At 40.9% G+C, this 70896-nt stretch overlaps 5 protein-coding genes and 1 long non-coding RNA gene across 10 annotated transcripts; 2 read left to right on the top strand and 4 right to left on the bottom strand.

Annotated features, from left to right (window-relative positions):
* Positions 1-11307: 11307 nt before the first annotated feature.
* LOC120111090 lies at positions 11308-15848 on the top strand. The gene is made up of 2 exons (XR_005512258.1): positions 11308-11655; positions 14237-15848. It is a non-coding gene; the product is annotated as an uncharacterized LOC120111090 (long non-coding RNA).
* Positions 15846-18761, bottom strand: LOC103696104 (UDP-arabinopyranose mutase 1-like). Its single transcript, XM_008777635.3, has 4 exons — positions 18417-18761; positions 17097-17347; positions 16842-17010; positions 15846-16435 (listed from the first exon to the last, which is right to left on the bottom strand). Exons 1-4 carry the CDS (start codon positions 18750-18752, stop codon positions 16079-16081), a joined length of 1113 nt encoding a protein of 370 aa, XP_008775857.2. The 5' UTR covers positions 18753-18761; the 3' UTR covers positions 15846-16078.
* Positions 18762-22484: 3723 nt separating this feature from the next.
* LOC103696100 (cytochrome P450 85A-like) lies at positions 22485-28617 on the bottom strand. The gene is made up of 9 exons (XM_008777627.2): positions 28391-28617; positions 24812-25133; positions 24253-24402; positions 23926-24174; positions 23741-23827; positions 23567-23645; positions 23266-23372; positions 22991-23115; positions 22485-22626 (listed from the first exon to the last, which is right to left on the bottom strand). Exons 1-9 carry the CDS (start codon positions 28579-28581, stop codon positions 22539-22541), a joined length of 1398 nt encoding a protein of 465 aa, XP_008775849.2. The 5' UTR covers positions 28582-28617; the 3' UTR covers positions 22485-22538.
* A 6040-nt stretch (positions 28618-34657) lies between these two features.
* On the bottom strand, positions 34658-42466 carry LOC103696105 (PI-PLC X domain-containing protein At5g67130-like). 5 transcript variants are annotated; one of them, XM_039127557.1, is made up of 8 exons: positions 42358-42466; positions 41191-41313; positions 39081-39154; positions 38875-38973; positions 38230-38533; positions 37505-37728; positions 36984-37070; positions 34658-35056 (listed from the first exon to the last, which is right to left on the bottom strand). In XM_039127557.1, exons 2-8 carry the CDS (start codon positions 41228-41230, stop codon positions 35018-35020), a joined length of 867 nt encoding a protein of 288 aa, XP_038983485.1. In that variant the 5' UTR covers positions 41231-41313; positions 42358-42466; the 3' UTR covers positions 34658-35017. The 5 variants fall into 5 exon arrangements, with proteins under 5 accessions (XP_038983485.1, XP_017695853.3, XP_038983484.1 ...); XM_017840364.3 differs by lacking the exon at positions 42358-42466 and adding an exon at positions 41421-41845 and having other exon boundaries at positions 39081-39218; XM_039127556.1 differs by lacking the exon at positions 42358-42466 and adding an exon at positions 41421-41843.
* An 18246-nt stretch (positions 42467-60712) lies between these two features.
* On the top strand, positions 60713-64746 carry LOC103696101 (COBRA-like protein 4). The gene is made up of 6 exons (XM_008777629.4): positions 60713-60956; positions 61054-61133; positions 61991-62447; positions 63412-63556; positions 63646-63923; positions 64010-64746. Exons 1-6 carry the CDS (start codon positions 60806-60808, stop codon positions 64297-64299), a joined length of 1401 nt encoding a protein of 466 aa, XP_008775851.1. The 5' UTR covers positions 60713-60805; the 3' UTR covers positions 64300-64746.
* A 402-nt stretch (positions 64747-65148) lies between these two features.
* Positions 65149-69819, bottom strand: LOC103696102 (COBRA-like protein 1). The gene is made up of 6 exons (XM_008777630.4): positions 69440-69819; positions 68390-68469; positions 67623-68079; positions 66488-66647; positions 66126-66403; positions 65149-65833 (listed from the first exon to the last, which is right to left on the bottom strand). Exons 1-6 carry the CDS (start codon positions 69555-69557, stop codon positions 65544-65546), a joined length of 1383 nt encoding a protein of 460 aa, XP_008775852.3. The 5' UTR covers positions 69558-69819; the 3' UTR covers positions 65149-65543.
* Between the last annotated feature and the right edge of the window lie 1077 nt (positions 69820-70896).

Raw genomic sequence — 70896 nt, 5'->3', positions numbered from 1 at the left:
CAAGGGCTGCCATGTCCTCATCACTGGCGGGTCTAGTGGGACTGGCCTCACCCTTGCCCGCCATACCGCCGCCGAGGGCGCTTGCACCTCTATCCTCACGCGCAACCCCACCCACCTCCAGGAGGCCCATGACGCCATTCGACTTGCCACCGACATCGACGCCGTCACCCTCGCTGTTGAAGTCCGAGACCCTGATGCCGTAGCTTGAGCCCTCGAGAAGGTCGGCCCTATCAATGTTCTCATCTGCAACCAAGGTGTGTTCGTGCCCTAGGAACTGGTGGCCCAGTTGCTGGAGGAGGTTTGCTTCATGGTGGAGGTCAACACAGGGGCGGCCCAATGCATTTGGGGGCCTAAGGCGAGCTCACTAGGAAGGCCTTTTTTTAATAATAAAAAATAATAAGTGTAAAATATTTTAAAAATTTATTTAAAATAATGAAACCAAACAGTTTATTCTAGGAATCATGAAACGTAAGTTTAAGTTCCAAAAAATCCAAATCTCTTCTTTTTTAATATAAAATTCCAAGAAAATACAGCATTGATTTCTAATATCAAAAAAAAGAACTAAAAATCACAAGAGCATGAAATCCAAACCATATCTCTTGAATTCGTAAATAGAATTAACAAAAAAAATGAAAAAAAGCATAGGTATCAAATCGAAACTATAATAACAGAATGAGTGAAGAGCTATACCAGGATGGAAAGGGACCTCCGGCCGACCAGTGATCTCCACAGCCACGAGCCCACAACTCCAGCCAGCTGAAATTAATCACTCCATCAGCCAAGAAAAGTCCCAAATATAAAGAAACCAAACAAATCGAATCAAAAGACTCCAAGAAATGAAACCAAAATTGCCATCAAAAGTACCAGATAAAACTTACCTGATAGAAATCCCCATAGGAGAGTGGGGAATTGCTCCTTGATGCCATGATGGGCTCCAGCAATTGGACGGCGATCTCAAGCCCATTGTTCGCCTCATGCCTAGAGTTGGGCACTGGGCCGGGCCGCCCACGGCCCGGCACGAAGAGGGCCGTGCCTGGCACGGCCCATTTAAAGGGGCCGTGCCGGGTCACAGGTTACTGGCCCGCGGGCCGACCCAGGCACGGCCCGCTCTAGGCCCGCGGGCCAAGCACGGCACGGCCCGCGGGCCTGGCACGGTCCGGGCCTGGGCCCGGCCCGGCCCGATAAAAATTAATGCTTCATAAATTTTTTTAATAAATTAATAAATATTGAAAACTAAGAATTTATGAATATAAAGCCACCTTAATGGTGGGGGGTTTGGCATAGACCCCTACCAGTTTATTAATTTAAATCAAAATGGTACATGAAGGGAGGTTTGGACCTTGGTCTGACCTCCAGAATACAATAAGAAAGGGGCCAAAGGGCCGAGGTTTGGACCTTGGTCTGACCTCCAGAATACAATAAAAATGTACAATTATAAAAAATTAAGAAATCTTACTAATCATCAGTGATTCAGTGAATCAGTATTCACTCTTCAGTCTTCAGTAGTGTTTGTATCATCATCATCAGAGGATGTTGTATTATGTCCACCTTTATCTTGAAGTCTTGCCTCAGCATCCAACCAATCTTTGAAGCAGAGAAGCATCTCCACCGTTTCGCCCGTCATCCTACTTCTCTTTTCGTCAAGAACACGCCGACCTGCACTAAAAGTGGATTCCGATGCTACCGTGGACATCGGCACAGCTAAAATATCGCATGCAATTGCAAACATAACAGGATATTGATTTCTAACACTCTTCCACCAAGATAATACATCTAGATTCTCTATTTGATTTTCATCATATGCAGACTGAAGATCATTTCGTAAATAAAATTCTAGTTCACTACTTAAAGATGAAGAAGATGAAGATAAACTTGAAGCATGTGTGTGTCTTCTCTGTGCAATGAATGAAAAAATAGATGACGAACGAGAACTACTAGAAGAAGGAATAGAGGTTTGTATTTGTGTTCTAGATCCACGAATTTTTTCATCATATATAGCATAAATATCATAAAGAAGTTGTTTTACCTCATTTTTAGCAGGTTCAGGATCTTTAATCATATTTTCACAGTATGCATCAAGTAAAATTAGCACGCCATTTAATTTAACTCTAGGATTAAATACAGCAGCTAAGTTATGCATAGGACATATCTTGTCCCAATACTCATTCCATTTAGATTCCATTAGGTCAATAATAGGCATTAAAACATCATCATATCTATGTTCTGCAAATTTTTGACTAATTATATATGCTTGTTGTAAAAATAAACATGAAGTTGGATAATAAATACCAGAAAGAACATTGGTAGCATTATAAAAACTAAGCAAAAAATCTTCCAAAATTTTTTCTTTATTCCAATCAGTTTCAGTCAATGTAAAGCCTAATCCACGATCATTAATATATGCACTTAATAAGTTTCTATATGGGTATGCATCATGTATCATGCTATATGTTGAGTTCCAACGAGTAATTACATCAAGTTTAAATTTTTTAAAACGTTTATCATGATTTATACATAGTTCCTTAAATTCTTGAAGTCTTGATCTTGAAGCATGAATAAAAAAAAATGCATTTCTAATTTTACCAATCACATCTTGAATCATACCCATGCCAGCTTGAATAGAAAGATTTAAGATATGACATGCACATCTAATATGCAATAAATTTCCATCTAACATGGGATGCAATGAGTCTTTTAATAATGCAACAGTAGAATTATTATTAGATGCATTATCAAAAGTAATAGACATAATTTTATCATTAATATTATATGAACATGCAGTTTGATAAATAATATTTGAAATTTGTTGCCCAAAATGTGGAAAATCAAAAGCACGAAAAGCAAGAATACGTTTATTTAATTGCCAATCATTATCAATATAATGAGCAGTAATGGCAATAAAATAATTACTACCTACAGATGCTGACCAAATATTAGAAGTTAATGAAATTTTTACATTTAAAGTAGAAAGTGATTCAATTAAACTTTGTTTCATTGCTAAAAAGTTAGTCATTGTTGGTGGTAAAATGGACCACCCCACAAATGCAATTATAGCACCCAAATCCGTCAGCAAGATCGAGCTCATCCAAGTGATCGGGCTCTTCGGCTCATCCAAGTGATCGAGCTCATCCAAGTGATCGGGCTCTTCGGCTCATCCAAGTGATCGAGCTCTTCCGCTCTCGAGCTCATCCTAGTGATCGGGCTCTTCCGCTTTCGAAGCTCATCAAGTGATCGGGCTCTTCTAAGTGATCGAGCTCATAGGCCGAGCCGAGCACAGCGAGCCGAGCACAGCAGGCTGCCGAGCACAGCAGGCTGCCGAGCACAAAAGGCTGCCGAGCACAGAAGGCCGAGCACAGAAGGCCGAGACCAGAGAGCCGAGACCAGAAGGCCGAGACCAGAGAGCGCCGACCAGAAAGGCAACCCCGCCGAGCCCATGCCTTGGCCAAATATCCAATCTCCGCCTAACCCTCCAAAGGATCTGACAACTAAATATATGACTCCACTTCAATCTGCCACCATCCCCAAGTCATTAAGGCACAAGATCCCCGCAGGCATTCGGCACACCCTATCATTAATGCATGAGACCCCCTCAGGCCTCCAATGCACTCAGTCATTAAATGAACACGGCTCAAGATGATCTCCGGATCACTGAACCATCAAAGCGTACGGCTCTTTCTGACCACCGGTTCACTCAGCAATCAATGCACTTGTCATCTACGGACCCCAGGCCCACCACGACCGGCGGTTCAACCACCCCAACGGGTCCGATCAATCGTGACAGCTCCCTGACAGTGACGGTAATCCATTAATTCGCCCAGTCACATCACAGGTAATCCGGCCACTCTCCCTATAAAAGGGGAGCTTCTCCCTCTAAGAGAGGAGAAGCCTCTTCCTCCCAAGGGGATTATTTCGGACTTCCACATACAATCCCTCTCTCTTCTTCAAAGTTAAGCCCCCCTCTGACTTAGGCATCGGAGGGCCGGCGCCGGGGAGCCCGGCCACCGGTTTTCCTTGCAGGACTTGCACACCCCCCGCGGCGGAGGACGCAGCCAGCCGGCGCACCGCCGCCCACCTCCTACAGCAGCGGAGCTCCTCCTTCCCCGGCTTCACGGCGGCCCCCAGGTCCAATTTCCAGCAACAGTTGGCGCTAGAGGAAGGGACCGAGTTCGCTACCATGAAGCTAAGAAGCAAAGGGGCTTCCAACGCCTCTCGACGTCCTCCACCAAGCCCAGAATGTTCCGTTCGGAACTCACCACCCCCGGTTGAGCCAGCACCTCAAGTTCAACCGGAACAATTTGATGCCCTGGTGCAGCAAGTGCAGGCGTTGGCTACCGCCGTCCAAAGCTTGCAACCCAGGGGCATTCCAGCAGCACCGCCTCCCCCGGCTCCAGCTCAACTGGAGCCCCCTACAAGCGGGCTTCCCTTTCGAGGTCAGGACTCTCAAGTCCAGGCCTCCCTCTGGAGAGAACACCCAGCTAGAGGCCCTGGTGGCTGGCCCCAACCCTCAGAGGCCGAGTCAGTTCCAGGGCAACTTGTACTAGAACGGACCGCTGCAGCGATCCCCCAGAATGATGAACTCGACAAGAAGGTCGAGGAGCTGGAGCGCCAGATCCAGGCACTCCATGGAAGGAAACCGGGACGTGATGGTGACTTTGAGTTCACCACAAAGTCCCCCTTCTCCCAGCAAATTGATGACGAACCGGTCCCGCCGCGGTTCAAGATGCCCCAGGTGGAGCCTTACAACGGCAGGGCCGACCCCCTTGACCACCTGGAAAGTTATCGGGCCTTAATGGCCCTACAAGGAGCCTCGGAGGCCATGATGTGCAAAGCCTTTCCAGCAACGCTCCGAGGACCGGCCCGGCTTTGGTTCACCGGGTTGAAGCCGAGTACTGTCTCCTCCTTTGAGCAGCTCGGCAGGCAGTTTGCCAGTAATTTTGCCGCTAGCCAGCCCCAGCGGCGGACGTCGGACTCCCTCCTTGACATCAAACAAGAGGAGGGAGAGTCCTTCAAGGAGTACTTGGATCGGTTTACTGCCGCAACATGGGAAGTCCGGGAGCTGGACCAGTCAATCGCCATGTCGGCACTAAAGACTGGAGCCCGGTCTTACAGGTTCCTCTTCTCTATCGAGAAGTTCCCTGCGGACCTCACCGAAATGTTGACCCGAGCTCGCAAGTACGCCAAGGCTGAGGAAGCCATGGCCTCTCGGCGGGAGGAAGCCGAACGACCTGCCAAGATGCAGAAGAAGCACCAGGAGCACTCCCAACCAAGTAGCAGATTCCCCTGGCATGAGAAAGAGCCTCCTTGGCCCAAGAGCCTAGCTCGCCCGGGGTCTCCCCTCCAAAAATTTCAGACGTACACTCCTCTCACATCCACCCGAGCAGAAATCCTCATGGAGATTGAGGGTCGGGGCTACCTCCGACCTCCATTGAGAATGCGTCCGACAGAGTCGCGGAAGCACTCGAAAAAGTACTGCCGCTTCCACCGAGATCGCGGCCATGATACGGAGGATTGCTACGAGCTTCGTGATGAGATCGAGGCACTTGTCCGCCGAGGTCGGTTGAGTTATTTTGTCCGTGATCATGCCTACAGGAGAGAGCCCGAGGAACAAAATCCAGTGCCGCATAAGGAGCAGAATGACCACTGACCTCTCACGGGCATCATCAATACCATCAGAGGGCGGGCAACTAGAGGTGCCAGAAGCTCCGAGCTCGGAAAAAAGAGCTTCCTCAAAGCATCCGTGCTCTGTGAAAGTCACATCTCCTTTTCTGATGAAGACCAAAAGGGTGTTGAGCCCTCTTTATGACGACGCTGTAGCTATTTCCCTCATCATTGCAAGGTTTTAAAAAAGGATTTTAGTACATCATGAAAGCTCGGCTGATACCTTATTTTGTATGCCTTCCAAAGGATGAGCGCTCCTCTGGCTAGATTCATAGGAGATTCTACCCCAAGAAAGTACTATGAAGCTAAATCCTTTCATGGTCCAGAAGGCTGCCGAGCTCAGAAGGCCGCCGAGCTCAGAAGGCCGAGCTCCGAAGGCCGCCGAGCTCAGAAGGCCGAGCACCAAAGGCCGCCGAGCTCAGAAGGCTGCCAAGCTCCGAAGCCCGAATGCAGAACACCTCCCCCAGAAAATCGAGCCAAAGAAAGCTAGTGCCAAGCTAAGTCCTAAGGGACTTCGAAGCTCGGAAGCCATTAAAATATCTCCAAAAGGGCGCACGATCGCCAACGGACGAGGTCCGTCTCCTGTATGCGTCTCCAATGATGCTCTAGCTAAGCTCGGGACGCCGATTCGACGCCATTCGACGACATTCGACGCCATTCGACGACATTCGACGACATCCGACGACATTCGACGACATTCGACGCCATTCGACGACATTCGACGCCATTCGACGACATTCGACGACATCCGACGACATTCGACGACATCCGACGACATTCGACGACATTCGACGCCATTCGACGACATTCGACGACACTTCGACGCCATTCGACGACATTCAACGCCATTCGACGCCTTTCAACGCCATTCGACGCCTCCTACGACAAGCTAAAGAAGGCCGCTGAGTCAACCTGGAGCACTTAACTCCAACTGCATGAGAGGTACACCCTACTTGGCACGTACATCTTTATATATATTTGGCTATATTACAGGATGATCGACGACTGGACTACTTCCTTCGTCCAAGCCAAAAAGCAGCTCGAACTCGGAAGTCGGGGGGTAGTGTTGGTGGTAAAATGGATCACCCCACAAATGCAATTATAGCACCCAAATCCGTCAGCAAGATCGAGCTCATCCAAGTGATCGGGCTCTTCGGCTCATCCAAGTGATCGAGCTCATCCAAGTGATCGGGCTCTTCGGCTCATCCAAGTGATCGAGCTCTTCCGCTCTCGAGCTCATCCTAGTGATCGGGCTCTTCCGCTTTCGAAGCTCATCAAGTGATCGGGCTCTTCTAAGTGATCGAGCTCATAGGCCGAGCCGAGCACAGCGAGCCGAGCACAGCAGGCTGCCGAGCACAGTAGGCTGCCGAGCACAGCAGGCTGCCGAGCACAGCAGGCTGCCGAGCACAAAAGGCTGCCGAGCACAGAAGGCCGAGCACAGAAGGCCGAGACCAGAGAGCCGAGACCAGAAGGCCGAGACCAGAGAGCGCCGACCAGAAAGGCAACCCCGCCGAGCCCATGCCTTGGCCAAATATCCAATCTCCGCCTAACCCTCCAAAGGATCTGACAACTAAATATATGACTCCACTTCAATCTGCCACCATCCCCAAGTCATTAAGGCACAAGATCCCCGCAGGCATTCGGCACACCCTATCATTAATGCATGAGACCCCCTCAGGCCTCCAATGCACTCAGTCATTAAATGAACACGGCTCAAGATGATCTCCGGATCACTGAACCATCAAAGCGTACGGCTCTTTCTGACCACCGGTTCACTCAGCAATCAATGCACTTGTCATCTACGGACCCCAGGCCCACCACAGCCGGCGGTTCAACCACCCCAACGGGTCCGATCAATCGTGACAGCTCCCTGACAGTGACGGTAACCCATTAATTCGCCCAGTCACATCACAGGTAATCCGGCCACTCTCCCTATAAAAGGGGAGCTTCTCCCTCTAAGAGAGGAGAAGCCTCTTCCTCCCAAGGGGATTATTTCGGACTTCCACATACAATCCCTCTCTCTTCTTCAAAGTTAAGCCTCCCTCTGACTTAGGCATCGGAGGGCCGGCGCCGGGGAGCCCGGCCACCGGTTTTCCTTGCAGGACTTGCACACCCCCCGCGGCGGAGGATGCAGCCAGCCGGCGCACCGCCGCCCGCCTCCTACAGCAGCGGAGCTCCTCCTTCTCCGGCTTCACGGCGGCCCCTGGGTCCAATTTCCAGCAACAGTCATAGCTACTCTTCTAAATGTACGCCTACTAGTTCTTTTGTAAGCAGGTTGTAGGTTTAATTGAACATATTCTTCAAAATTAAAAGATTCACATAAACTAAAAGGTAATTCATCCTTAACTATCCATTTTACAAGTGCTTTTCTTTGATTTTCATGATTATATACAAAATTACCTACAAGTAATCTCCCTTGTATATTAAGGGTACTTTGAGTTTGAGCATGAGAATCATGCATCCTATGACTCTCTTGATGTCTTTTTAAATGCCCTGTTCCCCCACTACTACTACAACTATAAAGTTTGGCACATTTTTTACATTTAGCTTTCCAGACTCCATCAACCATAACTCTATCAAATTCAGTCCATACAGCACTAGTCCTCTTACGAGAAGAGGTTTGATCTTCACTCGGTTCACTAGTTCTAGAGGAACTAGGAACATGGGGTTGGGGATTAGTTTCTTCTCCCTCAGAAACAGGAGGAATGCCAAACTGACTTTCCTCAAAAGATGACATATCTAAATTGATGAATTAAAAAAATAAAAACTAACCACAAGGAGGATTGGAGGAATTGAGTAGAGGGTCGGAGGGCAGAGGCAGAGCCGCAGAGCCGAGATTCTGAGCTTCCTCTTGTGCTCTCAACAGGAGTGACCTTTTCTTCTCAACAGGAACCTCCTCTTGTGTAGCACTTGAACACTTACTAAATGCAAACTAAAAATTAAATTGCTAGAAGAGCACTTTAGAAGAGAGAAATAATAGTATTAGAGAAGGAGAGAATAGTTGGTTTGGTGTGGTGAGAATGAGGGAGGAAAGGGCTATTTATAGAAGGCCAAAATTTTTTTCCCAAAATACCCCTCAATTCCGCCGTTATTGGACTGTTGGAAGGGTAAAACCGACTTTTTCCCAAAATAGCCATTGGAAACGGCTATTTTCCTCACCCCTCAGCGTTGCGGGCCGTGCCTGGCACGGCCCGTTTGCACCCGTTACGGGCCGTGCCGTGCCCAGCCCGGCCCGCCAATAGACGGCCGGGGGCCGGGCCGGGCTTCCTTTTGCGCCCGCGACGGGCCGTGCCGGCACGGCCCACTTCATAAGCGGGCCGGGCCAGGCACGGCCCGTTTAGACCTTGGGCCCGGTGGGCCTGGGCCGGGCCGGCCCGGCACGGCCCGATGCCCAACACTACTCATGCCCCCTACTCCGCCTTGTATCTCACGGACCCGAACGAGAACGGACCACCCGTCAGATCGGCGGGCGGCACACACCCATGAGAGGAGAAAAATGAGGGCCAGAAGGAACAGAAGGTGAAGGCAGAAGGTCTTCACTCTTCTGCGGGCGGGACGGCGGGTTCTTGCCTTCTTGGAGCCGGAGGATAGTGTCGGTGGCCGAGGAGAGGGGGATTAGAGCGGACGAGTGACGAGATCGAGAGGAGGATTAGAGCAGAGGAGCCGACTGCCGAGGAGAGGAGGACTTGATCTGTTGATCAATCAGCTTCTCTTTGAAGGGGCGAAGGGTAGATTCAATCGCTGCCGCTCGGGATGAGAAGGAACTTCCTTCAAGGAGTCGGAGAGAAGAAGCCGAGAAGGGAAGGGCCGAAGGGGGTTTGGGGAGTGGGGACTGGCCGACTGGGGTGGGGGGAGAGAAGAAGCCGAGAAGGGTTCAGAAGAAAGGAAAAAAAGCACTGGGGCTTGTCTTGTCGTAGCCTTTACCTCACCAGGCTCACCTGTAGGCTGTAGCCTGTCGAGAAGCCGGGAAGGCACCGTAGCGGCGTCTGTCCGTTGTCGTAGGCACCAGACGATAGGCCACCTAAGGCCGGTAGCTGCTGCCGTGAAAACTGCGGTGCAGCGGTGCCTTCTTTGGGCAGCGACGCAGCGCGGCAGCGGGGGCCTTCTTGGGCCGGGGGCCTTAGGCGACCGCCTCAGTCGCCTAAGGCTCGAGCCGGCAATGGGTCAACATCATGGGCTCTTTCCACCTCATCAAAGCCACCCTCTTCGCCATAAAGGCCAGAGCTACGGAGACCAGCCTCCCCACCTCCATCGCCCTCATATCCTCCCAGGCCAGCTAGGTCCCATCTACAAGCTCTCTCTCTCTCTCTCTCTCTCTCTCTCTCTCTCTCTCTCTCTCTCTCCCCCACCCTCCCTCTCTCTGCCACGTCTTCTTCGCCCGTCTGGTCGTCCCTCCCTCTCTCCTGAGTCGCCTCCACAATACTAAAAACCCTCGAAAGTCGCAAGTCACAGGCCTCGCGGCCTCGCTTTCTATTTTATAAACGCCCGCTTGGTTTTAGGCCTTTGGAATGGGTTTGTTTGGGTCGGGTCTGAATTCAATAAATCTAAATCCGATCTAAAAAATAAAACGGGTCCAATTTTAGGACCCGACCCGTCCCACGGATCCTCCAAAATGGGTCGGGTCGGGTTATAGGTCAACCCGACCCATTTGCAGCCTTAGCCTGTAGGCCATGTTTTTTTGACAATAACTTCCAAGTACAAAGTTTTACATGTGCATCTGCAGAGTATTTTGTGTTCTTTTATCATTCAGTTTTGGCAATTGTCTTAAGAGAGAGATTTCATTTTGTGCCCTATCAAAGCTGCCATATAATTTGAAAAAAATTGCCTGTCAAACAGTTAATAAGCCTCTTGTCATGAAGTAAAAATGTGACTCTGTATGCCATGTTTATGTATTTCAGTTGACCATTTTTAGTAATCTCAATTTAACCCACAAAGAAGATGAGGGTTGAAATAGTTTGAAATGATCCCCCACCCACTCCCCTGTGTTGTATGTTCAATTTTTGTCTTGCTTTGGTTCGATAGCGCCCATTGTCTTGCTTTGCTTTGGATTGAAATGACCCCACACCCAGCCCCCCTCCTCAATCTTCACCACTGCACCATGACCTACCCTCACTCATTAATCACTATCATGTACATGTAGATTCGGTTCATGACAAAGAAATGAACGAGAGGTCCAAAACAAGCTAAGAAAATGTTTTGGATAAATTCATCCTTTGGGCAGCATGGCAAGAATTGATATGAATACCATGAGAATAGATCCTGTTGAAAAAAAACTAGACCCTACTCAATATGACTTGATCCGAAATGAAAATGAGTTCAATTCAATTAAAATTCACCTGAGGTGGTCAACAAGTGAAAGGTATGAATGAAAACAGGAGTCAATGCTCAAGAGGTGAAGGTTCCTAGTATAACAGTAGAGTTAATCTTTGCCATGCAAAGATAATATCTGAGATGAAAAATTATCATGCGAAAATAGACCCCTCAACATTCCCATTCTAATAACAGAGGTAATGTTTACTCGACCCATGATTTAATCACTAATGAACTAATGATTAAATCCAATAACCCAATGGGCTTTAATAATAGTAGAGTAGCTTCATTAGGCCCGTATTGTTCTTGGGCCTCGCAACGTTCACTTTAGCAAAATTTCATAGCTAGACACTAACATGTGCCGGTTGCGAGAAATTAGGGTTCAGGGTTTCGGCCTCCGGAAACGCGGCGCCAACGGTGTGGTTCCTTTGGAAGTTGGGCTTGTTTGATCCGATGGGATGCGGTTAGTATTCGGGGCAGCTCTGAAACCGTGTCGAATTCCATCAAAATCGAAACTTTCCTTTACCTTTTGGGTTTCCACCCCTCGATCCCACCACCCCGAGCAATCCCCTTCTGAGTTCGACATGGACGACGCCGGAGAGAAGCTCGAAGACTACACCGTCGTCAAGGAAGGGGAGGCCGAGATAATTGCATTCCGGCAGCAGCGTCTTCTATAACGACGCCCAGGTGCCGGCTTCGCATCCCTCCCCTTTGTTTCCTCTTTTTTCGTTCGTTTTTTTAGCAGTTCCCGTGTTGTTTTGGGTTCTTTGTCTGGTTTTGCTAAAGTTTGGTTCGTTTTGCTTGATTTTGTTGTTTTCGTGAAGAAAAGTTGTTCTTTTTCCATTGATATCAATGTGAATCGCTGGTTAGATGCTGAACTAGTTCTATTGTTTATGGCTGAGACATCTACGTCCTTCGGAATTTTTTTCTTTGATATCTTTAGAAAAAACCTGATAAGTATTACCTCTAATTCTGAGCTATGTGACAATTGTGGAACAAATGAGAGCGAGTTAGATTCTGTGTTTACTAAATGCATCAGTTGTAAAAAAGGCTAGCATTGTAAAATTATGACCTTGCATTAGTTTTTCCTTTAGCCAATGAGATAGATAACTACTTTTCCTAATTGCAAGCTTCTTGCTTTGGCTAAACTGGACATGCTACTGGATAAATTGATATTTTACAATTTTTGAGCCATTCCATAAAGCTTTCCATGGGATTGCAATCTTGACCTGATGGTAGGGTTTGTTGTGTCCAAGAATGTTAGTTCACTAGATCAAAGTTTCATGGAATTAGTCACATTTTGGTCTGGACTTTCCTGGTCCTAATTTTAAATTCTTCATTCATGACTTACTGTTTGATCTGCTGCTCAATTCTGGAGGCAATGATAATAGGTGAGTCTCTATATTTAGCTCTCTTTCTCTCTCTCTCTCTCTCTCTCTCAAAAAGGAAAAAGACAAGTTTATCTTTAGTTTGGAGGATGCTTTATGAATCGTTGTATCCATTGTTGGCAGAGGGTTCTTTCACATGGGAAGGTTGCTGAAAACTAGAAGTGGTTCTTTTAGTTCTGAAACCTATTTGGGATGACTTTGAGTTGGGCCCATAGTGCAAATAGAGCCTTTCATCTCTCTTAGAGCTAGTTTTGGCAGAATCCATCAACCCAGATGACAACCTGACAGCTCTGCAGGAAACTTATCAAGACCTCAGCCAAAATGAGCCAAAGGTTTAATAGCTGCTCAGACAGCTGCCATGGGCTGTCTATAAGTCCATTTCTCTGCAGAATGGAGAGACAATGAGTCCAGAAAATAGAAGAAAATTCAAAAAGAAAAGAAAAGAAGAAATCCAGATTAGATCTCCAATATTCTCCTCTCTTTCTAAGCATCTTCTTGTCCATTTTAAATTCTTATACAGCTAATTGGGAGCCTAATACACCTTAATGATCTGAGATTGGACCCTTAACTTTTTGAGAGCATGCTCTGGATCTTATTGTACTCTCTGCATGAGAATTTTTGATGCACTTGCCACGAGTGTTTTTGGAGGTAGATTCATAGCTCTACATCGAGAATCCTTGGATTATAAGCTGAAATTCGGCTGAAATTTTCTATAGGAAGAGAATTTGTTATCTTGCTGTCCCAAAAGGCCACAATAGCCTATAACATTTTGTTTGATAATAATTCTGTATGTGTTAATTTTCATTGAATGGAGAATTTTGTTATCTTGCTTTTCAGAAAGCCCAGGGCAGCCCATAAAATTTAGCTTGATGACTATAATCCTTGCTTTGTTTGGTTTAGATTTAACACTTATATGTAGAACTCGTGCTAGCTACCACAAGACAAGCATATACTCAATCTACCAACTCCATTAGCATTTCACCTCATCCTCACTGAGCAATCAAATAATTCTTCACAACTGCAACCACATCAAATCCTTTAATCATGGATAACTGATGAGCGAAAACCGTGATCAACCTTTCAACCATCACTTCATCTATTACTTCTTGTACTGCATCTTTAGATTCCATATCTAAAGTGCCCATCACTTCACCAAGTAGAAGAGTTCTAGGGTCCTCGAGAATTAACATTGCGGTTGCTATGTGTTCCCTCTTCCAATACACAAGCTATGCTGGTCTGGATCATGACATTCAACATGGGTTTTTGGCTTACCAAGCCTGTCTATCATCTAGGCTAACTGATCTTGAAGTTTTCAATTTCAACTCCATATGACAAATTTGATCTACAAAAAGAAAAAGAAAACTCCATATGACAAAATCTTGTTGGATCGAGGATACTGAAAACTTTTTGATGAACCGATAACCGTAGATTTTCCACTCCCACTCTCTCAAACTAGCACAACATTCCATGCAAGAAATTTTAGATCATAATCCACTACAACAATGCCAAGACTAGAAGAGGAGCATATCATGAATGATCAAAATATGAGTGATATGAAATGAACTGATTTTTAAAAAAAAATTGTTGGACCTGCAGAACTACCTTTTCTACTGAGGAAAAAGATGGGAATTCTCGTCATTTCATTTCACACGAAAATGAGTTTCAAAAAAAAATTACGTCCCATAGTATCAAGAAAAGCATATGAAGAGTATATATATATATATATATATAGTACCATAAATTGCTCGTATGCCTTATCATTTCTAAACTTACCTTGTTGCATGTGGACTCTTGTGATTTAAATACATTTAAATCTGTTTGCTCCAAAAAGTACCTTTAACTTTGATAGTGTACATTCCCATGGAGATGTTCAAGCACAGGTCCCTGAAGATATACACATCCAGACGAGTTAAGACACTGATATGCCTCCACCTCAATGTCTCCCTTGCATTTGCTGACACTGTACCCTCATCTTTGCCTGAATCAAAATTTTTACTACTGCCCTCTAAACAAGTAGAAGAAAGCCAACTCGCTTCAACAACCTCGAATTTAGCAAAAAGATTCAATTTTTACCTCTTCGACGCACTTAGATAAGATTGCAACAATGGAAGACGAAGCCGGGAATCCATGAGGATCATAACGCTTCGGCTCCCCTCGAGAGTTCACCGACGGTATGAACTCCTTATAAACCCTTATTTTTATAAAAAACTTTTTAATTTTTTTTTTAAAATAAAATATAAGATATTTTTTTATTTTTTTGTTGGTCATACTTTTCGTGTTTCTCTTTGTGTCGACGGATGTTGGAAATTTCAAAACCGGATCACTTCGACGTACAAGAAACAGTGGTTTGAATGAAAATAAAGCAGGCTACAAGACTAACGAGAATTTCTTGCAAGAATTGAAGCAGCTGATTCCTTAGCTTAGGATAAATCTACATATCTATGGCAAAACCTGGACCAAATGCATTTTTCTGGGAAGTTCTAATAGCTGCCATGTTAATCAAATTTGACCTGCAATTCAGAAAATTCAAAGATGTATGCTACCGAAGTAAATAATTAGAAAGGAGTCGAGATTGACAACAAGAAAACTCCACTGATGTTAAATACTCATGTGAAAGTTGCTCAAACATTGTTTGGTTAAGCATACTCCCAATGCATAAAAAAAATGTAGCCCATAGGCACCATAGAGCACCAAGTGAATCAGTTGATGGTGTAGGTTTTGATCTGTTACTTCTCCAACCTAGAAGAGATGTGAAGAAGGCAATTCTGCCAGTGTTCTTTTCTCTGTGCCTGGGAGATGTTGATATCTCAGGAGCTAGACATCTCTATGGCACCAATTATGACCTCACGACCGTCGCTACATTTTATAATTGATGAAACAATTGATTTGCAACGAATGCCAGTGAGACAAAAGGATCCGTTTCTGACTGTATTTAGTGAACAGAATAGATATTGTCAGTCCAAGAAGTCCCAAATTCTCCAGTTAAGACTACCGTACCGATGATCCATGTCCTGAAACCAGCTGAAAGAAGCGAAGGGCAGTGGTCCGCTGCTCGAGAAAAAGGTTCCATACAAGATCATGCGATGTCTGGTGTTCACTAAAGATCAAATCCTAGTCCTTAAAGAAATGGTCCCCTGCTCACTAGAGATCAAATTCTAGGGGCCGGTTCTGCAAATTGAATGGACAGGACTATCTTGCTGTAAAATGCACCAATGTCATAGCTAACATTGCAGTGCCGTTCCATCAACCTGAGAGCTTAAAGTCATGCTAGCTTAACAACTACCAAGCTGCCCAGCCAATGAAAATAGGGTAGGTCACCACAGAGTTGCAGGTCACATAACATTCAGAAAACAGAAGAGCAATATGAAATTTGAATGCATGCACAATAAAATTCAGAAAACAGAAAAGCTATATGAAATTCGAATGGATGCACATCCCATGTTTTCTATAGATCTTTTCCCCTGATCTTTAACAGTAGGCAAAAAAAAAAAAGAAGGGTTGCGTCAAGAACACAAGATTCATGACACCCTATAACGAGCTATCATATGAAATGATGTCTTACTGTCATCTCGAGAAATGAAAACACTGCATTAACCCAACCACTAAATGCATATTTTAAGCCTCTGCAATGACATTTTGAGAATGGTGGAGGAAATATTAGAGTTCATCTACAGTAGGCTAAAGTCTGACAAAACCGAAAGAAAAGGAATATAAATGATAATCTATTTCCCCTTGGCCGGGCCACCGGAGACGTCAGCAGCAGCAGAACCCACCTCTCCAGTAGGGTTATATTCATCCCAGGCCTCAATCCATGTCACCATGGCATCTGCTAGCTTGTTGAAGTACGGGTCTAGCTTCACAAGCCTTGCCCTAACCTGCTTGGAGAGCTCAATGTAGCATTCCCGAGCAGTGGTGCACTCCTTCGGAAACGTTGTGGATTGGAAAAAAGGGATTAGTTCTTCCTGCCAGAAGAGACCTTTGTACTCCTTTTTTAGGTTCTCAAAAGGGTTGCTTGCCTTGCTATGCCATAAGTAAGGCAGGCCAGTCTTGACTCCCAATCCCAAATGATCACAGACCACCTGCAAAATCACCACAATAGCAGTCTGCAATGTCAGAGATTATGTTTCCTAGAATTAGAGAACGTTTTGATCAACATTCGCTATCATATCAGCACGTTGGGTATGGAAGCCAGTTCTGCATGCTAACACTTGGTACGCTCTCTATACCGTGTACGAGTTTGATATTAATTGGTATGGTATAGTCGGTACATGCATATCCATCGGTAGGCAAACCATGGTTTTGATCATTGGTCGCTCTACCACAAAACCATCGAAGACATGCGCATGTCTTCATGACGTTCTACTCCATTATCAGAAGTAAGAATAACTACTTCGCGGAAAACAGAACTTGAAACCACAATGCTTTCAAAATCTAACTCAGAAATAAGATACCAGCACAATGCATGAAATGAAAAAAATGGCTGACCTTAACACACCATCCTGCCCACATATCATCATAACGACTAATAGGCTGGCCATCACCCATAAGTCCAAAGTAAATTGCAGGGCCAATCAGTTCACGGTTGAATGCCAGATTCATCCCGCACATCGGAAACAAGGTTCCCTTTGGAATTGTAAGAACTGCATCCACGTACCTATTCAAAAGACAAGCAACATAGAACGAGTATCAGAAGCAGTTTCAAACTTCTACGGTAATACCTCCCATGTCAGGATCTCTTACCTGGTATTTCTCTCACGAGGCTTGACAAGCTGAGTGGGTGCATCATAGTCCGGAATGTTGAGCCAAAGGCCATGAGAGACAGCAGTTTGAACGCCTTCACGGAGACTGAAAGGATATCCACGAACAAAGTCTGCACCTTCGCGGTAAGGATCATACAAAGTATTAAAGAAGAAAGGAGTCGAAGGGCTAAGGAGATTCTTTATATGCTGCTCAAGTGCATTGATCTCTTTGCCAGATGGATCCTTGGCAACCTATTCAAAAAATAAAAGAAAAAAAAGAGAGAGAACAGACACCATTTCTTAGTCTAACAAAAGGTCAATCATATTCAAACTAAGAATGAAGCATATGATAAAACCATCTGTTACTATTATGTGATATAGACTTAAAAAAGCATGGTCAAGTATCCAGTCGCATGGTATGAAGTCCCAACCTAAATTCCAGCTTGTGGGACTGTGGGTCACAGGAAGAGAAAACATCATGAAGGCCTTCTTTTTCTTTTTTTTCTTTTTCCTTCCTAAAGGATTCAGACTGTGGAGGTGTTGGGTTGATATGGACTATGCTCAAATGGGCTGCCCAGTCCGCAAACAATGCAGCCCCAAAGAATAGCATATAGGAAAGAAGCAAGAAGAAAGGATCCAGTAATAGCAAAACTTTTTTCATTAAACAAATAAGAAACGGACCGGGGGAGCCTCGCTACGTGGATTGTGGGTCTTCAAATAAAAAAATATCATGCAGGTGCCTTGCCCATAACGGAATTCAATTAATAGCATATATGAAACAGACGTATAAACTGAACAAGATAGTGCTGGTATTGCATCAACAACGATCTCTGAGATGCATGTCTCTGTTTCTTGCATGCTTCAAAAATTGAAAAGAACTTAAATGTTTAACTTGTCCGCAACTTATCACGTTGTGGTAGATCCATCAAGATGTTGATTCATTAAGTTGCAGGATATAACCAAACCGTAAGATAAGAAAACAACCTCCTTAAGCCAAAGAAGCTGGGTGTCCATGTCAACAACAAAGATCCTATGACAGATAATCTACAAGAAAATCCAAAGGGGGGGGGGTTTATTATAAAAAGAACATTTTTTAAGAGCAAGATGAAGTTTTTGATCTACAGAAGACATAACCAACCGCATATTTCCCCAAGATCGAACAAACAACAGCATCCCTCCCGGTCCTATTAGCGAACCAACCCATCGACGCTAATAAAGATCCCGCCTTTCTCCAAAACCCAAAACCCCAGCCCACCAGGAAACGGGCAACAGAGGAGGAAGGGAAGAAAAGGGAAGGGTTGATCATGAGACAAGGACTCACGAAGCAGTCGTCGTCGATGGTGAAGATGTACTTCTTCTTGGAGATGAGGAAGCCGAAGGAGCGGCAGGAGGAGTCCTTGAAGGAGATGCAGCTGGCCTTGGGGCCGAGGATGCGGTTGATGTCGTTGCGGTTGTAGAACTCGTAGTCGAAGCCGTCGGGGACACTGATGGTCCTGGAGGGGTCTCCGTCCTGGATGATGATGAGGTGGTAGGGCTGGAAGAAGGGGCGCCACCCCTCGAGGAAGTCCAGGCTCCGGATCGTCGGGATCACAATGTCCACCTCGTCCTTCAGCAATGCAGTGCTCCGGACCGCGTGGGAGCTTTCTCCGCCCGCCATTGCTCTCCAAAGATCCGACCTTGCTCGAGAGAGAGAGAGAGAGAGAGAGAGAGACGAGGAAGAAGAGGAGTCGTCCGAGGGGCGAGGGGAATCCATTTATAGACAAATGGAGAGGGGCACGTGTAAGGCGCGTGTGGCCCAACATTTCCTGTAATTTATGTTAGAGAGTTCTTTGGATCGGGGTTGTATCTTTTGCGCCATGAAAGGATTCACCTCCCTTTATACGAATAACCGTTGGATTGAACAATGCACAGATCGCAAAGCAATCTGAACTCTTTCATCAGTCTGTATGGCACAGATCTCGAAGCAACCAGTAGATGACCCAACGGTGAAATCCTGTGCAATTTAATTTCCATCACCATTCCATATTAACTCCTTTCATACTTGTCCACAATTATTGCAGGGGCTGAACTTGAATTAATGGTGGCCAAGGAAGGATGCAGGGTTACGTTTTTCTATTTTTATTTTTATGCATTGCATATCTATCCATGAAATCTATGCTAAGATTTTTGGATTTTTTAAAGATTCTGTGGAACTTCTGAGATGAAAATATCTTTAGATTTTTGTCAGCATCGTCGCTCTTTTATTGATAAAATTTTTTATTTAGCTGAAATATGGCTAATTAATAGAATTCTTCTTTTCTTGTGGCTACTTGATGGGGACATCAGAGCCCTTCATCCAGATGATCCTGAGCCCCCGGATTGAGTCAGACCCGTTTATTTGCATATTTATTTTATTTATTTTATTTCTGGATTCATTTGCATTTTAGGGCTTATTTGTATTATTTGTGGGCTTATTAGGAGTTATTTTTGTGTAAGGAGGTTTTATGTTAATTGTCTTTATTTGGCCCTATATATAGGGGACTATTTTCATGATTAGGATTTTAATGAATGATTAAGAATTTCTTTTCCCCCACATCTTATTCTTCTTTTTCCTCCTCCTCCCATTCTCTTCTTCCTGTGTCTCTAGAACCTCTTCTTCCTTCTCCCTCTCTTGTTCTTCCTTCTTCTCCTCTTTCCCCGCAATAGTCCTGCATCACTACTCATATAGCAAATAACCTATTTGTTCCTCTAATTTTTCTATTTAGGTGAGGTTGGGATGTTTAGTGTATTTTTTGTTTCATTTTTCTTATTTTATGGATGCCCCTAGTTAGTTATATGTAGAAAAAAGATAAAAATTTAAAATATAAAAGCCGTTTTATTCAAAACTCTAATTATTTTATCTATCCTACCTCGTACCTTGGAGCGTATTGTTTTTATAGAAAGAAATGTACTTTCACATCTTTTTAACTCAAAATGACTGAAAAAAGGAAAGATTCTTTTTTTAGGATACTCCGAGATGGAGTGGGGCCTGTAGCTCAGAGAATTAGAGCATGTGGCGAACAATAGTGTCAGGGGTTCAAATCCCTCCTCGCTCACAACCTTCCAATAAAGGAAGGGATTTTCTTTTACCCTTCAAGGTAGAAAAATTATATTTGAGATCGCAAACCCAAAGCTATTGAACTTTGGTATGGTCTTCTATCGAAATGGATATATATAGATAATATTAAAATCCATTCAATGCCTATATAAAGAGTTTCCTTTCAATAATAATAATTTAATAAAAAAACATTATGATATTTTTTTTGAATTACAACTATATTCTTATTTTAAAATTCAAAAAGTATCTCAATAGTCGAAATGCATTAATTGTTTTTTTTCCAAATGGGTTACATGCCAATTAACTTCGAGCCCACCATCAACTATTTATAGCTCTTCTCTCTATGGATTTAAAGAGTGGGGAAGAAGAATACAAGGAAAAATGGAAGAGAAACTTAGGGTTCACTTGGCTCCCTTCCTCTCCTCGATCAGCAAGTCAAAACCCTAGAAAAAGAGTTCCCTCAAATCCGACCAGAGTAAACCCTAAGCTCATCGAATTGGAGCCAAGACGACACTGATTTTGCTCCATTCTTGACCTCTTTCCAGTTTTTCTTTTTTTTAACTTTTGATGTTTGTAAGAGAGTAAGATACAAGATGGTGATTTGAGTAATGGTGGGGAGGGGCGCCACACACACACACACACATGAATATATATATATGTAAATATATATTGATATATGTATGCATATTTACTTATAAATGGTCATATATGTATATATGTAAATGTGTATATGCGCGCACACACACACACAAACACATATATTATCATGTATATATAAATATATATGTATATATACATATAGATATGTATATAAATATATATATATATCTGCAAAAGTGTGTATATATATATTTATATACATATATGTCCATATCATAATTTTATATTATTATTATTATATTAATTATTATATTATGATAATATATGATATTTTTATTATAATATTATTATAATATACAATTAATAGTATAAAAGATAAGATATTATATTATATTATATGGTTATATTATAATAGTATTATATTATTACTAATTATATATTATAATGTTTAAAAATATTATATTATAATCTATTATTAGATTAGATTCTAATTCGTTATATTATCTTATATTACAATATTATTATATTATGTTGTAATATATATTTTGTTATGTTATAATTATAATAATGTTATATTATATTGTAGTAATATTGTACTATTAATAATATTGTACTATTAATAATATAGTACTATATTATATCATATCATATTATTTTATGTTATTATGCTATAGTATTCAATATTAAATTACACTATATTAAAATAATATTACACAAAATAATAATATTTTAATATATAATAATATATAATATTATATTGTATTATACTCCACTTTGCAATACTATGCAATATTCTTTATTATCATTTTATCACAGTGGCCACGATTTTTTTTGGATATTTGGATCTAGATATGGCAAATGGTGAAATCAACATGTCCGATCAACCCAAATTCATTGTGCTTATTCATACACATGAAATTCAGATCAACCTAATTTCGTTGCGCTTATTCATATACATGAGAATCTTATGCAATCTTTGTCCAGTTATCTGGATCCGGATATGGTGAATGGTGAAATCAGTGTATTGGATGAACCCAATTTCATTGTGCTTATTCATATACGTGAAAAATCTTATCTATATCGCAGTCAGCTGGATTGTGATTACATGATAAAATGTGATCCTTGTTTCACCAATCTGGCTTTCATTTTTCACTTTTAGTTTGTTCGGTAATTATCAACAATTTTTAATAGGTTACAGGTGATTGGCCTCAGACCTAGCATGTGTTGTGTTTCTTTTATGTTTTGATATTCTCCTTTGGCTCTGCCTAATAGCCATCTAGTATTTACAGAAATTAAGGCCCGGTATCAGAATTAAACTTACTCATACAGCTTCTCACTTAATTCTAGAAAGGAATTCTTAGGTTTCTAATATAGTTTTTTTCTGCAGTACTTTTACATGCTTGGGGATTAGAATTGTGTACTGGATAGTTTTTTGCTGCTTTGGATTTTCTTTAGATCATTCCTCATAGTGAGGCAGACCTGATAGGTTAAAAGGCTTGTGGTGGGGAAAAAACCTAAAAAAAATCCTGCCATTATGTGGTAAATTCGGGACATGATCTGTAATGTCTGATGCTGTCTGGAAAAAAAAAATCCTGACAGTATGTGCTGTATCATTACCATTGTTGTGGTTAGCTTCTAATGACATACAAGTTGTGCAGCTAGGAAGAGAAGAACGTTAGATATATGATGGTAGTTTTCTTCTTATTGTTTGAGATAAAGAAAACGGGCAGACATTTGCCTTCGGTTGTTTGGCAGTACAATATGAATTCAGTAATCCCATATCCGGATATGAAGTCCATTGGGGGCTTCAACTCTTGGAAATTTCAGTAATTTAGTGCTTCCAACTTCTTCCCATCTGCAACAATAACATCCATAGAATGATATGATCAATGAACACTATCTCATAAAAAAGAAGAAAAAAGTAAAGGTAAATATGTATAAATGACCAGAATTTGTTCTCAAAAATGGATATAAGACCAGAATTTGATTGAAGCAGCATTGGAAAATGAGGGCTAGTGCTGTCTTCATTATTAAGATGTAATATAATTAAGGTGAGGAATGTACTGCAAGCACTTTCTTTTATGGCTTAACCTGCTATTGAATTTGGGAGCTAAACTAAAAGATCAACATTTAGCCATGCATGGTTTTTAGATAGTCCGCTTCATCATCAACAATATCCAGTTTTGAGGAAGTTAAAAATCAAAATAATGGGGCCACACCTGTATTTAGTCACAAAATGATGAAGAAACGTTGAAACTTCCACTATCCCCAGTTCTTTCCCCGGGCATAGCCTACCACCTCCCCCAAATACCAGGAAGTGTTGGTGAGACTCCATGCTATTATCCTATCCATGGCAACGGGGTTAAACCAGTGAGTGAAGCTTCAGTAGTAATTTCAAAAGGGAGTTCAATGCAGTGATTGTAAGAGAAAAGTGGATCGTTGAAAAAAAGACGATAATTGCAAAATATCAGTAGCATGTCTCATGCTCGCTTACCAGCCATCTCCAAGGATTGAAGTCCAGTGGTTGGGGATACATAGAGGGGTCATAGTTGATCTCCCTCGTGTAAACATATATTCTCCACCCTTTCGGAATAACGTATCCTGATACAAGTAAAGTATATGGCATTGAGGATCAGCAATCTGCTTTTTTTTGCTATAAAAGAAAGCAAAATCTAAAATACTGTAAAGATTATAAATTGCCTCAGATGCAGTTTCTGAGACCAGAAACCAGAGAGTGCATCAAAGCTAAGATGGCTTGCTCATCTCATTTTACTCGACTCAGTTGCTTGACCAACCTTTCAGTTCTACATCTTTAGTTGTTTGCCTCAGCACCCCGTTAACGACTGTGGCTAATCTGAGAGTTTCAAAGATTACCTGCAAGAAGTATAATAAAAAGATTGATCTATAATGCCCATGCACTGCCTACGTTGCAGACTAAAGAAACTCCCATGTTGAACTCATCAACTAACCGCACGAGTAAAATTCATAGATTTGTAATCGTTCCAGTCTAACTTCTCCTCAGGCGACTTCCTATTTCTGATGGCAAATTGCTCATTCTAGAAGTGGAGGCAGTCAAGTTATCAGAAACAAGAATGTGAAGGCAGTGAAAAGGCTAAAAAGATAAGTAAAACCACATCATTAACATTTTTCTTACTCTTATTTCTTCAAGAGCTCTTGGGTGATCATACAGGTACTTGATAGTCATCATTGTAGTAGTAGAAACAGTTTCGAACCCCGAATAGACCATGGTAATGACCAGATCGATAATCTGCTCATCACTGAATTTTGTTTCCGTGGCATCGTCACCTCTCAGGAGGGAGTTGAGCATGTCATCCTGGGAGCTTGGTGAGGCTTTTCTCTCCTTGATTATTTTTTCGAGTATGCTCACGATCTTCCTTCTTGCCTGCAGAAATGGTTGTTGGTATGGAAATACAAGCAGCCAGGTAATAAGATGAGAAGAGGTGCCAGAAAACCATGTTACCTGGAACCCGCGATGATAATTTGTACCCGGGAAATTTATAGGCAAGGACAGAGTTCCTATAACAAGGTTCATGAGCTCTGATTTGAGTTCCTTGGTAGTCACATCATCTCGAATGCCAACAATCTGCTTCAAGGTTGAGAGCAACCACAACTGCAAAGGAAGAGCAAAAAAAATGCCATCTTTCAAATTTTCATAGAATTTGATTACGTAAGACTGCTGCTAAAGCATAGTAAGTTTTTTTCTTCTTTTTTTTTGGGTCAGGTTTCAGTTCTAATTGCTAGCTGGAGCAGGGTCCTAGACTGAGGCTTCCACTGGTCAAAGAAGTTGCAAAGCATAACAAGAACAGAGCTAGCTAGGAGTCCTTTTCTGGAGTTGTAGCTTCCCAAATCTCCATGTCCTCTCAGTCTCTGAAAGTGGTGTCTGTGATTCAGTGCCATGGGGTCCTTTGTTTCTTAGGTATTGAAGTTAAAACCAGATACAGAGCTAAACTGATTAGTAAAGCCATCTTTAGAGCTAAAAGAGTTTCTGTGGTTCAATTAGGTGGTGTAGTCCTACCAACCTCCTCGGTCTTCGCCTGGATATCAATGACTTTGCCACTCCAGCTGCTGAGATGGGTTCTCATGAATTCATCAAACTCCGACATTAGTCGCTCTTTGACCATATTGGGACCAATGCGGCTGAGCATGGCACTCCTTTCAGACTTGTGGAGAGCACCATGAACACATGAAATGTTCCATTTACCCATCAAATCCTGCATGGATTTCGGATAGCCGGGGACAAGGCCCTTCCCTTCATTCATAAGAATGTATCTGTTGAGCTCTGGATCCAGGCAAATTACCGTAGGACTTCCCAACATGTGTGTTTTGAACAAATCCCCATACCTGTGAAGGACAAAAGTAGGTTTGAACTGAAGTATAAGAAACCTGCCCTCCCAATAAGATTGTGAGAGCTGCAAATTAAGTACAGAAGTCAACCGTAAGGTGGTATTTGGTGACCTAAATAGGATCGCTATGGTGATCTTAGACCACCGGTGATCTTCATCTTAGGGTAACCCGATGCTTGATGATCTATAATCACCGCATTTGATATACCATATTGCAATGATTAAAGGTCCTTAGTTATCTACGAATAACTTGTTTAGTATACTATGTGAATCTAAAATCACTAAAACTACCCTCGATATATTCTATATCTTTGCAACCACTAAATAAAATTCTCAAATAAATCACAGGAAAACATGCAAGAATGGCTAGCAACAGATCCATGCGGTTTATGTGTAGAATTGTTTGGACGAGCTAGTTATAATTTGATGGCAAAATTATTAATCCTATAAAAATATGTTACCTGTTGTTATAGAATTAATATTTACTTTGATTAGAAAAATAAGGTAAATAGAGTAATACATTAAATAATTTCCTAATACAAATATAAGGTACAATAATATATTTTTACTATAATTATAAAAATATAATTGAATAATAATACAATAATAATATGATTAATAATATATTTAATATAATATATATTATGAATACTATTTATGTAATACCAACATAATATAATATATATAATATTGATATACCAATTTTTCTTGCTAGACTAGAGAGCATTTTTGCTGTCTAATTTTTTCTCAAGATTGCTGATCGGAGGTGTTCTTGGAAACCCAACTTTAAGGATGGATTTAAGATCATTGATTTGGACGGTGATTACAAGACTTAGAGGTGATGTGGGATCACTTTCACATAGGACCACCGAGATGCAACTAAATACAGTGATCTCAAATAAAATTCTCAAATAAATCATAGGAAAACATGCAAGAATGGCTAGCAACAGATCCATGCGGTTTATGTGTAGAATTGTTTGGACGAGCTAGTTATAATTTGATGGCAAAATTATTAATCCTATAAAAATATGTTACCTGTTGTTATAGAATTAATATTTACTTTGATTAGAAAAATAAGGTAAATAGAGTAATACATTAAATAATTTCCTAATACAAATATAAGGTACAATAATATATTTTTACTATAATTATAAAAATATAATTGAATAATAATACAATAATAATATGATTAATAATATATTTAATATAATATATATTATGAATACTATTTATGTAATACCAACATAATATAATATATATAATATTGATATACCAATTTTTCTTGCTAGACTAGAGAGCATTTTTGCTGTCTAATTTTTTCTCAAGATTGCTGATCGGAGGTGTTCTTGGAAACCCAACTTTAAGGATGGATTTAAGATCATTGATTTGGACGGTGATTACAAGACTTGGAGGTGATGTGGGATCACTTTCACATAGGACCACCGAGATGCAACTAAATACAGTGATCTCAAATAAAATTCTCAAATAAATCATAGGAAAACATGCAAGAATGGCTAGCAACAGATCCATGCGGTTTATGTGTAGAATTGTTTGGACGAGCTAGTTATAATTTGATGGCAAAATTATTAATCCTATAAAAATATGTTACCTGTTGTTATAGAATTAATATTTACTTTGATTAGAAAAATAAGGTAAATAGAGTAATACATTAAATAATTTCCTAATACAAATATAAGGTACAATAATATATTTTTACTATAATTATAAAAATATAATTGAATAATAATACAATAATAATATGATTAATAATATATTTAATATAATATATATTATGAATACTATTTATGTAATACCAACATAATATAATATATATAATATTGATATACCAATTTTTCTTGCTAGACTAGAGAGCATTTTTGCTGTCTAATTTTTTCTCAAGATTGCTGATCGGAGGTGTTCTTGGAAACCCAACTTTAAGGATGGATTTAAGATCATTGATTTGGACGGTGATTACAAGACTTGGAGGTGATGTGGGATCACTTTCACATAGGACCACCGAGATGCAACTAAATACAGCGATCTCAAATAAAATTCTCAAATAAATCATAGGAAAACATGCAAGAATGGCTAGCAACAGATCCATGCGGTTTATGTGTAGAATTGTTTGGACGAGCTAGTTATAATTTGATGGCAAAATTATTAATCTTATAAAAATATGTTACCTGTTGTTATAGAATTAATATTTACTTTGATTAGAAAAATAAGGTAAATAGAGTAATACATTAAATAATTTCCTAATACAAATATAAGGTACAATAATATATTTTTACTATAATTATAAAAATATAATTGAATAATAATACAATAATAATATGATTAATAATATATTTAATATAATATATATTATGAATACTATTTATGTAATACCAACATAATATAATATATATAATATTGATATACCAATTTTTCTTGCTAGACTAGAGAGCATTTTTGCTGTCTAATTTTTTCTCAAAATTGCTGATCGAAGGTGTTCTTGGAAACCCAACTTTAAGGATGGATTTAAGATCATTGATTTGGATGGTGATTACAAGACTTGGGGGTGATGTGGGATCACTTTCACATAGGACCACCGAGATGCAACTAAATACAACGATCTCATCACCTGCACATATATCATCCTTGATCTTGGAGTCATCAGTCCATACCAAAAGCCCTCAAAATCTTGTGGAAAGATATGATTAGTATGCTTAAATTTCATTTGCAGAAAAAAAGGGGTATTTAGATGTCTAAAATAGAGTCTCAAAGCTATAGATATAGCTGATAAGGCCCAGAGTAGCTTTAGAAAAAGAGAAGCCAAGAAGAACGGGAACAGAACTTGTAAGTACCTGCAGCATCAGTAGTAACAGTAATGAAAAATTTCATTTAGCAGATGCTTATATAGGAAATGGAGCACAGAACAGCTTCAACAAGACAAACTAGCTTCTACTATGAACCATTTGTTTGGAAGTCGACATCTAAACTCTACTTAGGATGAAATGACTGCAAGAAAACCATCAATCCACACCCCCTCCCCCTCCACATACACACATGTACACACACACACACACACACACACACACACACACACAGAGAGAGAGAGAGAGAGAGAGAGAGAGAGAGAGAGAGAGAGAGATTATAAAATGTTTCTCATAGAATGCCATGGATGAAAGGACACACCGTAATTCATATTTCTATTAATGAAAGAGATTTCTTCTTTAGTCTCACAAAATTTGCAATTACCAACTACAATATTACCTAGCTCTCTGCTTCTTCATGAAGTCGGGGCCTTGCTTCAGAAACTGTGTGGTCTCCCCAAACACTGGCCACCCCATGGTACCTGGCGGCAGCCCCTTCTTCTTGTACCTCACCTCATTCCATTTCAACAAGCCACAGCAAATAATCAGTAGCCCAAGAGCCAGACCAAGAACCAACTCCAAGACCACCATCTTTCCACCCTAAGAGCTCTCAAAGCAAATCAAAAGGTCCAGAAATTGGATGGGTTGTTTGTGCACTCCTCTACCTTGAGTTGCATGGAAATATATAGGCCTCTATGCATCCAGCAGTTGCATGGAATCCGATCCTTGCCTAATAAAAGCGTATCAAAAAATGTGTAATGGCATATCTCCGACGATATAGTTGTAAAGTTGTGAATAGAAATAAAGATTGTGGCATTTAATTCTCATGCATAACTCTATATGTATTTGGACAATCTCACACATGATTCTAGGGCAGGTCATAAATAACAAATGAAGATTTTGGTACATAATTCTTGTGCATATATTGTGGCTTTTAATTCTTGCTATGCGAGGACCCGTGCGGATGTGTGTTTAGTCTCACATCGGTTATTTGCTAGGTAAATCTTGAATACTTATACAGGTTCAAGGAACCTAAATAATACTTTCTAGCTAGCCATTTTGAATGAGGTCCTGAGTTGTTACAAATGGTATCAGAGCGGACCCGGCCCATAACCCATGTGAACTAGGGGACACTGCAGTACAAATTCCTTGGAGCTGACCACGAACCGATTATGGTATTTGATTTGAACCTTTAGCCTGATGAGAATGTCAGGGCTTGAACGGGAGGAGTATGTGAGGACTCGTGCGGGCGTGTGTTTAGTCCCACATCGGTTATTTGCTAGATAGAGCTTGGGTACTTATACAAGATCGAGGAAACCAAATAATATCTTCCGGCTAGCCATTTTGGATGAGGTCTTAGGTTGTTACAAATGGTATCAGAGTGGACCTGACCAATAACTTATGTGGACTAAAGGACACTGTAGCACGAATCCATTGTGGCTGACCACGGGCCGATCGTGGTGTTTGTGATTATATTTGAATGGATTTGGACCCTTAACCTAACGAGGATGTTAAGACTTAAACGAGGGGAGTATGTGAGGACCCGTACGGGTGTGTGTTTAGTCTTACAATGGTTATTTGCTGGATAAATCTTAGGTACTTATACGGGATCAAGGAACCCAAATAATACCTTTCGGCTAGCCATTTTGGGTGAGGTCCTGAGTTGTTACATATATCATTATATCTCTTCAAATAATCCCATGCATGATTCTTGGATACGTTGTACATAGCTGTGATTCCTAGGCCCCTGGCTCTATACGACAATTACTATAACTTTGTATTTCATGAGATTAGCTTTGTAACCTTATAATTCATGACTATAAAATCTGAGCAGTGACCTAGTTTGGGTACAAAGCTACATTACACTCAAAACTCTAGTGTTCTAGTTTCTTTAGCATATAGTTTCAGTAGGCAAAAAATAGTGGTCACCCATAGTTAGGGGTGCAAATGGGTCGAATCCGGTCGGATCATGAGTGGATTGGGTCGGGTTATGAGTGACCCCAACATAACCCGATTTCTTGTTCGGATTCTAATTTTGGACTTAAGCCCAACTTAATAGAAAATTAAGTAGGGTCGGATCCACCTTTATAATTTTTGACCTAACGAGTCATTCGGGTTGGGTCTATGTATAACCCGACCTAACTCAAAAAATTTAAATCCGGTTCGGGTCCAGGTCGGATCCGGTTCGGGTTAACCCATCCATGGCTTCAAAACTTGTTTGCACCTTGCGGGCTGCAACCCACATGCCTAAATAATTTTACAGATTTGGATCGGATCGGATCGGGACGGGTCGTAAGATTGAAAATCCAAAATTACCCAAATTTTAAATGGCTTGAGTCTGGTTGGGTCTAAATTTAGCAAACCCAGACCCGAGCCTTTCAGACCCAATCTAAAAAACAGAACGGATTTAATTTTAGGACCCGACTCGACCTTATGGGTCCTCCAAAATGGGTCGGGTTGGGTCTAAGAGGATCGGATCGGGTCAAGTCGGGTCACGGGTGAACCCGATCCATTTGCAGCCTTACCTATAGTGAATCCCAACCAAATCTTTTTAGATGCATGGACCACAAAACAAAGGAATGTCCATATGTTAATAATGTTATTATCAGATGGGTGTCTGTTATAGCACACGACAACTTGCAACATAAAAACTTTCAAAGTAGACATTGATATGTGGAGAGGAAAATAAATTTGGACCAGAACAAAAGGTAGGTAATTGCACTCAGTAATTCCATGATTTTGGAAACAAATGAATGGGGGGAGAGAAACAGAATAGAGAATCCTTTCTTTTTCTTTTTCTTTTCTTTTTTTGAAATTGGCTTCATTACATAGCCTTAGAATAGATACAACCATAAGCATCCGTCACAATTGAAGTCATTGGGGGAGTTTTGATGAGGACTCAGTATACCGCATTGCTATTATGCTCTTCTACATAGGATGCCATCCAATCAGCCGCACTATTACCCTTCCTATAAATATGTTTGACCAAACAACAGGTGAAGCTAGCAATGGGTCTCTAAATGCCAATCAATAAGGGAAGGTGGACATTACATGAGTCTCCTTTCAAGATTAGGTTATCAACCTACAAAAAAGAAGTGGTATATACCAAACCTTTCCATGCACACGTTTTTTAGCTCGGCCTGAGACACAACCATGTCAAAGAGTGAAACTCCACACCACCACTAGGGACAATCTAGAATCATGAATGATGAAACTAGCTCAATCACACTGACTTTTGCTCTTCATACTACCTTCAAATTTGATCTTGAGGAAGTGGAGAGAAGTGAACCACACAAATCATAGAACCTGCAGGTGTCAGAACCTAAACTTCCCCAGCTATCAAAGACCCCTCCAAATTCTTGGCCCTTATGAAGTCTGAGGCATCAGTTATAGATCTTATTGCTGTCACTACGAGGCTCTCATTAGCATTTTCAAAGAGTCTCTTGTTTCTTGCCATCTAGATGTAACAAATAACATAGTATAGATCAACAAGCAAACCCTATTGCCCTCCCCTCTTTATTCTCCCATTTAATGTGCTAAAGGAAAGTATCAAGGCTGCATGGATGGATACTGATAGACAGCCAGTTGCATGCATGCCTCCAAGTTAATGATACTCTCGGGTACTCAAATAGCACATGGCCAATCATCTCTTTAGTGTCCCTGCACTAATCACAAAAGGGAGAAATGACAACACCCCAATGGTGCAAAACACTCCTGCATGGTAGACGATTCTATGTCACCCTCCAAATGAATAATGACACTCCAGGATGGGTTGCAATCCTCCACACCCAACCTAAGTCCCTCAGTCATGTTGGAGAGCCTCTGAGTAGAGTGTAGAGCTCACTGTCGACCTTCACTTTCTATGTATTAGCCCTATCGCATCCTAACCTATCTAGAAAATCTCCTAGGGGGACTGTCAAGGAGAGTACTTGCGAGCTCAACTCGCCATCAAATGATTGCTCAATGAGTCCCGTATCTCATGTCGTCGCTCCAGTAGACATCAAGTATCAGACCACTTTATTCTCCATGGCATCATAATCAATAGTATATGGACAGTAAGCCAGAGAATCATAGAGCTCCAAGGGCCATTCACCACATTCACCCAAAAATTTTGAGGCTTTGTTATAAATTTGATTGCCTTTCTCATGATAAAAACATCCTGCCTCAATGATAGTGACTGAATATGAAGGTTTGCATCCCATATGGACTAACACACTATGTCCCAAGCAAGCAGATGAATCTGAGTTAGAGGAACCCAGAGGAAGTTTCTAATCAGCTGCTCCACTCTACTAATAACTCTCCTGGAAAGCATGGTATTCGCCATAACAAAAGGGTGGTATAGAGCATAGAACCGACTTTATCAACACAATCCTCTCCATCATCAGCAAATTTCTCCATTTCCACCCCCTTAATTTGTCTTGTTCCCTCTGAATCAGTGGACTTCAGTTAGAGCTCCTAGGTCGTCTCCCTATAATAGGCACTCCCAAATATTACCAGGCACTATCACACTCAACTCCAAAATGCAATTCTATTTGTTACAGATGATAGGCACTATCCATTCTTGGGTTGAATTTGATGGTGGATTTGTGCACTTTAATTCTCTATCATAACATGAGGCAGTAGTCCACCACCACTCTTCGAAGCTCGATGACATTAATCAAGGTGGCTTTGCCACCAATAAGCAATCATCTATAAAAAGCAAGTAGGAATATCGAGCCAGTTGATCGCATTGGCTGATACACACTCAATGCCTAATGGCTCAGCTTAGACTTCAACATTATAGACATCACATCAGCATAGAGGATACAAAGATATAGGGTTAGTGGGCAACATGAGAGAATCCTTGAAAATCTTGAATATCTCTGCAAGTCTAGTGTAAAAAAAATTATGAAATAGCCTACCATTTCAAACCCAGCTTTAGAACAGCCTTTGTTTCTTTTAGTCCCTATGATCAAGTGACTTGAGATCCGCCTTTATCCAAGTCTGGATGGTGGGATATTTCGGGGAGGACAACTAATAAAAAAATTGAAACATACTCTAATATTAAAAATATAAACTTTAAAATCTTGGAATATTCAAGAAGTTTTGACATAGCCTCTCTTTTCGAGCCAAGCTTTGGAGCAACACTTTTTTCTACTACTCCCACAATCAAGTGACCTGATCCTGCCTTCACCAATCTCTAAGGTTTGGATAATTAGGGATATTTCGGTGAGGGCAAACTCTATTATATAACTTGAAAAAATTAAAACATACACTACTAAATTAAAAATACAAGATTTGAACCTAGGAATATCCTATCCAAATTTTTTATCATGTTTTTATTCTGAAAATACCCTCTCACTATTATGAAATGCCTACGGAACTTTTCCACCTAAAGACAATCATATAGATATTAGAAAAGATCTCAGAAAGCAAGGAATATTTGAAGATTCTTCCAAATCAATATTTAATTAGTGGAGTTCTATAAACTCCAAAAAATCATTGATTTTTGGAAGGACTTCAAATTAAGCATTGACTTCAAGAATTAAATTTAAAAAATCACTAATCTATTTAGAAAAAAATTTTAAAAAGGATTTTCAAATTTCAGAACATAGTTTTTTTTTTTAAAAAAAAAAACTTAGAACCTTAAGCTAAATCAATGTTTATTTGTGAATTAAAATAGATATTAATTTTAGACAACAGGTGGGTATCTTATATGATTACATGTGTCACAAGTCAGAGCAACTGGACAGATTTTTTTGGATTTTTGGATTTGGGATTTGATTGTCTTGTACCCACTACCCAAATACGAGGAACTCGAATCTAAATTTTAAGGACATCTAACCTCTATATTTACCACTAAAGTACAAAACTCATTTATATTTAAATTACTTGCCAAATTATTTATACCTTACTTTACTTGATATTATTCTCTCTTTTTTTAATTCCTTTGTAATTCTGGTCGAGTACCTGAACTGACTGGAATAACCCGATTTGAATAAAAACTTATGGAGCAGGTTCGGATACTCGACATATTTACTATTTTTTGATGAAATAGGCTTAAAATTTTTTAGCAAATTTTTAATCGAATTTGGGAAGGTTCATGTAGCAGAATTTTAAACAATTTCGAATGTGGATAAGGCAAATTTTGTGGGTACCCTATCCATTGCCATTCCTAGAAGGCATGGCTCGGGGTTTTTGTCTGGTCTCCGACTATATAATCTCTGTCACTGGCTCCTGGCTCGCAAGTTTGATAAGTGTCTACTAATCAGACACAAGAAATTTGAAATAAGTGCATGTTAACTCTAGACAGTCTTGGATGCAGTCAATGTTCATTCATGGAAAGTTATGAGCCATGGTTCTCCAAAGGTTATAGGCCATTCCTTCAGCCTCATTGTTTAGTGATATTGCCTCCGGCATCCATCCTGTCTACTCATCTCAAGCAAGAAATAAGCACAGCTCCAAGCTCAACAAGAGATGGAAGACCAGTTTTTTACTGTAGCCAGAGCACAACTAGTGTAGATGCGTAGTTTCGATTGGCCAATGTATATCTTCTTGTCCCTATTTTCATGCAGAATAACAGGATGTCTGTATTAAGTACCACATATGATCATCCACATCCAGAAGAAGATGATGATACATTGTCACAGCATTAAAAGTTGCTTCGGTGAGTGAAAGAGTAGAGTGATTTCAAATGCATGGATGGTTCTTACCTTAAAAACCTTGCATATTCTTGCAAGTGAATCTGTCATCCTTCCAACTGAGATATCAGCATAGACCCAACTCTCAGAAATTGTGACTAGCTAGAGCTCTACACTTTTTGTATAGAGACATCTTGTGCATCATATACACTTCATCATTGATAAATGACACTCACAAGCCCAATTGGTCATGCTTGTGAAATAATGAGAAGAGTGATGAAAGACAAGGAAAACAGAAATGTTTCACATGAGCATCATTTTATGCTACAACAATTCGGTATGAAGGGGTTGTTTTTGCAAGCCATGCTCCCTCCTTTCATGTAAAGGAGTAGTTGCCACCATTACCATCATGGAGGAGTGCATGCTCCAGAGGTGGATCCAGGCTGCTAAAGCAAGAGGAGGAAAGAGATTTGTTAAAAATAGAACAGTCTCTATTGCTTGAAGTAAAATATGAAAATGATTCTTCAGTTCTACCCACATTATCCAAATTGCATTAGCTCCTGTTAGATTATTTGAAGTAACAGATATGTGACATTTTAGACATGGCGAAGAGAAATCTGCATTTCCTTTTTTTTTTAACTTTGAAACGGAGAGAATTTTGCATTTCTTCACTGCTTCATGGGTCCCCTTTCAGTTTGAAAATTCTTAAGGACCAAAGTCGGGAAACAGAATTATTTTACAAAACATCATGAATGAAGTGAACTATGAGACAACCTTTAATAAAAAAATACCAGGTACTTGGTTCACCAGTAAACTTTTGTTATGCAGCATGAGTTGGCCATGTAAGGTCAAGAATATGTGAAGACCTAAAATAAAATAGTAAAGGTGGAAGTTGTGAAGAAGGATGTGAACTATAGCGATAGAATTCAGCCTTTCCTCAAAAGTTTATTGCTAAAACATGGAGACAGGGTTGTTGGTCATGGCTGACATAGAGGTTAGTTGTAACTCAACACAATTTCATTTCCTTATATATTAAACACACTTGAGTTATGATCTAATTGTTAACTAACCACTTGATCTCAAAAGCTTAAGCTATTAGGGAAGGGATCAACAATGTATATGAAACCTTAATATCCCTCTCATGTGCGGCCTGACCACATACGTAAAAGGATGAACGAGTCAAGAATAACTCAATATAAGAACAAGTCAAGGAAGACTCAACTAGGAACAAGTCGAGAGAATGAAAGGCTCAAAAAAATATATGGGCAAAATAAGCTTGAACAGGGATTTGAACCCATGACCTTTGGCTCTGATACCATGTTAATTAACCACTAGAACCCAAAAGCTTAAGCTTTGCTTTTGGCTTGAATTGTTAATGTGGTACGAGAGCTTAAGTTCCAATACCATGAACCATTTTGCTCATGCTTCCTCTTGTTTTCCTGTCGCCCTTTTTCAGATTTCATCTTGCAGCTTCTCTACAGCGGGGAATGTTGAAGAGTGGGATAGTCACGCATTGGATAGGAAAGAGAGTTCAGGTAGCCTTAAAATACTCATGGACCCATCCTCCTATCAGCTTAAGCTTTTGGGTGGATTGCTAACACCGACAACCACACTGTTGTAGAAAAATTACGTTCAATATCTATTCTTCAATCTTGAATATAAAAGCTACTAAATATGTGCGAGCACTTTGCAAGTATAAATGACACAAGAAGAGACAATGATCTGATTACCAAGGACTATCAAAAGACATGACCAAAAGGTTTTACAATATCCAGCTCTTTCCATTGCCTGGGCTTGTTCATTTTATTGGAGCATTTCCGTATGTAGCCTCAATAGAACCAGCAACAAATGACACAAAGGAACTATTTGCAGGGTGGAAAGATGTTGAAAGGGAAGCAATTGATAACTATATGAAAGTCTCTCTCCTCTCTCCCTCTATCTCTCTCTCAAGAGATGATGATATCAAAGTCAGGGCTTTTTTTCCGTATTTTGCCATCATGATGTAACACATTGGGAAAACAATGATGACCACGTGCCCGCAAGGAAGGAGAGTAGGGAGAGAGAAAGAGTGATCTAAATGAATAAAGGAATGCAAATATGTTTATATGAAGCTTGTGGTGAAGAGATACAGAAGCCATTGTTGTTCCTTCATCAATCTTGTTTAACAAAGATGAAATCCATTTTTCCAGTCATAGCATCTACTAGATTACTAGCAAGACAAACCTGAGCAGTAACTTAACCAGTAGCAGTAAATAGGACAAATAATATTAATACTTCATTCTGTTAGACTTTATTATCGAAGCTCTTATCTTCCTTTCAATCTAGGTATCAAGGTTAGGAGTTCAGGACACGAATGGAAACAGGTGATCTTACCACACAAGTATGGACATCGTCACATCCACACAGCAACCTCCCATTAAGCATGTCTGTTGCTTGAAATGCTCCTCCTCCTTCGCTTCTCTGAAATCAATGCAATTTGAATCCTCAGAATTCTTCGTAATCTCCTTTGAATATAATAAAATTCCAAGGACATTACTAAAAGTACTCAATACAAATAAGACAGTGAAGTAAAAGGAATCAAAACTAAAGCTTAAGACAATTTTCTGATATAAATTTCTTAATAAAACCATCAAAATCATGTTCCTTTATGATTGATAAAGAGCACATTAAATGCTATTTTCCACCCAATTACTGAAACAAAGGATAAAACTTGGATGGCTGTATTTATACAAATCTTGCCATTTTTGTGTGAATAATATTGCAAACACTGCAGCAACCCACAAAATTAACTTGTGAGCATGCCTTTACTGAAACTTGATTTGCAGGGTCATGGCTCCATGAACTCTCAGTACTACTACAATTAAACAGTAGCATGAACACATTCATGCATGTACCTTGTAGTAATCAACAGCCACAAAGTTGGCCCATCTGTTGGCAGCTGCATGATAGCATGTATTGAGCATGCCTATGAGGTCTGCTGAATTCTGTACACATGCTGTTAACTTCACCGGTATTGATCGAAAATAGTTAACCAGAACGAGTGACTTGCTTGTCTCATTAAGTGGAGAAGATTCTGCACGATTAAAGCAGCTCCCAGCTTTCATTCCATCATCACCATCTAAATAATCATCATATAGAATTTAGTTGAGGTACCTCCAAATGAGTGTTGTAAAACACTATCAATGTTATAATTCAAAATAATTAGGAGAATTAGCATTAGCAACATTGCATTTAAAAGTATCTGGAACTTCAGAAAACAATTTATGGGCTGCTGTTATCATCAAGGTTTTACTAATTTTAACATAATCTAAAAAGCAGACTTATTTGTCATAAAGGTTCAAAAGTAGTTACATGCAGGAATAAGAAAAGGTTTGGATGCATTTCCTGTTGACAATATAAGACTTGGTTGGCAATTCTCTAACTTCAAAGAAATCCACCTTAATATATCCCTTACATTCTTCTCCCCCTTTACATTCATACATAAAGGTCATATTAACATTCCTAAAATTATTATGTATGTAGGCATCATAACATAGTATTGCAAGTTATTCTGCATTACTGATACCGCTACCATTCAAGCAATGCTTTTTATTTAAAAGAAGAGAAACTTATATCTTACATTGGTTTTCAACCATGAAGTTCCATTGGTAGGCTATCCCTTCCAATTCTTGTTTGGATTTGACAGAAGTGAAGACAATGAGACGTTGGTTGCTAGCTACCATGTCACTAACCAGAGGCCAGTCCTGGCCATTCTGGGGCATTCTTGAAACTGGAAACCAATACTTCAACAAACCTGAATCATTGAAGACCTTTGTTAATCCATTTGGAGCTTTAACATAATCTTCTAAGATTACAGTGACAATCTCAGATGGATTTGCTGACAAAAAGGCTTCAATCTCCTTCATTGTATCTATTGCTGGTTCCTACAATTATAAATTTTTGGTCACATTATACACGTATAAAGATGATATAAACATACATCAATTTAATAAACTAATGAGCCATGCTACAAAACTAGAGAAGAAAGTGATGAATCAAAATTGAACAAGTGAAAACAATCCCAGTTCTCCCATCTCAAGAGGTTAATAGAAGACTCCATTATCCAGGAATACCATAACTAAAATCTCCTTATGATGCAAACTGAATATGATTTCCCTTCCAAAGATTTAGTATGTTCCCTTCCAAAGATTTAGTATTAGTGAATTAAAAATCTATAAGCTTCCTGGAAGTTCATGAAAAGGACTGATGCACTAAGTATACTTACAAATGCAGTAAAGTCATGGCACTTTCCTCCATTTGAATGGCACAACCATACATCATCATCAAAGTCATATGTATCCAACATTAAGGCTCGAACACCATTCTGCAAATTAAAGAGATGAAGCTTTAGTAAGTTAAGAAAGCATATCTACTAATCAAAATAAAACTAAAAGATAAGCTTTTGGATACACTTTGAAGGGTGTGTTCTACATTTAATTGTTGAGTTACAGAATCCTCTTGGTTATTGAAGGTAACACGCGGAACTCCAGTGTGAGATGGTTCCCCTTCGATTGCATAAGAGTTGTGAGTAGTAAGATAAGCATACTTATTGAAAGGCAATGAATTGTTCTGCTTAAAAGAAAGAACCAAAAAATGAAATTTTGCATTGTTAGTATACAGAAGATTTCACAAAGTCATAGCAAATTTTGTAATAAGCAAGAAACAAAGATGACATATTTTGCATGATAGGCTGTAATGAAGGATCCCAAAAATTTGATGACAAAGATATGCAATATGATATTAATTTGTCAGGATGGAATCACACTGTAGTTAGCCCAAAGTATCACAAAACAGTAAACTAGATGCAAAGTTGCAATATAGTAATTTAAAAAATATATTAAGTGCATGACAACTATATAATCTAAATCCACATTTTGATTGGTGTAAGCCAAATGGATATTTCACTGTTCTGATCAAAATGGTCAATGGATATTGCGAGATAGAAAAATGAAGCACTGCAAGTACACTGAGTCATTATTTAAAGTCATTGGCGCATAAAATCATGAAGCAAATATTGCTGGCTGCAAAATAACAGATGGTTTTCTTAGAGTGAAACGAACCTAATAGTTCTTCGCCCTTACATTAATAAAAAATCCAAGACAAGAAGATTCCAGTGCTCTATGCAATAACCACCAGGCTTGACAAAACAGATGGTAGTGTCCTTCATTAGAGAAAAATTTTACATTAATTTAATCCACGATTTTGAAATGAGGTGTCATTGGTTGGCATGTGATGCTTAACTGTCTTGGGCATTTGTTGCTCAGAAAATAGAATATGCTGTGATGGTGGCTGCACAGCTGAGGTTGATTTTGTCATACGAAAGTTAAAGTAGTCAAGTTTTAGCAAGCTCAATCAATTAAAAATAACAAAAGAAATGTAGCTAATACAAAATTTTGGCATCAAATTAAAGACTCCAATAATAAGATGGATTTATTCCCTCTTCGCAAGTCCTTAGAACAAGCAAAGAAACGTAAATCATAAAAACTTGCAATTAAATCTATGGATGCACCTACAGAAGCAAAGTTAATAGGACACCTTTAACCCAAAATGGTTTAGTCTATCCAAATAGCAAAATTTAGGAGCTTCCTAGCAGACAGAATTTGAGACACCTGGAAGAAAGGCATTTTGATATTGCCAACTAAATGTTTGAACAGAGCTAAATTAATTGATGTATCATGAGAATTTTCTCAAAAAAGTTGATGTACAGTAAGAAAATTGTTGAATATCATGGCTAAGCATAACAAAATATATTTCACTTCTCACATCTTGCTAGCTAACCCAGATTCTTCTGCATAGAAAACGTGAAGGGGGTCAAATATGTATCAGCATCCACACCAATACTGATAACAAGCTCATATTAGGAAGGTCTTGGTCATTGAATGTTGCAAAATTCTAGCGAAAAATGTAGATGTATCTTAAATATTCTAGATTGATTTTAAGCCATGAGCAAGAAACACAGTAGCTACTAGGTCAAACTATGAAATCTTTCAGCTGCAAGCTACTGATAATGGGGGCTGCAACACCTCATAGGTCATAAAGTATGCACCTGAAAATTGAAACACATATAGTGTTGATTGTGTAATAGCAAATGAGTTGGATGGTTTTATGCATGAATGTCTGTGTCTGTGTCCGTGTGTTTTTTGGGGGGTGAGGATAAAGTAACGTACATATGTAAGAAGATGAAGATTTAGCTACTGAGCCTTGCTGAGCTGGTCATGTCAAAAGTCTGACAAAATTCTACCCTTGCAAAATGAATATGAAGTTTGAACTAGTTCAGGGCTTCTTCTCTAAATTCATAAAGTGGAAAGGAAATCAATCTACTATAACTGTCAATATAAACTGATAAAGAAAAATTTTCATACTTAACCTTTTTTTTCCCCAATATAAGAAGACTTTAGCTAATTCAAATCCCATTTATTATGCAAGAGTTAAATCTTATACGAGCAAAAAAGAGAAGAAAGAGCCAAACTCTGTTTAAGAAAGAGAATCAAACTAGAAAGGAATAATGCAAATTAAGTCTGCATAAATTGAAGAAAATTACCACTAGCTTGAATTGGTTGGTGATCGTTGACCGAACACATCTCGAACCCAAGAATCCAAGTGGGCAGGAGAAGCAATACAGCCCAGATTCGCAATCGCCATCCGACGAGCACTCATCAAGAAGCTACAATATGACATTTCTTCGATATTACATAATGTGGGCATTAACTTCAGTTCTAATGACAAGGTACTAGAATTGAAGTAGATTAAAAGGGAGGAACAAGAAGTTACCCTGCAACTACCATTGGAACAAGCAGTTGAAACACTTAAAAAAGCCAAACAGATCACTAGAGGCAAAATTTTCAGAAGGCCCATTTGGCAAAAATGGGACTGTCTCATGGCTTTCAGAAGAAAGATGAAGGGAAGACAGAAAGAGAGGTGACTATTAAAGAGACCAAGTCATGGCAGAAAATGCAGGTAATGTGAAAAGAGGAAAAGACAGGATGGAGTCTTCTGCAACTCCGGCTGAGAAGCCAATGCACATCGTTTTCATGGATAATAACAAGGCAATTAAGGTGGCGTGCCTTTGCGTTACTGGTGATGACCGTGTCATGGCTTGAATACCAGGTCAACAGACTATTTTACGAGCTAGCAAGCCCCTCCAAACACTTGATGTTGCCATATGAAGCACCAAACGGGTGCCAAGACCATCATTGGTCCAGCAAAACAAATTCCCTTTCGTTCTCAGTTTTTCTTTTTTTTTTTCTGAGAGAGAGAGAGAGAGAGAGAGAGAGAGAGAAAAATCATGGAAGGGGGTTAATGTGAAAAAAAAAAAAAGGAATCATATTTTAGAAATATTTTTGTAATTGCCAATCACACCTATGTTTATTTATGAAAATGCAGCCTCCAAGCACCACGTAGGCCTCATCATGCATGCATAGAGGAAGAGAGAAAAGTACAGGTTTCTTGCAAGAAAACCCGCTCTTCTTCTCATAAATTCATATGAACAGGACGAGAACAATAACAAAAAATTATGACACTTGACAAGTTGAAATATCATAGATAAGGTGAACAAAATTAGGAGATGACTCAGTCTACCGGATTCCGGATAACCAAAACTGCGGCAACGTATGACGGCAAAAGAGAGGGAGATAAAAAAAGAAGAAGAACGACTCCGAAGGTCATACGCAAACCAAGCGTGACGCACCGAAGCTCTGAGGATTATTACCTCAGCAAACCGTCGAACAGTTGCTGGGCGTCGAGCTTTACGAAACGTCGAGGCCTCCTTTTGCGTGCCAGAGGCGGCCGTTCCGGTGGGATTTATGACCTGGAGGTCACGGCTAAGAAATACATATTTCTCGTATGCAGAGTTAAGGCTGCATGCATCTAAACTTTTTTGGAACCTCGTAATCGCAAGAGCCTCGTGGGCTGCTCTTAATTGTTTTAAAGTGAGTCCCCTATTTAATCATAACATCTAAACAAACATAAGTTTTTTAGTAGTCTAGATCAATCAGCATTGAGAAAGGAATGTTCCATATATAATTTGGCATAAATGAGTTAAATCTTGTTCAATAAAATCCAGCAAGCAATATGTTGCTGGAAATTGGACCCGGGGGCGGCCGCGGACCGAGGAGGAGGAGGTCCGGCGAACACTGGCAGGCAGCGGTCCGTCGGCGAGCGGCGTCCTCCATGGGGGCCTGCAAAAAGCCGGTGGCCGGGGTTTCCGGCACCGGCCCTCCGATGCTTAAATCAGAGGGGGGCTTAATTTTGGAGAAGGAGATGGACTGTATGTAAAAGTCCCAAGCCCTCCCTTCGGAGGAAGAAGCCCCTGGCCCCCTTTTTAGAGGGAGAAGCTCCCCTTTTATAAGGAGAGTGGCACGGTTACCTGTGATGTGACTGGGCGAATTAATGGGTTACCGTCACGATTGGACGTGGGCGTGTGAAGTAATGAGTTGCGTGGATGGCCCGTTCCCATCATGGGAGGAGATGACGTGCAGCCAGAGCTTGCTTGTGGTGCGCAGTGCAGTACATTCTTGGGAATGGTGAGGCGTTGACAGTCGTAGGAGGGTATGGTCCTGATTGATATGTTGTGGCATGGCCGGCAAGTAAAGCATAGTGCGGTGAGGCTGCTGCAGGGCATGGCCGCAGCATATAGACGACGAGGTCAGCCTTCTGAGCTCGGCAGCCTGGATGAGCTCGGCAGCCTTCTGTGCTCGGCCTTCTGAGCTAGGCAGCCTTCTGATTTGGGTGCTTTAATTTGTGGATGGTCCATTGTTTCCCCCAACACTACCCCCCGACTTCCGAGTTCGAGCTGCTTTTTGGCTCGGGCGAAGGAAGTAGTCCAGTTGTCGATCATCCTGTAATATAGCCAAATATATATGGAGATGTGCGTGCCAAGTAAGGTGTACCTCTCATGCAGTTGGAGTTAAGTGCTTCAGGTCGACTCAGCAACCTTCTTTGGCTTGTGGTCGACTCAGCAGGGTGCCTCCACTCAGATCGGGGCGTGTTGTCGTAGGAGGCGTCGAATGGCGTGGAAGGGCGTCGAACGGCGTTGACATGGCGTCGAGTGGCGTCGAATGGCGTCGAGTGTCGTCGAATGTCATTGAATTGGCGTCCCGAGCTTAGTCGAGGAATCAAGCATGAGATCGAGGGAGCTCGGGCTCGCTGTTGACCTGCGACTCTTTCCGAGATCGAGGGAGTTTGGGACTCTACTGTCGACTCACGGGGCATCCCGACCTTGGTCGAGGGATCGTGCGCAAGGTCGAGGGGTCTGGAAACGCACTATCGACATGCGATGCTTCCCGAAGTCGAGGGAGTTTGGGACTCTACTGTCGATCACAGGGCATCCCAACCTTGGTCGAGGGATCGTGCGCAAGGTCGAGGGATCTGGGAACGTACTATCGACCTGCGACGCTTTCCAAGGTCGAGGGAGTTTGGGACTCTACTGTCGACTCACGGGGCATCCTGACCTTTGTCGAGGTGTTTGAGGAAGATCGAGACCGAGCTCGATATCAGCGCAGCAAGGTGCTTCAGGCGTAACTGGAGATGTAGACATATCCGGAGACGACGAACCTTGTCCGTTGGCGACCGTGCGCCCCCACTCAAATCGGGACGACGTTGGAGATGTAGATATCCGTAGGTCATTTTTTGGATTCTCCGACCTGAAAATAGATAAAATATTAAAATTATTTGAAGCCAAAGTGGTGTCCTGTACCTTTTGGAGATATTTTGATGGCTCTTGAGCTTCGAAGTCCCTCAGGACTTGGCTCAGCACCAGCCTTCTTTGGCTCGATTTTCTGGGAGAGGTGTTCTGCGCTCGGGCTTCGGAGCTCGGCAGCCTGCTGAGCTTGGCAGTCTTCTGAGCTCGGCATTCTTCTGGTCTCGGCCTTCTGTGCTCGGCCTTCTGAGCTCGGCAGCCTGCATGAGCCGGCAGCTTGCATGAGCTCGGCCTGAATGAGCTTGACAGCCTTCTGTGCTTGGCCTTCTGTGCTCGGCCTTCTGAGCTCGGCAACCTGCATGAGCTCGGCAGCCTTCTGGTCTCGGCCTTCTAAGCTCGGCTCGGATGAGACTGCTGCAGGTCGTGGCTGCAGCATGTGGATGACGAGCTCGGCCTTCTGAGCTCGGCTCGGCCTGCATGAGCTCGGCCTTCTGCATGAGCTCGGCTCGAGCTGCATGAGCTCGACGGGGGCTTCGGTGATGGCGATGTTCTGAAGGAGAGCAACGTCGCGGGCGCCATCCTGAGGACTTATGCCCGTGAGGAGGGAGTACATGCTGGTTTCTTACTTGATGCCAGAAGACAAAAGACTTGGAAGGATAATGGGATTTAATGGGGCTGTACCCTTTGCCACAGAGGCTTACAATCCCATTTTAAAGCTCCATAACTCTCCTTCTCCAGACCTCAGCTTTTATTTCTCTTTCTCTCCAACTCGTTGACGTGAGACTTGGGCTACTACTTCTCATTGGTTGCCCCCACATACGTCGTTGCAGCAGGAGCCATACCTGATTCGAGATGGCTCGGGAGAAAGTTTCTTCCTCTGCTGAACATTAACCTGTGGAGGCGGCACAGGAGGGGCCTCCACTTATTGCAGGCTTTGGGCTGCAATGGCTAACGCCTGGACTTGCTGCACTAGCGCGTCGAAATGCTCGGGTTGGACTTGTAGAACTTGATCTACCAGAGATCTTGGTGGTGAATTCTAGACTGAGAGTTCGGGACTTGGAGCATGATGCCGAGAGGCATTAAAGACTCCTCTGCTTCTTAGTTTCATGGCCACAACTCGGGCCCTTCCTCTAGCGCCAACTGTTGCTGGAAATTGGACCCGAGGGCGGCCGCGGACCGAGGAGGAGGAGGTCCGGCGAACACTGGCGGGCGGCGGTCCGTCGGCGAGCGGCGTCCTCCGTGGGGGCCTGCAAAAAGCCGGTGGCCGGGGTTTCCGGCGCCGGCCCTCCGATGCTTAAGTCAGAGGGGGGCTTAATTTTGGAGAAGGAGATGGACTGTATGTAAAAGTCCCAAGCCCTTCCTTCGGAGGAAGAAGCCCCCGGCCCCCTTTTTAGAGGGAGAAGCTCCCCTTTTATAGGGAGAGTGGCAGGGTTACCTGTGATGTGACTGGACGAATTAATGGGTTACCGTCACGATTGGAAGTGGGCGTGTGAGGTAATGAGTTGCCGTGGATGGCCCATTTCCATCATGGGAGGAGATGGCGTGCAGCCAGAGCTTGCTTGTGGCGCGCAGTGCAGTACATTCTTGGGAATGGTGAGGCGTTGACAGTCGTAGCAGGGTATGGTCCCTGATTGATATGTTGTGGCGTGACCGGCAAGTAAAGCATGGTGCGGTGAGGCTGCTGCAGGGCATGGCCGCAGCATATAGACGACGAGGTCAGCCTTCTGAGCTCGGCAGCCTTCTGTGCTCGGCCTTCTGAGCTTGGCAGCCTTCTGATTTGGGTGCTTTAATTTGTGGGTGGTCCATTTTTCCCCCCAACACAATACAACCTGCTTTTATTCAAATTCCAGATCAATCCAAGCTTGGAACAATAGCAAGTGACATTATACTAGCTCCTACCTGACAAGTAAACATATATAACATTTTTGGCTCGACACAACATGACATATATTTACAAGATGATTGCACCATCTCTATGACTTGGTATGTCATTTGTTGCTTCTCGAGAAGAACTTATTAATGGTAGGCATGATCCCTGGAGGACGCTTGCTAAGGAACTTGCGGAAACTATGCTAGCTATACTTCTGGACTTCCTCTGTTTAAAAAAGGAGGGGGAGGGGAAGAGATGTAGAGAAGAAAAAGAGCATTTCTTGTTCACTTAGGAGACAGCCATGGCCCACCTTTTATAAGGAGAAGGTGGCTATCGTATACAGCTCATGTACAGTTATAACGGCTAAGTGTCAGATATTATAACAGCTACAGTGTCGGGTTACGTACAGTCACATCACTAGCTAAGTGTCACGCCCCGAACCCAGCACCCGGGTCCGGTACGCGACCGGCCGCATGAGCCCTAGAGCAGTGCCCTAAAGATCATGCAAGGCCTATGATTAACCAAAAATTTCAATAAATCCACAATTAATCTAGTAATTCAAATAGAGCAGTCCGACATATGTCCAAATAAACAAATTAGTTCAATTACAAGATCTTCAAATGTTCATCGACATCAAAGAAGGATAAACAACTAACTAACTAATGACTCTGGTGCTCGCACTCTGCGCCCATCCCATCTAAAACTATGCATCCTGCAACTCTGGTAAAGAAAAAGAAGAAAAAGGGGGGTGAGCTTTACAGCCCAGTAAGAATCCCTACACATCCATACCAACACAATAATAATATGAATTCGAAAACCACGACAAATCGATGCACATTTCATGAAATCATAAACAGTTTCCATAAGACTCAAATAATCAATATAATTATGAACATCAAGCATCAATAAAAGTCCATAATTATACATCAAACATCAATGAAAATCTGGCCACATAAGAATGATATAGTATATATATAGCTTATAAATCACTATGACTATTTTCAATGCTTTTTCTTCCCATTCCATGTTAACTTGATCCGGATCAATTATCTTTCCGACTTTGGGTCAAATCTTAGTCACATTTCTCAGCCTGTGGTGGGGCAACCAAATTATCACATTTTCAGCCTGTGGCGGGGCCTGCACACTATAGTTCCACATTTCTAGCCTGTGATGGGGCCTATCAAAGTATCACATTTTCAGCCTGTGGCGGGGCCTGCACATTATAGTTCCACATTTCTAGCCTGTGAGGGGGCCTACCAAAGTATCACATTTTCAGCCTGTGGCGGGGCCTGCACATTATAGTTCCACATTTCTAGCCTGTGAGGGGGCCTACCAAAGTATCACATTTTCAGCCTGTGGCGGGGCCTGCACATTATAGTTCCACATTTCTAGCCTGTGAGGGGGCCTACCAAAGTACCACATTTTTAGCCTGTGACGGGGCCTGCCATAATAACAAGATAAACCCAAAGTCCCTTTTCATGCAATCCAGTTTACATCCACACATCAATTTCTTTTTATTTATTTCCGGCTTTAAACTAACCACGATCACGTTTCCAGCCCGTGATGAGGCAACCAATATCACATGATTAGTTTAGAGCACCACATCCATCAGTCCAATTATGTAGGTGTAGGTTATGCGCATGCATGCATCCATCATGATACCAACCACAAGCGAATACGATCATAATATCAACCACAAGCCAACACGATCAAAATATAATTTAATAAAACTATTTTTGATTTGTCTGGATCATAGCATATCATATATATCTAAGTATATATATATATAAAAAAAAATTATATCATGCAGGATTGGTGTACAAGGATCCTTACCTTTGTTGAAAATTTAGACAACCAATCACCCGCCCTCACGGCGATAAAGAACCGGAATGCACAGAATCCTGCTCAACGTCCTCTCGTCCAACAGATTGTTCCCCTACAGAACAAAATCATCATTAAAATTTACTCAAGATATATGATAATCCAGGACCCCTGTTTAATCCTCTAAAGGGTCCTCTAAAATCTAGTATTCCAAGACTATTCAACAATCCATGATCTCCCTGATCCAAGAGTAAAAGGAAACCCAACAACAATAAACAGATAATATAATAAAAGGGTTATATAATAAGAGAAAGAGAGGGAAAAGACCCTTTCTCTTCCTCTCTTCTTCCTTCTTCCCGATGGAAAGGGGAGAAAGAGGTTCGGCCGCCGGTGGCCCACGGCTGGCGACGCCCCTGGTCGTCGGCCTGTGGCAGGGCCGGTGTGCCGACGGTGTGTCCCCGACCGGTGACGACCGGCCGGAACGAGAGAGGAGAAGGCCGAACAAGGCGTCGGCTTCTCCATCAACCCGGCAGCTTTCCGGCCTCATTCCCCAAGGAGATAAGGGCCAAAGATGATGGAGGAGAGGGAGAAGATGCTCACCTTGCCTCCGGCAAGGTCCTCCCGACCGGATCGATGGCGAAAGCTCCGATCCTCCCCACGGCAAGGTAGAAACCCGATCTCTTCCTCTCTTTTTTTTTTTTTTTCTTCTGTGTGTAGAAGCCCTCGGTTGATGCCCTAGGGGAAGAGAGAGAGGAGATCTTCCTGATTCGGTAGGTTTTTATCGCCCTAAGATCCTCCTTCCCGGTGGATTCGGGAGGAGGGGAAGGCTTCCGAAAAACAGGGGAGGGAGCTTTTCGATTCGGGAGACTCCCTCCCCCATTTTCACGAGTTGGGCCGCCCTTCTCAGAGGCCGGCCCAACTCAAATGTGGGTCTCTACATTCTCCCCTCCTAAAAAAAAAATTTCGTCCTCGAAATTGACATACCTGAGGTTTCAAAAAGCTGCGGATACTTGACTTTCATCTCTTCTTCGAGCTCCCAAGTAGCCTCCTTCTCCATATGATTATTCCATTGTACCTTCACAAAAGGAATGGTTCGATGTCGTAGTACCTGATCTTTTCTGTCCACAATTCGTACGGGGAACTCCTCATAGGTCAGATCCTCCTGAAGATGTAATGGCTCATATGCTACCACATGACTCGGATCTGGAACATATTTCTTCAACATTGACACATGAAAAACATTGTGCACACCGGATAAAGCCGGTGGTAAAGCCAGTCGATACGCCACCTTCCCAACCTTGTCCAAAATCTCAAACGGACCAACATATCTAGGGCTTAATTTGCCACGAACCCCAAATCTCATCACACCTTTTGTAGGTGACACTCTCAAGAAAACATGATCTCCAATTTGAAATTCCAATTCTCTCCTTCTATTATCAGCATAACTCTTCTGGCGACTCTGAGCTGTACGAAGTCGTTCTCTGATCACTTGCACCTTATCAACAGTCTGTTGTACTATCTCTGGACCTAACAATTTCCTCTCACCGACGTCATCCCAACAAATAGGAGATCGGCACTTCCGGTCGTACAACGCCTCAAAAGGAGCCATTTGTATACTTGCTTGATAGTTATTATTGTAAGCAAACTCTATTAGTGATAAGTGGCCATCCCACGCTCCTCCTAGATCCATAACACAGGATCTCAACATGTCTTCCAAGATCTGGATGGTTCTTTCTGACTGTCCATCGGTTTGGGGGTGGAAAGCTGTGCTAAAGCTCAATTTGGTTCCAAGAGCCTTATGAAGACTCTTCCAAAACTGTGATACAAATCTACTGTCTCTGTCTGACACAATGGTAACTGGGACCCCATGCAGCTTCACAATATGCTCTATATATAAGCCTGCCAATCTCTCTGAGGAGAAACCAACTCTGAAAGGCAAAAAGTGTGCTGATTTGGTTAGTCGGTCAACAATTACCCACACGGCATCATTACCTCGTAGGGTTTTTGGCAAGCTAGTCACAAAGTCCATGGTGATATGCTCCCACTTCCATTGAGGAATAAGTAGAGATTGTAATGGTCCCGCAGGTCTCTGATGTTCTACTTTTACCTGCTGACATACTAGACACTGGGCTACAAATTGAGCAATATCCTTTTTCATAACACTCCACCAAAAATGTTTCTTTAAATTCTGATACATCTTTGTGCCTCCTGGATGCATTGTATAAGCCGAGCTATGAGCCTCCTCTAAAATTTCATTCCTTAATTCTGGAACTTTAGGGACGCACAATCTGCTACCGAATCTTAAGGAACCATCCTCATGCACATGGAATTCGCTTTGAACACCAGACTCTACTGTTCCCCTTACCCTCTGTAATTCTGAATCCTCTTTTTGAGATGACTTAATCCTTTCAATCAAGGTAGGCTGCACTATAAGATTAGCATGTCGTACTTGAGGATCATGCAGTCGTACTTCAATTTCATATCTCTCCAAGTCTAACAAAATGTTTCTTTGTATAGTGATCAGAGCCGCTAATTTACTTGAAGATTTCCTGCTTAGAGCATCGGCCACAACATTTGCTTTTCCCGGATGGTAATTGATAGTTAGATCATAATCTTTTAATAGCTCTAACCATCTTCTTTGCCTCAAATTCAGCTCCTTTTGAGTATAGATATACTTCAAACTTTTGTGGTCCGTAAAAATTTCACAATGTTCACCATATAAATAGTGCCTCCATATTTTTAAAGCAAAGATCACAGCTGCTAACTCCAAATCATATGTAGGGTAATTCAGCTCATATGGTTTCAACTGTCTAGAAGCATAGGCTATCACCTTCTCATTCTGCATAAGAACACAACCGAGGCCCTTGCGTGATGCATCACTATAGATGCTGAAGCCTCCTGTTCCAGATGGAAGGGCCAATATCGGAGCTGTCACCAATCGTCTTTTCAACTCCTGAAAACTCTGCTCACAATCCTCCTTCCATTCAAATTTTACTTGCTTTTGGGTTAGGCGAGATAGAGGCATGGCAATACGGGAGAATCCCTCAACAAATCTCCGATAGTATCCCGCCATTCCCAAAAAGCTGCGCACCTCGGACACATTAGTAGGTCTACTCCAATCAACTACTGCCTCTACTTTCTTTGGGTCGACAGAGATGCCATCCTTGGAGATCACGTGCCCGAGAAAGGTGATACTGTTTAACCAGAACTCACATTTCTGCAACTTGCCATAAAGCTTGTTTTCTCTAAGAGTTTGTAATACTATCCTCAAATGCTCCTCATGCTCTTGTGGACTTTTTGAATAGACTAGAATGTCATCAATAAATACTACCACAAATTGATCCAGATAGGGTTTGAACACCCGATTCATAAGATCCATAAAGGCTGCTGGTGCATTTGTTAACCCGAAGGGCATAACCAAAAACTCATAGTGTCCATATCTAGTTCTGAATGCTGTCTTTGGTATGTCTTCAGCCTTTATTCTCAACTGGTAATATCCGGAGCGTAGATCAAGTTTTGAGAAGATTTGTGCCCCTTGCAGCTGATCGAACAAATCATCAATTCTCGGTAAAGGGTATTTGTTCCGCACTGTTACTCCATTTATTTCTCGATAATCTATGCAAAGCCGGAAACTGCCATCTTTCTTTTTCACAAATAGTACAGGAGCACCCCAAGGAGAAACACTAGGCCTGATGAAACCCTTGTCCAACAGCTCCTGTAGTTGTTCCTTTAGCACTTTTAATTCAGCTGGAGCCATCCGGTATGGGGCCTTAGAAATCGGTCCAGTGCCAGGAATCAAATCAATGGAGAATTCAACCTCTCTATCAGGAGGTAATCCTGGCAAATCCTCTGGAAAGACATCTGGATATTCCCTCACAATGGGAATGTCTTCTAGCTTGAGTTCTTCCAGCTGGGTGCCCATTATCACGGCTAAGAATTCTTCATCACCTTTCCGAAGGAGTCGCTTGGCCTGTATGGCTGAGATTACTTTTGGCGGAGGTAACACTCTGTTGCCACTAAAAGTAAACTCTGGCTGACCAGAGATTTGAAATTTTACTGTTTTCTCAAAGCAGTCAACAGTGGCATGATATGCTGCTAACCAGTCCATCCCAAGGATCATGTCGAAATCCTTCATCCCTAGGACTAGTAAATCTGCTTTCATTTCCCTGCCTTCAATATTCAAGATACAATCTTTGCAGACAGAGTTAACTAAGATTACATCTCCATTAGGGATGGAGACACACAGTTCAGTCTCTAGTGGCAAAGAAATCAATGTACTATTTCTTCCAACAAAATCAGCAGATACAAAAGAATGAGTAGCTCCAGGATCAATCAAAATATAGGCATTCATGGATGAGATTTCAATTGTACCTGTCACCACGGTGTTAGAGGCGTCGGCATCGTGTTGTGTGAGAGCATAGACTCGACCCTGAGTTCTAGGCCTCTGCTGTCCTCCTCGTTGTTGTTCATTCTGAGATACTTGATTTGCTGGAGCTCCCGGAATAGGCTGAGACATTTGTCGAGCCTGTTGCTCACTGCGATTAGGACATGTATTTGCCCTGTGGCCCTGCTGGCCACACGAAAAGCAATTCCCATTGAACCAGTTGCACTCGCTCTGATAGTGGGGTCCACCACATCTATAGCATTTCACAGTATCCTTGCGCTGAGCCTTATCATTCACAGTAGTTTGTTTCTTGGGCCTGAATTCAGTATTTTTGCCATGCTTATTTTGTAACTCAGCTTGTCTGTTTCTCTTTTTCAAAATTCTTTCCCTCTCTTCTTGAGTGTCATTCAAGCCCCTTTCAACTACCAAAGCCTTGTTAACCACATCCTTGTAGGAAGAAAGCTCGAAGGTAGACACCTGTTGTCTGATTCGGGCTCTAAGTCCACTTTCAAACTTTTCAGCTCGTTCTCTTTCATTCTCCACCTGTCCTGGGGCATACCTAGCCAGTTCCTCAAACTTGGCAGCATACTCTGCGACCGTCATATTCCCCTGCTCTAACCGGGTAAACTCTCGGAATTTCTGCCGTCTCACGCTTTGGGGAATATATTTATCACGGAAAAGCTCCTTAAATCCTTCCCAAGTCAAAGATGTAGCATTCTGTCCCATCTTTCCTCTTGCCACATTCCACCAAATATCCGCTTCTCCCAGCAGTATAAATGTAGCAAAAGTGACCCTATCCTCATCAGGGCATCTCAGGGCATTGAAAACTTTTTCCATTTCATTCAGCCAAGTCTCAGCCTCTAAAGGGTCAGAAGTGCCTTTAAAAGCTGAAGGTGCAAACTTTTTGAATTCTGCCAAACTGACATGATGCTCTTGCCGACTTGTAGCCCCCTGTAGATACTGAGGAGTCACCTGCTGCTGCTGATGTTGTAACTGTTGCTGCATGAATTGTTGCTGCTGTTCCATGAAGCGTTGTTGCATCTCCATCATTCTCATCATGTCTGAATGGGAAGTAGCTTGTTGTTGCATCATTGTTTGCATCATCTGAGAAGCACTCAGTGGTTCGTTAGGCTGAATTCCAGGCTCACCCGAGGTTCGTGTCCTTGGAGTTTCCGGGGTTCCCATTTCTAGAGCACTACCAACAGGGTTGACGTGGTGTTCCTGCGGGTGCATACTCCTGGCTGGCGAGGGTGGAGCACCTTCTTGTTGTTCGGAGGGCGTCCAAGCAGCGGAGCCATCGGCAAAGTGAGTCGGCCTCCTATTACGCCCACGTCCACTCCCTCGTGCCATATCAACCTACACAAGTTACTTTTAACATTTTAAGATTGCAAAGAAAATGTATCTATGGAGTACTTTAGTAAGTCATTTAATATTCTTCTCCCCATTCACTCTCATCTGAACCTAAACCCTAGAATACCTTAACCTTAAGCTCTGATACCACTCTGTCACGCTCCGAACCCAGCACCCGGGTCCGGTACGCGACCGGCCGCATGAGCCCTAGAGCAGTGCCCTAAAGATCATGCAAGGCCTATGATTAACCAAAAATTTCAATAAATCCACAATTAATCTAGTAATTCAAATAGAGCAGTCCGACATGTCCAAATAAACAAATTAGTTCAATTACAAGATCTTCAAATGTTCATCGACATCAAAGAAAGATAAACAACTAACTAACTAATGACTCTGGTGCTCGCACTCTGCGCCCATCCCATCCAAAACTATGCATCCTGCAACTCTGGTAAAGAAAAAGAAGAAAAAGGGAGGTGAGCTTTACAGCCCAGTAAGAATTCCTACACATCCATACCAACACAATAATAATATGAATTCGAAAACCACGACAAATCGATGCACATTTCATGAAATCATAAACAGTTTCCATAAGACTCAAATAATCAATATAATTATGAACATCAAGCATCAATAAAAGTCCATAATTATACATCAAACATCAATGAAAATCTGGCCACATAAGAATGATATAGTATATATATAGCTTATAAATCACTATGACTATTTTCAATGCTTTTTCTTCCCATTCCATGTTAACTTGATCCGGATCAATTATCTTTCCGACTTTGGGTCAAATCTTAGTCACATTTCTCAGCCTGTGGTGGGGCAACCAAATTATCACATTTTCAGCCTGTGGCGGGGCCTGCACACTATAGTTCCACATTTCTAGCCTGTGATGGGGCCTATCAAAGTATCACATTTTCAGCCTGTGGCGGGGCCTGCACATTATAGTTCCACATTTCTAGCCTGTGAGGGGGCCTACCAAAGTACCACATTTTTAGCCTGTGACGGGGCCTGCCATAATAACAAGATAAACCCAAAGTCCCTTTTCATGCAATCCAGTTTACATCCACACATCAATTTCTTTTTATTTATTTCCGGCTTTAAACTAACCACGATCACGTTTCCAGCCCGTGACGAGGCAACCAATATCACATGATTAGTTTAGAGCACCACATCCATCAGTCCAATTATGTAGGTGTAGGTTATGCACATGCATGCATCCATCATGATACCAACCACAAGCGAATACGATCATAATATCAACCACAAGCCAATACAATCAAAATATAATTTAATAAAACTATTTTTGATTTGTCTGGATCATAGCATATCATATATATCTAAGTATATATATATATAAAAAAATTATATCATGCAGGATTGGTGTACAAGGATCCTTACCTTTGTTGAAAATTTAGACAACCAATTATCCGCCCTCACGGCGATAAAGAACCGGAATGCACAGAATCCTGCTCAACGTCCTCTCGTCCAACAGATTGTTCTCCTACAGAACCAAATCATCATTAAAATTTACTCAAGATATATGATAATCCAGGACCCCTGTTTAATCCTCTAAAGGGTCCTCTAAAATCTAGTATTCCAAGACTATTCAACAATCCATGATCTCCCTGATCCAAGAGTAAAAGGAAACCCAACAACATTAAACAGATAATATAATAAAAGGGTTATATAATAAGAGAAAGAGAGGGAAAAGACCCTTTCTCTTCCTCTCTTCTTCCTTCTTCCCGACGGAAAGGGGAGAAGGAGGTTCGGCCGCCGGTGGCCCACGGCTGGCGACGCCCCTGGTCGTCGGCCTGTGGCAGGGCCGGTGTGCCGGCGGTGTGTCCCCGACCGGTGACGACCGGCCGGAACGAGAGAGGAGAAGGCCGAACAAGGCGTCGGCTTCTCCATCAACCCGGCAGCTTTCCGGCCTCATTCCCCAAGGAGATAAGGGCCAAAGATGATGGAGGAGAGGGAGAAGATGCTCACCTTGCCTCCGGCAAGGTCCTCCCGACCGGATCGATGGCGAAAGCTCCGATCCTCCCCACGGCAAGGTAGAAACCCGATCTCTTCCTCTCTTTTTTTTTTTTTTTTTCTGTGTGTAGAAGCCCTCGGTTGATGCCCTAGGGGAAGAGAGAGAGGAGATCTTCCTGATTCGGTAGGTTTTTATCGCCCTAAGATCCTCCTTCCCGGTGGATTCGGGAGGAGGGGAAGGCTTCCGAAAAACAGGGGAGGGAGCTTTTCGATTCGGGAGACTCCCTCCCCCATTTTCACGAGTTGGGCCGCCCTTCTCAGAGGCCGGCCCAACTCAAACGTGGGTCTCTACACTAAGCTAACACTCAGCATTCTCCGATATTTGGTTCTGCAGAGCGCAGGAGAGATTTGTCTTCTGAATATGTTTTCTTATACGATGCAATGCTGCTCTTCCTTTTTCTAAAAAAAAATGTTGCATTATTTTCACGAGCAAGCAAACAACCTTTTGACCTAATTAACATGCCATTTCATTGTATAAGTTTGTATGTTTATTATTTTTCTTCATATTTTTCCAAGAAAAAATGGCACTGTTGGTTTTGTTCTGAAATAAATTGAAATTCTTTTATAAGTAGTATGTCATGGTTCATGAATAGATGATCTCCTCATGACTTTGGTAGTCATTTCTTGTTACAGCTATGATCAACTGCATGCAAATATCACCTCGACGAGCTTTGGATCGTGAATAAGCAATCATGAGCTTTGTAAAATAATGAGTAGTTTATACATAACCAAATTATCAGAGATGATTTAAAAACACAACCAATAAATTTGTAAATGACTGAAGAATATATCTGACAATCCGAATCTACAATAAAACTTCACTGGGCTCAGAAGCAAAGATTTTGATAACTAAAAACTCAAGGTAACTTTCTCACAGTGCTCAAACCTACAAATAAGTGATTGAGAGATACTTGTGAAAAAAAAAAGGTATTCTACTATGTGGTAAAGCTAGCTTCATTGAAAACTACTGAGTATTTACGATATAGAGATGAAATTTTCAATTTTTTTCTGACATAATCAAAGTTTATCAGATGATATTCCAAAGAAGAGCATTCTCGAAAGGATTCAGAGCAGCTGCAGCAGCTAAAAATGCAGATAGGATAAGAAGGCAACATACCTAACATCTAGATTCAAGAACATGCTCCTTGTTAGCTGGAGCAAGCACAAGCCAGTCACAAAGGTCATTGCTGCCATCAGTGGATACACCTTTTAAGAAAACAGGTTCCAGAACTGTTAGATGATTACTGAACTCTCTCTTTCAGCAACACAGAAAAGAACTGAAAATATGCCTCTGGTTTTATCCAACGACCCATTGATATGAATTTGTGGTGTAACTTGGAAATGTCCTCTTAGTGCAGATGCATTCATGTGCATGGGAATGTTGATATATATATATATATATATATATATATATATATATATATATATATAACCAAGAAATGGGACCAAATATTGATAAAGTTGCTCCTACATGAGCTTCAGAACACAGTGGGCTGAGAATTGATGTTTCACATTGGAGACCAGTCAAAACCAGGAGCATCGATGTCCTCTTAGTGGTGTAACTTGGAAATATTGATGAAGGTCAATTAGTTTCCTTTCAACTTGGTCTCCCTCTTTAGTGTTGACATTTTATAGTTGCAACTCCATTGTTGCTCAAGAGTGTTTTACTTGAGATTGCACCCAGTTAAGGACAGCAAGTAAAATAATTTTTAGTACAGCAAGCTGTATTCTATCTGTGTCTGCTGAGGTAACTAGGAATTGGGAGTAATGTTGTTGTTAGTGGTTTTGGCGTGAAAAGCCATGGTTCGGAGTATGATATTGCTTTGTTTTTGTGTATACTCTAAGGAAATGGTTTAGATAATTGGGTAAAATAATCTTATGTAACTTCATATAGATAAATGACCGTCTTTGTATTTAGATATTGCTTTGCTGGCCCTGCTATTATTAACCCTGGCTCATGGACTGAAGCTTCTAAAGCCCTTCTCCCTGGCTGCTCATCTTCTCCCAAGTTGTGTGCACATTGGATGACCCTGGTCAGGCCAGGATTCAAACCATGATGAAACCAGAGTGTCATGAGTAGGGCATGGGTCGATCCAACTAAATGGAATAGATTGGATCTAAATCTGACCCGTTAGGATGACCAGAAATGAATGAAGACAGCTCTGATTAGCTTTTTTTAATTTTGAAAAATATAAATTTACAAGATGGTGAGAGAGAGAGAGAGAGGCTCTTGAAACTTAAGACTGCGTTCTAGCTAGAGGTCTGAACAAGCCGAACATGAGTTACGCCTAGCTCAAGCTCAGCTAATTTTATAATCAAGCCAAGCTTGAACCAAGCTCTAGTGACCTAAGCCTAGCTCTTGCTCAGCTCGCTTACTATCTAAGCAAGCTGAACTCAAGCCAGATTTCCATGAACAACTTGCTCATTTGACATCTCTATTTCTATCCTTTATAGAGATGTGGGAGGTTAACTTAGAATCTTTATTGTTTTTAAAAAAAAGAATATCCATGAGATTTCTGTATCTGAACTCTAGAAAGAGACTGTGGTTATGTTGGGACTTTTAGGAAAAGCCTAGAGATAACATTTTCTACTCCCATAGTTATCATGTGAGGAGAATATGAAACTGTGACGACCCATGCGGGCGTGTATTTAGTCTCACATCAGTTATTCACGAAAAAGATCTTGCGTACTTATAGAAGACTAAGGAACCCAAAAAAATACCTTTTCGGTTAGCTATTTTGGGTGAGGTCTTAAGTTGTTACAAATAGTATTAGAGCGAACTAATCCAATAGTTTATGTGAAGTAAGGGATACTATAGCACGGGTTCATGGAGGTTGACCATGGGCCTATTGTGGTGCTTGTGATTAGACTTAAATGGATTTGAATATTTTGCCTGATGAGGACGTTAGGGCTTGAATGAGGGGAAGTATGTGACGACTCGTGCAGGCGTGTGTTAGTTCTGCATTGGTTATTCACCGAAGAAATCATGGGTACTTATATAGGATTAAGAAATCCAAAAAAATATCTTTTTGGCTAGCCATTTTAAGTTGACACTATAAGTACGAAGTTTTATAAGTTTGCAACGGCAAAGGTCTTAAGCCTCCATAGTACTTCTTTTTCTTTTTTTTTCTTTTTTTTTTTTGAGGAAAACAAGAGGAGACTAGATCCACCTGGCTTCATAACCTCCATAGTATTAAACGAGAAACAAAATCATAAGTTGACTCAAAATAGATGAGGGGATCATGATGCACAATAAACGATAAGGCGCTTTGGTTCGACCAATTCAGACTTCTTTAATCATTTCAAAATGGCGGTAGTGTCGGATCCCTCAGAACAAAAGGATCGGTTAAGATTGTTCAACCGTTGCGCTGTGCTGGTCGATATGGAGAGATAGAAACAGTGATGATTTCAGACAGTTTAGTCAGAGTGCTACCTTGTTGATTATATGTTATACTCTTAGAAATAAATAACTAGTAACTTAAAAATATGTTCTAGTATTACAGAGAGCTGAAGCAATAAATTATGCAATCAAATTGCTGATTAGTTATCAAACATGGATCCCTAACTTTTTCTACTTCTACTAAAATATATAAAATTCAGATCACTAAATTGTTAAACAAGTAAAAATCTGATGTTAATCGTAGTAATATAGCAGAAGAAAGCTGCAAAAAAATCGCCCGATACTACAAATGGAAATATAATTCACATTTCATTGGTAGCCCCAGAGAATCTTCGAACAACAGAAATGCAAATTGCTACTCTTCAGAGACTAGGCAGGTGATCAAAGAGCACCTATCTGATAAATAATTTGAGACGCATGTAAGACAGGACAACAAAATAATCACTAACAAATATATCATCCCCTTCATCTTATTCCTTTTCATCTTCCTCTTATGGATGCTAGTTGCAAGCCATAGCATAATCAGAATAAGTGGGCACAACACAAGTTTTCTTCAATTCAGTCCATTGCATTACCTCCAATCTACAGGCAGATAAAGTTCATGGCTCTAAAGCTTGTAGAAGAAGTACACCTGATCACCTTTAGCATTATAGAATATGATATTTTGTCTGACAGCTGACCAGCAACAGAGAACAGGCCGGCTAGACCTGGCAGGGGAAGAAAAACATGGCATGGCGCGTAGGAACTCAGTTGAGAAGTAACCTTCAGATGGGGACCGTTTACTTGCTGCCAACTCCACCTGCTTTGAGAATTATATAATAATATTAGTAAAAGAATAGAAGGTCTTCCTTCAAGATCAAACTCCATGTGAAGATATTGAAAGATATCTATGTGTTTCCTTTCCTCACCAAGGGGAAAAAAGAAAAATTTAATCAAGCACACTTTACTTACAACTTCGTAAAAGATTTCCATCACTCTCTGATGACCAAACTACTCTTTTCCTTTACATCACCAAATTACTCCTGAGCACCACCTACCATGGTAAATAGAAAATGAAGTGCGACTGCGATCGTATGTGATATCTAACATGATATACAGCGTGTGTCACCATGAAATTAATCATGGCTTGAAACACTATCATGATCAGGCGATGTCAAAGTTGTTCAGGTAAATTTGTTTTGGGATTGTCATTCAGAAACATCGATGGAATGGCAAAGAAGGCTTCTTTATTAACTATTAAGCCTTTCAAATGGCTGAGGGGCACAGGAGTAATATGGGATGGTGGTTGCCATTTTATTAAGGTATTTAACGGTCCCTGTCACGGACCAGATGACCGTTGGGAGGTTTTCTTCAAATTTCCCGCGTCCTTTTCTTCCTTCCCTCTCACCAAACACATTGCTTGAGAACGGAGGAATTCAAATAGAAGAAAATCAAAAGACAAAGAAGGCTGAAGGAAAGGAGCAGAGAATGATGAGAGTTTTTTTTTTTGAAGGGTCCAACAAACCAGTAGGTGAGCCATCACTCCAATGGATGATTTCTCTTTGGATCAATCCCTTCATCTCTTTAAGACCCACAAGCCCCCTCCTCCTACTCCGGCCACCCAGGCTCTTAAATCATTTGTCAGAAAGCTTGTAGCTTGGGTGACTGAATTCCGAGGATGGAGCTAAACAATCCCAGCAACCAGAGGCAAGAAGAAAATTCCATGGGAAGTGAATGTTTCGTTATCAGAAAGCGTCCATGCTTCTTGTTTAGGAAATTAGGATTCATTATGTCAGTTTTCCTCTGTGGCATGATGTTCCATCCTGCAGGTTTTTGTTCTGAACAATTTTGTTCAAAATGCGTTAAAGTTTGCATTTTTGCTTCTAGTTTTTATTATTTATTATTTTCATTTGATTTGTCAATTAGTGGGATATGATCCATTAGATCCAACTGGCAACATCACAATAAAATGGGATGTAATTTCATGGACTCCAGATGGATATGTGGTAAGTAACATTGTTCTGATTTTATTTTTTGAGAGAATGTGGTTCGGATTTTATTTTTACACTGAATTTCTAAGATTAATCATATTATATTTTTTTCTGAAGGAATTGTAATCATCTAAGAAGCAGAAGTTGAAAAAAAAAAATAAATTTGGAATTCAGACACAAATTGCAAAGTGTAAAAAGGTGCGCAAGAAAGTAGAAGGAAATAGCAAAAATATCATAGAATACTAAATATGATAAATAAGTCTTGAAATTAATGGACTCAATATTAATTAGTGATCAATTTATCAAATCATTTGGCTAATAAACAAAGTGAATACTGAGAATATTTCATTAATTGCTCATTGATTGTTGTCCCTTATGCTTCATTTGTATCGAAATAAATGTGCTATATATATATAGTCAATTATCAACAACTTTTAAATCTTATCAGATTGCTCGAGAAAACCTAACCTCTACAAGCATCAGTTGCTTTGTTTGCATGTGTTAAGGCAGCAATTACGACAACTTAGTCCTATGAAATTAGATTAGAAAATAACCATACTTATAGCACGAAGGTGAGATAAAACCAAACTATATATTTTGAATCACCGAAGGAATGACAAGCATCATCAGTTCCTTGTTTTTGTGGGTATAAAAGGCAGCAAATTACAACAACTCAGTCTGATGAGATTAGATTAGAAAATAGCTATAGTTATAAGTCTATAACAAAAAGTCAAGATAAAGCCAAACTCTTTTGAATGAAGGAAAGAATAAAAATAAAGTATATACTATAGCAAATTCAATTCAAGAACTCTTCTGACTTAGGAATAAGTAACTCATTGATACTGATACTAACTCTACTGTTCACTTCCTAGGCTGTGGTGATAATGAACAATTTCCAGATGTACCGGCACATCATGAACCCTGGATGGACCTTAGGATGGTCATGGGCTAAGAAAGAGGTGATTTGGTCCATGGTGGGTGCCCAGACAACTGAGCAAGGAGACTGCTCCAAGTTCAAGGGGAACATACCTCACTGCTGCAAGAAGACTCCGACGGTCGTCGACTTGCTCCCTGGGGTCCCATACAATCAGCAGATTGCAAATTGCTGCAAAGGAGGGGTGGTTGGATCCTGGGGTCAGGACCCAGCAGCAGCAGTGTCATCCTTTCAGGTGAGTGTTGGGCTTGCTGGGACATCGAACAAGACGGTGAAGCTGCCTAAGAACTTCACCTTGCTGGGACCTGGTCCAGGGTATACCTGTGGACCAGCCAAGATTGTGCCATCCACCACATTCCTTACACCCGATCATCGCCGGAAAACCCAAGCACTCAGTGAGTTTCTAGCACATCATTCAGTAAGAATCTTACTTTATCTGAATAAAGGATTGATTGGCAACATTCTGGTCAGTCCAGCAACATTTCTGTCATGAAAAAAAGGTATTTTCAGTACTTGGTAAAATAGAATAGTCATCAGATCTAGTGAGCTATGGTATAGGAAATCAATATAACTAGTCTTTCATACTTGTTAGTACTCGGGTTTTATCCGATCTTATGTTGTATGAGACTAACCAGTTGAAATATCCAACTACATATTCTTTTGATCTTTTTCTTTTTCGACGTGCGCTTGGATGTTGTTTTAGTTTGCTAATGAATGTAAGAATTTTTGTATTTCTATTTTTGCATGTAGGATATTAGTTTTCCTGAAAAAATGAATGATTTTTCCATTAGAGATTTGGCAGATCAAAATCAGAAGTGAGATATTTCTGGAAACCTTGTTATATCATCACATATAATGATAGCCTCATTATGCATATGTTTTTCAGCAAGTGTCATTTTTCTGTCTATTTATGTTATGTTGGATTTTATCTCAGAAAATTTCTTCAAAGAACCCATAAATAAGTTTTGTTAGTATGAACTTATTTAGGAGACCCTGAAAAAAATAAAGAGTTGAATAGCAGATTTTGTCATGGATAATTATGATGGAAAAATTAAGACCTCTGTGGCCAACCACATAGCCAAGTCCTTTGGAAGACAAATCCTTGCATTATCGTCAACTGGGCATCAATTCACGAGCACTAGAATCCTCTTACAAATTAAATACAACATTTTCAGCTCCTCTATTTACTATTTCAGATACAAACATGCGTGTCACTAATAATATAGACCAGATGCTTTTAGTCACTAGACTGAACTATGCCAGTATGATCCCTACCAATCCTTTTATTGCTTCCTGATTGTTGTTGCTTCAATTTTTTTCCACAAAACAGAACTGATGGAATGCTATATGGCTGTGCAGTGACCTGGAATGTGACTTGCACCTATTCACAGTTTTTGGCCTCCAAGAACCCACCCTGCTGTGTCTCCTTCTCATCCTTCTACAACAGCACCATCACCCCTTGCCCCAAATGTGCCTGTGGCTGCCGGAACAAGAACTGCATCAAGTATATTATCCTCCAAACTCAAATTTCCAGTTACATATCCATCCATCAACAAGCGCCAAATAATCTTACACTGAATGATGATGCTACAGAAGCGACTCGAAGCGGCTGACAGGAGCTGGGATCAACACACCAAGGAAGGACAATGCTCCATTGCTGCAGTGCACTCACCACATGTGCCCCATCCGCGTGCACTGGCATGTGAAGCTCAACTACAAGGACTACTGGCGTGCCAAGATCGCCATCACCAACTTCAACTACCGCCTGAACTACACCCAGTGGTCCCTTGTCATCCAGCACCCCAACCTCAACCATGTCACCCAAGTCTTCAGCTTCGACTATAAGCCCCTCCTCCCCTATGGGTCCATTAGTGAGCCCCAACTACGCTGCCTTCTCCTTTCCCTTCAGCCTTACACTCTCAGTAGAAACAGACCTGAGCCATTTGTTTTCTTGCAGATGATACTGGGATGTTTTACGGCATGAAGTTTTACAATGATCTGCTCATGGAGGCAGGGGCCCTTGGGAATGTGCAGTCAGAGGTGCTCCTCCAGAAGGACCAGGACACGTTCACTCTCAAACAAGGGTGGGCGTTCCCGCGTAAAGTATACTTCAATGGTGATGAGTGTGCAATGCCGTCACCAGATTCATACCCTTACCTGCCAAACTCTGCTCATGTAAGTGTTCCAGTCATGCTGAAGACGTTCGCCACTTCAGGACTCTTGCTGATGGTAATGGTGTTGGCATGAGTGTGAACTTGGGTAAGCTCTTGTTTGAGATAATTGTCCCACAATTTTTTTGACAGCATAGATAAATTTGTTCTCCTGGTGTAAAGTTTGTGTATTGGTTGATACATGGAACTAAAAAAAATCAAGTTAGCCTGTACCGAATCACCAAGCAATATTGTATTTGTTTCATGAGCATGTGTGAAGAATGGTTGAGAGAAAGGTTTGAGGGTCTAGATTCCTCAAGTCTTAATTGCCCACAGAGGTTCTGTCAAGAGAAACACGTCTCCAAGCAAGCATTTTGCTCCCAAACTTTCACCACCCGAACTTCCTCTTGTTTTCTCACAGGATTAGAAAAAGATTAAGCATTTGATAGATTGGAAATAGAGAAGAATTGTCTTTCTTTTTCCAAAAACTGCTTCCTTATTTTGCTTATGCAATGATTGACAAGAATTCAAGTAATTCTCGCAATTACCTTATTTAGACTCCAATGTCAATGTGATACTTCAGTTCCTACACAATTTTGCCATTGTTCTACGAGTCTCCATGTTTGGCACTTTTGGACTTCATGTTATAAATCTAATCTATGGATGTCACTTACAAAGGTGCAAGTTTACAATAAATGCATCATGCCACTTAAGTCGAAATCATTATCCTGCATGAAGATGGAACTCCTGGTTGAAACCAAACCAGTAATTAAAATACATATCAAATAGAATTTTTCAATTTCTACAAAAAACAACTTATGTGCTCATGAAATTCATTAATTGTAAATAAACATCATCCTCCATTCTCCAAACAACCATAATGGCCACATAAATGACAACAAATTACAAGCTAGAACTTTCTGTGACAAGATGCAACTCAAGGATGAGATCAGAACAAGTAAATAAAATACATGTGGCATAGAAACTTTCGCTTTCTACAACAAATAACTTATGTGTTTGTGAAATTTATTAAATATAAATAAACAGAGTCCTCCATTCTCCAACCACCATGATGGCCATATACATGACAATAAATTCCAAGCTAGAAAATTAACTGCTATAACTGACTGATGTAACTAGCCAGAGGAGTGGATTCAAAACACCAATATACGATACAGTAGATGCATTTGGTCTGGCTGAGCATGACACACCTGAATCTGCTTCGTAGCAAGACAATTTATCCAACTTGCCCTTAAGAAATCAAAATCCACTGCTAGAAACTTTCTGCAATTCGTGTGGATATTACAGATCAATCAAATTTTTTCTGACAGTTGCAAGGTCCTAGACATAAACCAGCAAGAATGCCATGGCCCAGAACACCACAACTGGAAGAAGCAAGGGGCCTAACAATCGAGGACTGGCATTTGGTAGCCATGGGTATGCATCTGGAGGGGGCATGACACAGTTATCACCATTGAAGTATATACGTCGTGGAAAGGCCCATCCCTTCTCAAAAGTGAAGGTTGACAAGTCCTTCTGAAATAGAAGTTCGGACTGGACGTTTCCAAGGGGTCCAGCAGCCATGAGTAAGTCATTATAGTACTTGACACCCCATAACATTGCAGTATCATCTGCCACACCAAAACCATGGGACATGACATTAAAAAAAGTTAAAAAAAAAGGTTTGGAACCACAATGTTTCCACATAGTTAATATGACGGTGCACATCATAAAGAAAATATATACAATGCATATGGTGCCCCGTTATAGTATCGGATCATCAAGGTATCAACTGGCAGAAAATTTTACTAGCGATTATAATTAATCAGCAAGAAAGACAGGGCAGCGCAAAATGTCCTGATAGTTAATTGTTAAACAGGTAATAAGAAAGAAAGAAAGCTCAAATGAGTGAAGATAACTCACTTATCGCTCCATAAGGAGTCAACGACTTATAATTGAAGCTAAAGAGTTGAGTGAGATTGTCAAAATTAGGGTGTTGGACAACTAAGTTCCATTCTGTGTAGTTCATCCGGTAATTGAAATTTGTTATTGTGATCTTCACTCGCCAGTATTCCTTGTAGTTGAGTTTAACATGCCAATGCACTCTTATCGGGCACATATGAGATGTACACTGGACTAACGGTGTATAGCTGTATTTTCCAGGGCCATTAATAGCAGAGGCTAAATATGGTGAATCTCCCCTGTCATAATACACCAGAATAAGTCATAAACCAGGCTGAAATTTGCATGATGAAAGAAATAATCATATTAGTATTAGAACTCACTCTACACAGCTTCCTGGCTGAGTTATATTGTTTTGGCAGCCACAGGTGCATGTTGGGCAGTTAACAATTGTGTCATTGTAGAACGATGAAAGTGATACACAGCACGCGGGAGTTTTCTGAGAGAGAAACTGAGAATATGTACACGTAACATTCCATGTCACTGCAATAGACACATAATGGTTTATCAAGAAAGAGAGAACACCATGATTTCATGGCTAAACCCAACATCAATAAGCTAGCATTCTAACTTGTATTGTACAGTAATAACTACACCAATAAAAATAACAATTATGTAACAAGCCACATTTTTTTCTAAAAAGTTGAAACTATCAAAACATCTATAAGTTTATTCCATTTAAATGAATTAAGCGGCTTGTAGATTTTACTTGCAACAGAAAATGGAGGTTATTGAACTTCATGGCACCATTTTTAGTTAGAGTACAAGAAAGTTTATGAATTTTGGCACGTTCCAAGGGGTTCTTGCAATTTTTTTTGTAGATTCTTATAGCAATTCAGAAATTAGAACCCACAGCCTTTCAGTTGGATGCAAAGAACAGGCATCAATAGCATGACCCACAGGCATATAAAAGAGACATCAATAGCACAAATCCATTGTCCCAATAACGCATCAAATTCTGTCTTCTATGAAAGAGTCATGCATTATCTCTGTGGGCCTATAATGAGTCCTTTCTGATTGGGGCGAACAAAGATCAAAATTCATATGAGTTGGTCAGCTCCAACAGTACCAACGATTAAGAAGAGCTATATTCTATTGTGAAATCTTACATTTTCCCCCTCTTGTGCTTCTGATGGCATGCTCCAATAGGATAACTAGTACAAAAGATGAATTAGCAGGCAAACATCCAAGCCTGAAGCAGAACCAGTCATCTAATCTTACCCACGCACCAGTACTTATAAAATGCAGGCAGAATTAAAACTTTTTGGTAAAAAGATGAATAGCTAATTTGTTTTGGATGGACCAACTGATAAACATAAAACAGAAAGAAGCAATTTGAAGAAACATTCTCTATCGAAAAAAGTGTTTTTTTTTTTTTTTTTTTTTTTTTTTTTTTTTTTTGTGAGGGAGGGGGAGTGTGGAGAGGCGGTGGAGACAAATTTTCAGCAGGTGTCTTACTCAGAGCTTGGGTTGTTCTCCTTCCATCCTGTGAAACAAATTTAGTAGGTTTCACAATTTTTGCAACCCCACATGTATATCCTGGGCCAGGAGCATTGAGTGTGAAGTTTTTGGGCACACGGACAGTCTTGTTGGTGGTTCCTGCTCGGCCTGCACTGATCTGAAAAGAACTTGCAGCATTGGCCGGGTCTTGAACCCATGAACTAAGAACACCCCCCTTGCAGCAATTTGCAATCTGCATGTTATATGGAGTTCCTGGAAGTAGATCGACAACTGTGGGATCCTTCTTACAGCAGTGAGGAATGTTCCCTTTAAATTTCGAGCAATCACCCTGCTCTGTAGTTTGTGCTCCAACCATCGACCAGATTACCTCCTTCTTTGCCCATGTCCATCCCAAAGTCCATCCCGGTGCTTGGATGTGACGGTATTGTTGGAAATTGAACATTGTAACAACAGCCTGAGAAGGGTTCACAAATGGATAAATTTATTATTCTTTTTTTCTAACAGACCAAAAGTTCTCCTGTTGGAAATTGTATAATGTAACAACAGCCTGAAAAGGATTCACAAATGGCTAAATTCATTATTCTTTTTTCTAACAGACCAAAAATTCTCCTGTTACATAGTTGATAAGACATCGGAGAAAAAGGAATAAAGAAATAAGCAATTCAGGAAGGTGTTGTTGTCAGTTGAATTTGATTGACTTAAATATGGTTGCTAGAGTAGTGATAAAGCTTTCTTTGCTTATGTTCTTACTAATAAATACTTACAACATAACCATCTGGAGTCCACTGCATAATATCCCATTTGATCGTTATGTTCCCATTTGGGTCAAGTGAATCATAAGCTTCTGCAAAAGAAAAAGTAGAAGCATGTTTTAGTAAAAAAGAGTTACAATTTAACCAATTTAGCTGCAAGAATTAATGTTAAAATCCTTAATCTCTTATAACGAACGTGAAAAGCAAGCAAAAAAAAAAAAATAGGGATAATACTTTCCTAACACTCTGAAATCAAAAGGTTTAAATTGAACAGTTTTTTCTGTATTTTGGTGTAAAGCACCTCATCACAAAATCAATTCTCTGACCACAGACTGATCTCTGTGAAACCCATGACACTGACCTTGAAAATACATTCTAAATTAGATCTTCAAAACATATTCTTTCTAACAAAAAGCATCTCTCTTCAGTCGAAATGCCTGGTAGAAGGTCTCGTTTTTGAACCTACTGATTCTCCAATTTAGTCTTACCAAGAAAAAAAATACTACCTTGTAGAAAATTGGACAATTATCAACAATCAAATTTCATTAATTTAAAAATATATTATTTGTCATATTTGGATGTGTCAACTACTAATTTAACTAAAAAAATTTTTCTTCTCAATTTATGATGAAGTCTAAATATACTCAAAGAACATTATACAGATTCTCATTTTCAGAACTCAGTTGATTTGATCCAGAACTTTTTCATATTTTTTCCCCTTTATGAAAGAGACAAAGGGAAATGGTAATTCCATCAAAAACGCGATAAGCTAATTCTTGAAAAAGGGAAGCAGATTTTGAGTTTACAACAACAAATTGCTCAAAAAAAGAAAAAATAAATATATATTTCTTTTTGTTCCTAATCAAATTGCTGTAAATCTAAAAGAATCGTTATAAGAAGATCTGTAGCATCCGTCTTCCGTAGAACCATATCACCAAAAATGACAAATTGTGCACAAGACTCCAAAAAACATCAAGTTTTTAGAATAATGGACACAAAAAGATCGAATTTTTAGACGAATGGCGGAGAAGCTGGAAAGTTTTGAGATGTCGGCGAGCTGACCCGTGGAAGGTAGCGAGGAAAAGACCAGAAAGAACGCCAGGAAAACGGCCAAAGGTGCGAGCTTTGAGGTGCATCTAGCAATGGAGGAAGAGGAGGAGGAGCTCCAAGCCATCTTCATTGCCGACGGAGAGGAAGGTCCCGGATCCGGCGCAGAGAGGGTGGCGACAGCGGCCACCGACACTCGAGCCCAACACAGGATCCTCCACAGCCACCGGCGGCCAGGACGACGGCGGAATCCCGGCCACGGAGGCGTCAAAATCTGGCCGCGTTCGGGGTCGGAGTGGGCGAAGGACGCAAAGGAGAACGGGGGGAGAGAGAGAGGAGATGGAAGCAAGCAAGCTCTTTTCCTCCTCCCACTACAAAGTAGTGCCTTATAGACAGCTGGAGTATGAACTTAATTAACTGTAGGAGACTCTAATTACACTCTCGCAATACCCCCCTGGTCTTTCTTAATTTACCACTAAGTGTAGCAACTAATGTGTATTTAAACTTTTAAGTGAAGTCTTAATATTTAATTACTAATATCTAATAAAACTGGCTTCAAATTTTCAGCTTCTAGGAGTGGCATATGTGTTAAATAAATTTATTTATTATGGTAAAAAAATGAGTTCAATTTATCAGATTTTTAGAAAGGTTACATGATATGAGCTATTTAGTTATCTAACTTCTTTGACAAATCACTCTCCATTCTCTTTAAGTAATTGCCAAGAATTTGTTTTGATACTTTCCTTACTCTTAGAAAATTGTTTTCTTCTACTTTTCTTATTTGGTATTCTTGAATGGCATTAAAGTATTAAGGAGCAAGTGTAAACCATTAAATTGTATTTGGAATTCAAAAAGAGGGTGTTTTAGGAACTTCAGAAGTGACACTATTTTACTTATAAGAGTTTGTTTATTGAATTGGATGTAGATGAGTTCAATTTGAGCTAGAAAAGTGGAGTTTGGCACTTGCAAGTTCTTTTTTTTTCTTCTTTTTAATCTCCCATCATGTGTCGGTGAGAGCTCACCAACTTGTCCCTTTGTTTGAAAAGAAAACACAATGCATGTGTCTTACTAACAGACCCTTTTTTTTTAATCCCTCTCTATCAGTGGTTGGTCCACAGTACCTATCAACATATAACTTTCCATGAATTAGTGGTGTCTTGGTTTGTCCTCACACCACAAGAAAGCTGTATGAGATGTTCCTGACCGACTGATCAGTGAGCCATCTCACCCACCAAAGAGGGTCTATAAATCATTGGCCGATCCAGTAGTAAATTCGCCAACAAATGGAGAAATTCCAACCCCTGTTGTACTTCAAACATTTTCAAACATGATGATGATGGGCCATTCAGATTCTTTTTTGAGATTTTATCATACATCAACGTCTGTGAATTTCTATAGATATTGGTGGTTATAATGTTACTTCCTTCGCGATACATGAAATGTTCCACTGATATTCCTCTTGAACTGCTACT

The sequence above is a fragment of the Phoenix dactylifera genome, chromosome 6, assembly GCF_009389715.1.
Source record: "Phoenix dactylifera cultivar Barhee BC4 chromosome 6, palm_55x_up_171113_PBpolish2nd_filt_p, whole genome shotgun sequence".
NCBI classification, from domain to species: Eukaryota; Viridiplantae; Streptophyta; class Magnoliopsida; order Arecales; family Arecaceae; genus Phoenix; species Phoenix dactylifera.
Note: the sequence above shows the minus strand (reverse complement) of the source record. Positions and strands in the feature narration are given on the sequence as shown.

Excerpts from the sequence above, each read along its gene's own strand:
- LOC103696104 (XM_008777635.3), bottom strand. The coding sequence starts at position 18,752 with ATGGCGGGCGGAGAAAGCTCCCACGCGGTCCGGAGCACTGCATTGCTG. Across the intron at positions 17,348-18,416 it reads CCATCGACGACGACTGCTTC|GTTGCCAAGGATCCATCTGG; the intron begins GTGAGTCCTTGT and ends TTTTTTGAATAG. Across the intron at positions 16,436-16,841 it reads GGGCAGGATGGTGTGTTAAG|GTGGTCTGTGATCATTTGGG; the intron begins GTCAGCCATTTT and ends GTGATTTTGCAG.
- LOC103696100 (XM_008777627.2), bottom strand. The coding sequence starts at position 28,581 with ATGGTGGTCTTGGAGTTGGTTCTTGGTCTGGCTCTTGGGCTACTGATT. Across the intron at positions 24,403-24,811 it reads TCCAGGCGAAGACCGAGGAG|TTGTGGTTGCTCTCAACCTT; the intron begins GTTGGTAGGACT and ends CTTCCTTTGCAG. Across the intron at positions 23,116-23,265 it reads TCAATCCTTGGAGATGGCTG|GATAATAGCATGGAGTCTCA; the intron begins GTAAGCGAGCAT and ends TGCCATGGATAG.
- LOC103696105 (XM_017840364.3), bottom strand. The coding sequence starts at position 41,528 with ATGAGACAGTCCCATTTTTGCCAAATGGGCCTTCTGAAAATTTTGCCT. Across the intron at positions 37,729-38,229 it reads CTTCATGGTTGAAAACCAAT|ATGGTGATGATGGAATGAAA; the intron begins GTAAGATATAAG and ends ATGATTATTTAG. Across the intron at positions 37,071-37,504 it reads TGGCTGTTGATTACTACAAG|AGAAGCGAAGGAGGAGGAGC; the intron begins GTACATGCATGA and ends CATTGATTTCAG.
- LOC103696101 (XM_008777629.4), top strand. The coding sequence starts at position 60,806 with ATGGAGCTAAACAATCCCAGCAACCAGAGGCAAGAAGAAAATTCCATG. Across the intron at positions 61,134-61,990 it reads GGACTCCAGATGGATATGTG|GCTGTGGTGATAATGAACAA; the intron begins GTAAGTAACATT and ends TTCACTTCCTAG. Across the intron at positions 62,448-63,411 it reads CCGGAAAACCCAAGCACTCA|TGACCTGGAATGTGACTTGC; the intron begins GTGAGTTTCTAG and ends ATGGCTGTGCAG.
- LOC103696102 (XM_008777630.4), bottom strand. The coding sequence starts at position 69,557 with ATGAAGATGGCTTGGAGCTCCTCCTCCTCTTCCTCCATTGCTAGATGC. Across the intron at positions 66,648-67,622 it reads GAGAACAACCCAAGCTCTGA|TGACATGGAATGTTACGTGT; the intron begins GTAAGACACCTG and ends TGTCTATTGCAG. Across the intron at positions 65,834-66,125 it reads GACTCCTTATGGAGCGATAA|ATGATACTGCAATGTTATGG; the intron begins GTGAGTTATCTT and ends TTGGTGTGGCAG.